The sequence below is a fragment of the Myxine glutinosa genome, chromosome 8 (assembly GCF_964187855.1).
Source record: "Myxine glutinosa chromosome 8, kmMyxGlut1.1, whole genome shotgun sequence".
Lineage (NCBI taxonomy): Eukaryota > Metazoa > Chordata > Myxini > Myxiniformes > Myxinidae > Myxine > Myxine glutinosa.
The window spans coordinates 74,968,678-75,040,766 of NC_136268.1; the positions used below are offsets into that span (position 1 = coordinate 74,968,678).

Sequence of the window (72,089 nt, forward strand, 5' to 3'; positions counted from 1 at the left end):
TTCAATGGACACCCGCGCCAATGGACACGTGTCATGCATCCCAGGGTTAAAGTTCTTAATGGGAGAATATGTAATACATATAACTTCTTTTCGCAAAAACTTTCATTTTTAGGAACCTCACATACATACAGAGTATTATGTAATCATGCAAGAAAACCTGGACTCCATTACTGCCTGATCAGTCATATAATCTCGATTTATAATATTCTCTCCCTGAATAATGAGGTTTCACATCATTTGCTCCAACATTCCCTGGAATTATAAAAACTGACTTCCACACATGTTACAGCCCCATTTTTCATTTTGGTTTTGAAGCAAATTGTTGCTGCTCCTATATATCGCCTTTCCACAATGATACTTTTACAAACTAAATATAATTTAAGTGATTGAATTACTTCTGCCTTGCCCCATCCAACCTCACCTTCTCCTCCCCATTATTCTCCATACACCAATCTCACCTCATACATCATGCAGTTTCTCAAACTCCTAAAACCTGCACTATGAGTGTGAAATTAAACTCTTTTTTTGTGATGCCACATCACCTGCCCACATGTCTTCTAGATCCGCCATTCGAAGATGTCACATGACACGGACTGTATGTTGGGGTAGAATCCTGTCGCGGAACGATTACGTTCACACCTGAAGGATGAGGGTGAGTCAGTAAGCAGAAACGCTTTTTGACCATGTGAGAAACCACTGGAATACAGAGTACATCCCGACGTGCCATTGTGTGTTGTTGTCCAGGCCTCTGAATAGGACCTGCAAGCAAGTTTGGTTTTAAAAGGGTTGGAAACATTCCAGCTCTGTCATCCTGTCGGCCAGGTCAGGTGCGGAGGCAAAGTTCTAAAGCCTGCCTGCTTTTGCTCTGATGGTTTTACCGTATTCCATATGCCCGACATAAAAGGCTGCGAATTCCACAAAAGCTGCTCGAATGAAAATCTAAAAATGAATTGTATGAATTACAAAATGGAACCGATGGTTAAAGAAGAACACAAAACATTCCCCAGAGTTTCTTCATGCTATGGCGTTCACTTTGATTGCCATGGTCTCTTGCTGGGTATCAATCGGGTGGTTGGCAAATTACAGAACCCCTTTATTCCCTCCTGTCTCTTAAAGCAGCAGCTCAGCCTCGGCTTCGGCTGCTGGCATCCACATTAAAAAGCATCTGCTGCTCCTTTTCATCCCCCATGGTGAAAAAGTGCTCTGCAGAAGCTGCGATGGTTTCAACCTCCCGGATATGTCTCGAAATCGCCAAAACTTTTATCCTCCGATGTTTGAAAATGTATTTCCCTTCCGAGGGGAGATCTGATGGATTAACTTAAAATTATTATGCAATAAAGCTTCGGCAACCAATTGGGCAAAGGAAAAAGCTATTGAGACTATGGTTCCTGTTACGTACCTTAAAAACGAACTTAAACTCACCTTATGTAGGGTCCGTGAACCTGTTGGCCATGCCTGAAGGTGCAGGGATTTGTAATTTGTTCAGGGCGGTTTCGATAACTCACCTCCTTTTCGCGAAGACACCGTGTGATCTTTATCGTCCATCAACGACCAGTGCAGACAGACAGTTCCTCCGACTTAACGTGCTAGCGTAGGACGGTGCGCGCATTCATGCCTCGCCCTGAATGTAAAACACCAGGGTGACAGTTGGTGGCTTGATGGAGATTCAAACTGAGGCTCGACGACTCAAAGGCAAATGTGCATACCTCTAAGGTCTAAGCTATCCTGCCAGCCATGAGCATTCAAATATTACATAATCCAAAAGTCAAGATCAAACTTTTGTTCAAACTTTATTTTCATCCAAAAAAAAAAAACTTTTTTCAAACTTCTGAAAAAGATCAAACTTTTGCTCAGCCCTTTAATATGCTTTTCTGACTCTTCATTTTTATCCTTTATTTTCATATCCACCTTAGGTACCCTTCCCCTCCTTGGAAATTACAATGTGGTGAAGAAAAGTTTTAAATTAACGGCTTTCCCTCATTGAGCAGCTGAACAAACTTATTAAAAAATGCTTTGTGTGGGTGCCTAACTATTTGCATTACTTACTGCCATCATGGAAAGTGGAACCAACTTGAAATGAGGTAAATGGGGCAGGACTAAGAATGTTTTTTGTTAAATCCCAGTAGGTGGGAAGGTCAAGGTTGGGACCTCGACCTGCGGATTATGCTTTGAACACAAATTTATTGCACTGAGTTTCACTGTGTACTTTCACCAGGATAAATGGTTTCTCCTCTAAGTTCACCATTAATGGTTTCTCTTGAATCTGGGTCGGAATGAATACATCCCAACTTACTAACGATGTGGTTATGTGGAAGGAAGGATCCATTGCTAGATTGTGGTCCAACATGGACCATGTGACTGCGTAGATGAGATTACTCTTGTAAGAGGGAAAATGTCAGAGTAAGTCATATTGTAAAACGTGCATTGAGGAGGCAGTGAGTGTCCACTTTAAGACAATATAGATAGAGTAAGTTTGTTATGTAAAACCTCCTGTTTCCGGGTGAGGACGGGTGAAGACTTGGGCACCACCGTGCCTGTCAAACACCGCATTCACAGTTAGTTGTTGGGTCGGGATTCAAACCCAAGCTAGACAGCTTTGAGGCGAGTGTGACTACATCTAGGTCTAGGGCTCTAGGCCATCCTTTCAGCCCCTGTGTTGAAGCAAGAACCACAAATACCACCTGAAAACTGAAGAACTGAAAACACGAGTGACTAACTTTCAAACCTAATCACCACTTGGATATTGCTCAGCTTGTGGAGATAGATGACATGTTTTATTGTCCTGAACTGTATCAGATTTAGTTTTTTTTTATAGGGTTTAAGGCTCGTAGTGGAGATGCCACACACACACACACACGCACACACACACACACACACACACACACACGCACGCACACACACACACACACACACACATGGACATACAGCCAAACACACAAGACACAACACAGGACTGTTAGACAACACAAACGCCACCACTGAGCTTTGGGGGAAGTGCCGTTACTCCATGGGGCACTCTGGATACCAGCAACGCCACAGCAATGGCGCCGCCTTTCTCACCTCACCCAGCAGGGCATTTCCTCAGGATTAATTTCCTCCTCTCTATGGATTCCAACTTATAGCCTGGTGTTGGCTTAGCGGTTAGGGTGCCGGCTTGGGATCTGAGGATCCTGGGTTCGAATCCTGGTCGATCGCTGCATTTACGCCAGGGGGGTTGACTCAGCCTGTCATCCTTCCGAGGTCGGAAAATTGAGTACCAGTTCACTGGTGACTCCCTGTGTGTCGCAAAAGGCGACTAACAGGATTGGCGGCAGGAACGGCATCCGGCCATAAAACATTGCTTCAAAAAGGGGACCACGGTGCCCAAAAAAGGACCAACCCCTGCTCTGTGGGGAAAAATGGCCTCTAAAGGTGGTTCTATGGATTCCAATCTACGGGGATTGTCTGTGCTCTCATGCTTTCAAATACTGAACGTCAAGCAAGGAAGCAGCACGTACCATTTTAAAGTCTTTGGCACGACTCGTTCAGGATTTGAACCACCGACCTCCCTGACTTTGAGCAGACGCTCCAACCATTGCACCACCGAGTCTGTTATGAGCATCATTTCGAAGTTAAATAGTTCTCGAACCCACTCGCATGCACCAGAGTTATAGTCATTTCCTCGAGTCATCTGCAGGCATTGCAAAGCCAGATTATTCAACTCAAGGTTTGGAAAAGGCAACCTTCTCACTGCCGATAATGTCCAGTGTCATTTATCCCACCTTGACTCTCCGTCTGCCAAACTTGAGTCAAGAAAGGTTTTTTTTTTCTTTATCTTGGATTTTGGCTTTTTGTGCTGCACGAGCTGTTGTCCTTTTCAGTTTAAAAAAAATTCAAAGCGGAAGATCAATTAAAATGAATTACTTGTCTCGAGAAATGTATACAATGGTGAAAGCCAGATTGTTTGCTTTGGACATTCGTTAGAAATCAGATGATTTTGGAGTTTTAATAATGAAAGAGCACAAATTAATTTTTCAAAGTTTTCCAAAGAAAGAATTTTTAATGAAACGAGAAACCTCCTGATGCCAAACTATATAAAATGGCAAATATTTCGAAAGTACATTATTCGAGTACAGCGTAAACATATCATGCTCAGGCAAGCTCAGGGGCCTAGGAAGAAAGAAAACAGAGAGGTGGAATGGAAAAGGCCAGCAATGAACTACTGCAGTAAATGAGAATTCGAAGGATGTTTAACGCATTCAGCGAAGGCAGCTTTGCACGTTCGAGGGGGAGCAAAAGTAATCGGAATTTAAGAAAGACAAGAGGTCCACTGTTTGACAAAATTACGGAAACTGCGAGTCAAAGAGAGTATAGATGGTGACGCTATGGTGGAAGCGACATGTCCTGCCAACTACCCTGCTGCAAATACAGTTGTGAATGGTACCTTTACAAAAGTAATATCGACATGAGGACGAAGTTGTCTCAATCAGCATTATATTTGCTTGAAACGTTCTGCTGAGATGTGAATGAGCGCATCAATATTGCAGAATCAAAAGAAAGAGAACAGCGGAAGATGTTGTCTTCAAACAAGAAAACACATCTTCAGGCTGAAAAAAAGACGTTCAAATCAACAAAGAAAAGAAAAATAATACGTTTCAACAATCGTTCAGCTACAATGGATGCAATTTGAAGTCCTACAGTATTCGAATGTGAGACTTGAGTTCAAATCAGACTCGAATCATACTTTTTGGAAGGTGAAGACTCTAGATTCAGGTTTTTACCTCCAGCACCAAAGGTGGACACAGGTTATGTTTTCACCGCTGTCTGGTTGACTGTGAGCAGGATATCTCAAAAAGTTGCTCACGGATTCAAATGAAACTTGGTGGAGAGGTTGGGTGTGTGACAAGGATGACGTCATTACATTTTGGTGAAGATCCGGATCCAGATACTAGAATTTTAAGTGACTCTTCACCATAGGGTTAGGGTTAGGGTTAGTGGGGGTTACCGTTTTAATAACATGGGTAACAGTTAGTCCTGTTTTAATAACATTCCTCTTTTCTCCCGCCTCTGGAACAAACTCCCTCACTCTCTTCAATCCCACTCCTCCCTCCAGGTCTTTAAAACAGCTGTTCACCACCATCTCTTATCTTCCCCCATCCAAAACCTTGATCTTTTCTACCCCCGTTAATTCACCCCAGATCCACTTTTTTGAAATACCGACTTCTTTCCTGGAAGTCCGAGTAGTGTCCATGTGTTTTATACCTCTCCCCCACCCCCTCCCCACCCCCTTCACATTTCTCCTCCCACCAAGCCCTCTTCCTCCCACAGATCTCCCGATGTCCCTGTTCTCTGCTGTTGTACTTGTGTGCTTTCCTCGCTCTCTCCCAATCTTGTTTCCCGCTTCCTTTTTCTTATGTTTTATGTGTCAGTTTGTTTAGGTGATTAATGTTAGCTCTTACACGAGCCTCGATCTTGTACACAAAAAAAATAAAATTGAGTGATCAGTATAAAACGACATATAACACGATATATCTTTAAAAGTTATGGACGGATTCGACCGAAACTTGATGGAGAGGTTGGGTATGTGACACAGAAGAATTGCTTCAATTTTGGTGAAGATTGGATCCGGATCCAGGTACAATAATTTTTTAAGTGATTGACTAAGTGAAAGTGATTTAAGTGAAAATAATTTTTTAAGTGATTGATCTTCACTATTAAGAGATAGGTCTAAAAACGATATATACAGACTTGGCATTTAATATGGAATATTTTTTTCTGGCGGTGAACTTACTTTTCAAGATGCCTTAGAACCAAAAGTTCATTGGAATTATGTTGAAATTATTCTAGATTTTGTTAATGTGACCTTTAAAAGAAAGAAAAGCCACATTTGACATTTCGAAACAAATAAATTGATCCTTGAAAGTGATGTAAACTGATATCGAACTCAATTCATGGACAGTACTGTGTTAAACTTCTGTACGTTTTCCAGAAGTACCTCTTTATTTTGCACACTAGCCAAATTTTTTTTCAACAAAAACAAAAGTTAAATTACGACTGGGATTACAGACAGTAAAATTACAGTTCAGTACTTCGTGTAACCCCCACGAGCATTCAGGAGAGCACGTACACGTTGAGGCATGCTGTTCACGAGATTTGCCAAGGTTTGGACAGGAATCGCTTGCCATGCAGTGACAACGGCCTGCTGCAATTCACGCACAGAGGTCGGCTGCTGGTCCAAGTGGTCGATTTGACGCGTTCATTCTGCCCACAAGTTCTCTATCGGATTCATATCTGGGGACATGGCAGGCCACTCCATATGCTCTACACCACGGTCAGCAAGAAAGTGTTGGATCATACGAGCACGATGAGGCCATGCATTGTCATCTTGGAAGACAAAGTTTCCTCGAAAGGCTGCACGAGCAAATGGAAGCAATGTTTCTTCCAGAATGGCGCTGTACTTGAACTGGTTCAGGTTTCCATTCAGAACAACCAGGTCAGTTTTGCCGCCTGCATGAAAAGCAGCCCAAACGGTCACCCCACCACCTCCAGCTTGGACTCTTGGCACTATACAATCTTTGTTGTAGGCTTCATGCACTTGTCTGCGCACTCGGACGCGGCCATCTTGACGATAGGCCAGAAATCTAGACTCGTCACTGAAGATCACGTGAGTCCAGTGTCCTGGCTGCCATTTGACGGTTCTCTCTGGCCCACTGCAATCGGCGCTGGCGGTGTTGTCTGATCAGGCGTGGCTTTCTCAGGGGACGCCTGGCACGATAGCCTGCTTGAACCAGTCGTTGGTTGAATAGCCTTCTGGATACAGGCACATTTGCCAGTTGCTGCCACTCAGCCCCAAGCCGATTAGCTGACTTGGTACGGCAATTGCGGACCGGTGCAGCTGGCGATCATCCCTCCTTGTGGTTCTTCGGGAACGTCCTGGCCTCGGTATTGGAGTAGGGACACCCCTCTGAGCATTTCGTTTCAGCATCTTTGACACCTGACCTTGAGTGATGCCATACTGCCGAGCAATAGCATGCTGTTTCATGCTGTAATTTCGTAAAGCCACCACTCCATGACAAACAGCATTGTCGAGTTGACGGACCATCTCCAGAGGAAGCGGCGATAACCTTTGGAGACGTGCAGCAGTTGTTTTCCACTAATACAGAATGCAACAACCCTTGTATACCCGACTGTGAAGCCAATCATCAAATGCACCTGTCCGTACATTTTGCCACGCCACCTGTGATATAATCCTGTTGTTGACTTCTTACTGCGACAGACAATCAGTGACATGGTTCTTTTAACAAATAAATCACCAAAGTGTAAAAGAAACTCACTAGATTGATATACTGAGTTAAGAAAGTAAACCCAAGTCAAGAAAAGAAAAAATTCCATATTAAATGCCAAGTCTGTAACATGATGTCTCAAAAAGTTTTGGACGACTTATGACAAAACTTGGTGGATGAGTTGGTTCGATGACAATAACAAGCCGATTTGATTTTGGTTCAGGTCCAAATCCAGATCTGGCCTATGAGTGGGATACAAAACGTAATTTTTCGAGTCATTGGATATTTACTTCTTCATGTGAAATAACATCTCCTGAGAAAGGGGGCAGGGAGGGTGGTTAAATTGTAAATAAGAGATACGAGATTGACTTGAGGGATAAGCTCTGAAATAAGGTGTTGTTTTGTCGACATTGATGTGACATTGACATTGACATTGACAACAAGTCATTGTCAATATTTTGCATGATAATAAAAAATGGTGTGAGTTGGGACTCAACTCGAGACGTGACCTAAACAGAAACGTTTTCAACACACGAGACGAGAACGATATGATAGACAGCGTGTAACATCTACAGTGAAGCACTAACAAGGCTGCATTTGAAACAAGTAAACTCAGACGTTTCCTTCTGAAAACTCGTTAGATCTGAAACTCAGAAGATCCGGATCAAATATACGAACCAGACTTGGTGGGATAATGGTTCACGTGTCCACCATGATTTTAAGAGGTCGTCACTTCGTACCCCGGGTCACCGGTCTAGTCATACCAAAACCTTTAAAAATGGCACGTGTTGTTTCCTTGCTTGCTGCTCAGCATTTCAAAACGTCAGAGCACAGACAAACAACCATAGGTTGGCAACACTAGCGCAGGCTTTCATAGGACTAGTGGTCTCCTCCTGTGTTGTCGTTCCATACAAGGGAACTCGTGTTGTTTTTACTGTACAGGGAAAGCTTATAGAAACTAGAGGAAGAATTTGAGGAAGTCCCACCAATGAAATTCTTGTTGCTGTCAAACGGATCATAAACCTGTTGTTGAATCAAAAATTCTGCCTTGTCATTTTACTCTATACACGCAAACCAGACTGGACTCTACCCAAGCTGGTTCCGAACACCTGAGAATGTAGATAGACCTATTCTGAGATACTCACTGAATGTGCCAGGAAAACTGCAAGTACTTGAGGCATCCAATAAAAATTGGAGTAGAGCTCCATGAGGAATAGAGCTTTTCTTTCTTTTTTTTTACCCCTTTCTAATAACATCATCTGATTGCCTCGCCTCTTTGGCAACGACTTCCTTTTCAGCTGCAATCCCTGTATGTTGTCCTGCCTCTGCCTGGAGGCCCTGTGCTTGGTGTATTTAAAGAAAACATTCTGAAAATCAATTTGACTGCTGACAGCAAGAAAAATATGTCACATCAGGCCCTGCCAAATGAATAACGACAAAAGTGCTTCACATAAACGAACTTCTCAACAGACAGGTTGATACATCGATATTTATATTAATAATTTCATCCACCTACCTCAACTAGTAGAATTTGCAAATATATTAATTTCATTTATTATTTGTCACGGCATTAAAATGATCGGGGTCTAAGGGGATTTACGGAGGGTCAAAGTGGGTCCAGGTTTGACCCACCAAAATAGGAATTTGCTTTCTTCTATGAAACGACACAAAGGTTGTTTTTGTTTTGTATACAAGATCGAGGCTCGTGTAAGAGCTAACATTGATCACAAAAAGACAAACTGACACATAAAACATAAAACGTATGATAAAGGGAGCGGGAGAACAAGATGGAGAGCAGGGACATCAGGAGATCTGTGGGAGGGGGAGGGCTTGGGGGAGGAGGCAAGGGAAGGGGAGAGGTAAAAAAAAACAAAAAAACACATGGACACTGCTAGGACTTCCACGAAAGAAGTCGGTATTTCAAAAAAGTGGATCTGGGGTGTTTTATACGAGGGTAGAAAAGATCAAGGTTTTGGATGTGCGAATATAAGAGATGATGGTGAACAGCTGTTTTAAAGACCTGGGGGGAGGAGAAGGATTGAAGAGAGTGTGGGAGTTTGTCCCAGAGGCAGGAGAAAAGAGGAATGAAAGAGTGAAGGTGAGCAGAGAGTCTTGATTTTGGAAATGTCACCATAAGATGGATTGCTGGCAGATCTTGTGCGACCTGTAGGAATATTTGAGGGACAGAGAACAGATAGAGCTGGGGGAGCAAGGCCGGAGAGGAGTCAGTAGAAGACAGAAAGTCCACCAACCTGCTTGCGGTGAGTGAGTGAAAGAAAGTGAAAGGAGTGAAAGGTTTTGATGAAACTTGACCACAACCTTCATCGCCCATGATCTACCGAAGCTTGTTCACGGCATTAAAATAATCTGGGTCTAAGGGGATTTGCGGGGTTTTGCGGGGGGGTTAAACTGGGTCCAGGTTTCACCCCCCAAAATAGATATTTGCTTTCTTCTCTGAAACTACACGCACAATTTCGATGAAACTTGATCACAACCTTCAACAACAACACAACATACATTTTAAGGCCATTTTCCCTGCAAGAGCAAGAGGTCCCCATGACAATCTTCTCCATTTTGCCCTATTTTCTGCATCTCCCCTTGTTAACCCCCTTGCCCGCATTTCTTCTTCCACCATCTTTAGCCAAGTCTTCTGGGTCTTCCCCGTCCTCTACTTCCTTCTACATTCATTTCCATCACCCTTCTCAACCAGTCACTTTCATCCTTCCTCAACACATGACCAAACCATCTCAACCTGTTCCTCTTCACAGCATCAATCACAGGCTCTATTCCCATCATTTTTCGCAATTCATCATTTGTCCTCCTCTCTCTCAACGATTTGATCACAACCTACTGAGGGGTTCATCACAACCTTCATCACCCATTATGTACCAATGTTTGTTCACGGCATTACAAAAATCGGAGTACTTCATGTATCTTTAGAATTGCCCTTTACAACTTTAAATACCCTTTAGAACCCTCTTGAATTACCATTTAGAATTTAACCTTGAGAAACCTTTAGAATTTACCCTTAAGAATGCTGTCTCTCAAGCATCGCATTTAATGCAGAGGTTACGCAGGTCCTTGCTATTATTTCCAACTATTTTCTCTTAAAATTGTGGGTTGAACAGGCGACTGTGCCTGGTTTATACAAAGCCGGTGATAGCATGATAGGTGAGCAGAAAGCGTTAAATATTCCGCTGTTTCTACGTGGGAATTCCCGGTTGCTTTTATGAGCAGGAGGAGGGTGACAGTAAAGTTGGAACAGTTTTGGAAGGGAAAGTTAAGGCTTTGGGGTGAGGGGTTGAGTACTTTCAGTGGGGAGAGGGGAAGGTTGGAGGCTTAAATGTGGTGAGGGGATTGATGCCTTAGGGTTGGGAGGGTAAGGGTGAGGACTTGTAGTTGGGGGGTGTGGGAGGAGCGAGGATGGGACAGAATTGGGAGAGTGGAGGTTGATGCTTTTTTGTTAAGGAGTTGTCAGGGTCGCATGTGCAAGTTTACTCACATTGCAAATGTAATTGTGTGTGTGACTGTAGAGGGGTGACGCAATCACCTTATGGGTAATATGCTGATACATTGGAAAGGAGGTGAGAATGATAATCGATGATAATAGAGATGTTCAAGATAATGAAGGTTGTAGATAAAATAGTGCAGAATAATCATTTAGCACAGTAGACAGTGATAGAACCAGTAGCCACAGCCTGAGAGTAAAGAGGAGAGTTAAGATGATAATAAGGCAGGGGTCTTACCCTGCGCTCGCGAAGCGAAAAGTGGGGTTAAGCATTCAGGTACACACGTACGTGTGCCGTGTGCCGTTCATGTGCCGTGTCTGCATTTTAAAAACTCATTTTCTCGACCACCGTTGGTCCGATTGACATGAAATTTTCACCATAGGAGCGCCTCCTGAAGAATATTTTAATTAATATTATGACATCATAGGTCACGTGGTACAGGCGCCATCTTGGAAAAACGTTACACCTCTATCTCCCAAACCACTCAATGGAAAAAATGGAAACATGGCTCATTGTCAAGTACTCACCATGGGGGATAAGATATGTTGATGATGATGTCATCAGTGCCTTATTTATGACGTCATAATTCGACAAGTACAACACTTGATCTGATCAGTATGAAAAAAAAAAATTCCTCTGCAACTGTTAGTCCGATTGGCACGAAATTTTCAGAATATGAGCGGCTTCTCCTGTGAAAATTTTAAAATGATAATTATGACGTCATACAGTAGGTCACGTGATACAGGCGGCATCTTGTAAAAATCGAAAAAAGGTTGCACCTCTATATCTCTGAAACCGCTCCATGGAAAAAACTAAAACATGGCTCATTGTCAAGTACTCCACTTGGGGAATAAGATATGTTAATGATGATGTCATGGGTACTTTAATTATGACGTCATAATTAGACAAGTACAATGCTTGATTCGATCAGTATGAATTATTTTCTCTGCAATTCCTGGTCCGATTGACACGAAATTTTCACTACAGGAGGGCCTCTTTCTGTTGAATATTTTAATGATTATTATCATGTCATAGGTCACGTGGTACAGGCGCCATCTTGGAAAAACTTCGCACCTCTATATCTCTGAAACCACTCCATGGAAAAAATTGAGACCTGGCTCATTGTCACTGACTCCCCATGGGGAATAAGATAGGTTAATGATGATGTCTTCAGTGCCTTCATTATGACGTCATAATTCGAAAAATACAACACATCCATCCTATCATTATTAATTTTTTTGCAGCAACTGTTGGTCTGATGGACAATAAATTTTCACCATAGGAGTGCCTCCTCCTTTAGAAAATTTTAATGATAATCATGACGTCATAGGTCATGTGTTACAGGCGCCATCTTGGAAAAACCGAAAAACGTTGCACCTCTATATCTCCAAAACCGCTCTATGGAAAAAATTGAAGCGTGGCTCATTGTAAATAACTCCATATGGGGAATAGGTGTTATTATCGATGACGTCATTGGTGCCCTAATTATGACGTCATAATTCGACAGGGACAACGCTTAGCCTGATCAGTTTGAAATTTATTGAGCATGATATATGCAACAATTATTTAGAGAATATAAATGTATGATGTCATCACTGACGTGTTTTGGCAGCCATATTGGATCAAAAAAAAAGAAACGTTCAAAAACAGAAGAGTTAGCTCACACCAAGTTGACTGCGCAGGGTAAGTATTCCATGAATACCATCTAGTTAATGCATGTAATGGTCTCCTCAGAAAGGTATTGGCAGCAGAAACAATAGATAGGTTTAAATTGGAATTAGATCGGTACCTAGAACCATTGGAGATAGAGGGGTATAAGGATGTTGACAGGCTAATTCGGTACCTTGAGTATGGATGGGTGATTGTGTGCATCTGTAAGGGGTCTCGTCAAAGGGTGGTGTGTGGTTGATGTTGTGTGTTTCTCACCCAAGAACTGCCTTCGCCCACCCTCCACCCCCTCTTGAAAAAAACAAAAACAATTTTTTTTTTTCTTAAATAATAATAATCAAGATATTTCCTTTTTTATTTTGACACCCTTGGGATATCCTTGGGCGTGCCACGTTGTCTCATCCACATTCCCCCAGTGAAATTGCATCGTTTTGACAGAAAAATTGGTCTGGTGTTGTTATGACACAGGCATGATGGGCCGAATGGCCTCCTGCGTCTAGTTTCCTTGTGTGACTTTGCGCAGGGTATCGTGTTCTATGAACTCTCTAGTTGTAGTCGCAGTAGGTTATCAATTCTGTTTGCGTTTTTTTATATGTCAAATCCTATAAAAATGCATCTCACCTCTCAAAACAAATAAATCCAAAGGTAAAATCTCAAATGAGTTTGGGCGACAAGATTTCCCAATGATGCTTGCTTTTATGGCAGAGTAAAGTTGTGGGTATGCAGAGGCCTAGTTTGGGCTTCGCGCACGTTGTTGTTACTTTAAGCATCTTTCAACGTGCAAATGAATGGAAATGCATCAAATAAATAAATAAAGAGAACGACCAGATTGGATTTTCCTGGTCATCTATTCATTACATCCTCCAAAAAGGCGCGAAGTTTTAACCACCATCCTCCTTACCATCAATCCCTTCTTGTAGGCCTACGGAATTAAGAGATAGTCCCTTAAGCTATATCCCAGGTCTAGAAATCGCGCCGAATGGAACACGTGCATGAGAAAGCAAGCGATTTTAAAAACGGCTGCACATGGCTGGCCGGTCGCCCAGCAGCATTAGGCCGACCTTACACGGCTACACCTCGCATGGCCATCGAAGGCGGCAAAACGCACGCCAAGTAATGTCCAGGCATGTCCGACAGTGTTCTTGACGAGGAGCGGCACATGGGTTGCATTAACAGGCTCTGGGAACGTCACATCTTCGTCCCAATGGAACCTGGGTAGTCTCCCAAGACAATCTCTTTATCCATTCGGCCTCACATTGCCAAACATTCATCGTGTTGCCTCAGAAATTGCGCTCTTTTTTCCCTCCCCTCCCCTCCACACCATACGGCGCTCCGTTTGACCTGAGAAACGTTTTCCGAGGATAAACCGTGTCTGCATTGACGTGGCCCAGCGCAAAGGGGAATTTTGATTTATTTATATACATACATACATATACTTTTCATCATCCGTTGTCATGGGCTCCATGGAGCGCAGTAAGCGTGTTGCCCGGACCGTGGCGATCCACCGCGCGCTCTTGTTGGCGTCCCTGCTGACCGCGGCGAGCTGCCAGAGTGGGGATGGTTTTTTGGACGAAGGTTCGGGCTTGGCGGAGCTTTTCCTGCTGTCTGAGCAAGAGCAAGGCAGCGGCGATCCCGGGTTCCTGCGAGAGGAGGAAAGACGACGGGATACTAAAGTCGCCCCCTGTGCGCTCACCTTCTCCATTGATGGACGACGGTGGAAAGATGGCCCCGCGCTCGGGGACTCCAACGGAGATTCCCTGGACGTCGCCAGGGCCCGGAGGGATCTTACGGCTCTGACCTCGACTCTGGTTTCGATTCGAGAGTCGGTACACAGCGACGCGGGTGACCACGGCAGCTACACGACCACTCTCTCCCACGCGCTCTGGTTGCTCCGAGAGGAACAGCAGTTAGTCAAGGACGCCCTGATCAAGGTGGAGAAGACATGGCGACAGGTCAAACAAGTACCATTGCAACAAGATGCCATTATGAGTCAGAGGTATATCCCACAGTCTATCCAAGCTATCCAGGGGCAGGGAAGTTTGAGAGGAGGAGTGGAGAGGGTCCATACCCTCCCTCAAACATTGTATTTGTCAGCCATGCTAATTGTTTTCCTTATTTTAAGCGAGTCTGATGTTTATCACTGAATGTCATCCTTCCTTTCGATAGAAGCATTGATTTGTTGCTGTTGGTTGATACGCATGAGAAGTAGGCCGAGTGTCATCTAAAGGGAAATGCAACAGTCTAGCCTCACCTAGGAATCGTAATATGACCACGGGAGTTCTCGATGTGCAAGATGTTGCTTGCGTTTTTTCACCTTGTATCCCAAGGTGTTCAGGCATTCTCACAAAACATGTTTCGGTAGTTCATTCAATCAAATGCCAGTCTCAAGTGTGTGGCATGGTATAGCTACTATTTCAATAGTATTGAAGTATAGCAAGTAGTGCATTTATTGTGAACGTGTATCTATATGGATCTTTCCAAATCACATATCCTCAAGTATGCATATTCTTGTGGGATAGTGCAGGAACTTGGATAATATTGTGGTGTAGTGGATCGCTCTTCCTATGTTTGAATATTCTTATAGAGTATTGGATCCTTCTTCCACTGCTTCGACATTATTATGCATGATGGATTCCCATTTCTCTCTTTCCAAAATTCTGTGTCTACTAGTGCTTAGATATTCTTGTAGAGGAATGGATCCACCTTCTCCTGCTTGGACATTATTGTGGGCATACTTACGGAATAGTGAATCCATCTTCCTCTGCGTGGACGTTCTTATTGCGTAGTAGATCTCTGTTCCTCTGCTTGGACACTCTGCACTTATGCAACCAAGATATTCTAGTTTTGTATTTTTCATAAATTTTCTGAAATTGGCAGATTTTTTTTCACTTGGAAGTTGTCAGTTTGATTGTGTAAATAAAGGTAAAAAAAAGTCTGATTTAATCCAATATAATTCCAGTCTACAAGACAGAAATGGTCAAATTTTTAAAGGGTGGTGTAGACCTCTTATAGGCACTGAATGTATATGTGTATATATATATATATATATATATATATATATATATATATATATATATATATATATATATATATATATATATATATGTATATATATATATTTATATATATATATATGTATATATATATATGTATATATATATATGTATATACATATATATATATATATATATATATATATGTATATATATATATATATATATATATATATATATATATATATATATATATATATATATATGTATATATATATATGTATATATATATATATATATATATATATATATATATATATATATATATATATATATATATATATATATATATATATATATATATATATGTATGTATGTAGATATATATAGTTATATACAGATATATAGATATACTGTATATAGATATATAGTTATATACAAATATATAATATATTGTTGCAGATATGGGATTTGCATCCATCCATATCCGCTTGTAAATATTCCCCTATTTCCTCAATACTTCCCAACTATCCCCAATCCCCCATTCCCTAGTCCCATTTTCTGTAAACAACACTCTGTAGACCCGACCTCCCCCTATTTCCCCCATTAAATGTCGTGCCCAGGTTCACCGCATCTCATGTAAGACAACTATAGGACATCTTGCTAGTTATTCTTAGTCTATGTCAGTTAAGGACTCGTTTCCATTAATTCTGACCCTTCGTTGCACCAGAATGTGATTGTATGGCACCGTTAGGAAGTTTAGGACCTCCCAATACCTCCCCGCAGCTCTTCCTCACGGTTCAGCAACAACAACAACAACAACAACAACAACAACAACAGCAACGGCAGCGGCGGGCGCGGGAAGTGCGTGTCCTCACTCCGGCTTGGTTGGTAGGGGGTGTTGGGAGGGAATCAGGCCTTCCCAACGAGCCGCCATCGAACATGTGCTCGACGGGGTTACCAAATAGGGGTCCCTGTCAGCTCCTCGTCAAGGGCGGAGCCCGGTAACCCCCACACCCAATGGAAGCGGCGGACCGGCCCCAGTGGGGTGGAGCCAACCAGCCGAGGGCGTGTCACTCCCCGCTGAGCATGCGCAGGGAGAGGGAGGTGAGGTCAGATGCGCGCTGAGCTTGGAGCAAGCAAGACCACCTCCGAGCGCTGTGAGGCCTCCCCGCATCTTCTGGACTGGACCGTGCTTTATCCTGTCCCTGAGCCAAGGTGCACCTTGTGCCATCGAACTACCTGTCCCTCCCTGCCATCAATCCCTGTGTAAGTCAGCCTTGTTCCGTTTGTCTGTGGTCTGTCCGGGAATAGATAAGATTGTATTTAAGTGCCCATCTCTTCTGTGTCTTTACCTCACTGCCTTGTAATCTACCCCCTTTTCTCCACCACTGTAATTATACCCTCCTCCGGAGGTCTTGAGAACTGTACCCCTTGCGTCGTTTCATCTATCCCAGTCGTCGTGTCCTTTCCATCATTGATTTGGCATAGCGCGATTTGGTCAACGTCTGGGTGGAATCGGGGTCTAGTCGGGGAATAACTGTTCGGTCGCGGCAATACCACCGCTCGGTAAATAACATCTAAACCGCGTCCGTAACAATTGGTGTCGAGGAGTGGGATTCGAGGCCTGAACCAAATTTTTTAAAAAACATCTAGGAAAAAAATTTGGTCAAAATTATAAAGTACCGAAATTTGCTTTTGTTTTACAAAAACCCGAATTTTGAAAGTCGTGCTATGGCAGATCAAGATGGCTGGGTTCCGGTAGAGGAGAGTGAGGCAGGGTCGATCCAGGACCAAATTGAGGGACATGAGGAGAGCGAAGCAGTGAGGGTGGCAGGTTCGCAAAATGGCGTCCTCGCGCACGAGGTTACGGGCGCGCAAAATGGCGCCTCGCAGATGGCTACAGCGACCGCGCCCGCGACCGTAGCAGCGCCGCTGGTGGATTTGAACCTTTTTTTTATATAAATGAAGGCCCTTATGGCCCAGAATAGCGAACGGTTAGAACAAAGGATGGGGTCCAATAGCGAGAAATTGAGGCAGGACATGGGCATCTGCGAGGGCCAATAGCCAACGGTTAGAACAAAGGATGGGGGCCAATAGCCAACGGTTAGAACAAAGGATGGGGTCCAATAGCGAGAAATTGAGAGAGGACATGGGGGCCCAGATCGGAGGGTTAGGGAGTAGAATAGAGGGATTAGGAAACAAATTTGAGGGACTAGACAACAAATTTGAGGGATTAGACAATAGATTAGGGGAAATACAGGAGGGGTTAACGGGGGTAGAAAACAGAATGGCCGCTCAAGAGAATCAAATGGAAGGGATGAAAAAGGGGTTAGAGGGGTTAGAAAACAGTATGGAAGGCAAATTGAGGGACATGAGGGACCAAGCGGAAAGGGAAGTTAAAAAAATGGGGCAGCAGATAGAGGGGGTCAGAATGGGGGTAGAAACTAAATTGGATGCTCACAGGGAGGAAATGGAGCAGATGAGGGTGGCATCTGGGTAGGAGATGCAAGTGATGGGAGAGGAGATCAGAAGAGGTGTGAGTGAGGAGGTCGGAGGAGTGCGCGAGGAGGTGAGGCACTGTGAGGAGCGCATGGAGAAGGAGGTGAGAAAGGGGACTGTAAAATTGCAAGGTGGTATAGAGGAGTTGACGCTGGGAGTAGAACAACTGACAGTGGGACAAAAGGAGTTGGGGGACCAGGTAAAGAAGAACACAGCGGTAATAGAGGGTTTAAAATCGACACAGAAGGAGATGAAAAAGGACGTAGGGGTAATTAAAAAAGAGTGTCAGACGGTACATGAGGACCTGACGAGGAAAATGAACAAGGTGGTAGAGGTGATGGAGGTTAAAGAGCGGGAGGTGCTTGAGCACATAGAAAAAAATAGGGTGGAGTTAGAGGAAGAACTTAAGGGGGCGCACGAGGAGATGAAGGAGGTGAAGCAGAAATTAGAAGAAGTGGAAGAAGGGGTGAGCGAAATTAAGAAGTGACGGAGAGAGGATAAGAAAGAGATAAAGGAGGAAGTAAAAGAATTGGTCCAAAGTCTGTGTTCGGATCGTGATGATGTGCTCATTAACCGGATGAGGGATTCGCAGGTGATGGAGGAGAAGCGAAGAGAAAGAGGACCCGGTGTAAGTGGTGACCAATATGGTCGTGCGTATGATGCGCCAGGTGATTTAATAAGCTTGGGGGTCGAGATGGACCCGGATGTTCGTGAGAGGCCGTTGGTGAAGTGTGCGACAGGTCTGGTGTGCGAAAAAGGAGGTGTGCGAGAAAGTCCGACTCTGGGGTGCATGGGGAAAGAGTGCGCTGTCAAAAGTAAGGAAGAATGCACGCCTGTGGTGAGTGTTACAGAGGGTGTGATGGGAGAGTGTGCGCAAGAGTGTGCGCGAGAAAGGTGTGTAACGGACAGGTGCATGAGGAAAGAGTGCGCTGTCGAGAGTAAGAGTGAGTGCGCTGTCCAGAGTGGAGGTGAGAGTATTAAGAGTGACACGGAGCGTGAGTTGGTTGTGACAGGTGAGCAAGGATGTACACCTGGAATGGAAGGATGCACACCTGGAATGGTAGAGCGTGTGTGGGAATGCACACTTGAGTTGGTCGTGAGGCACGTGGTTGGGTGTGCGAGTGAGAGCACACCTGTGATTGTCACAGAGGAGGTGACCGAGGAGGGGGCGTGAAGAGGTGTGTTGGTGAGGTGTGCGAGCGACGAATGTGTGCCAAGGTGTTCGGTGGTCAGGTGTGTGACCAAGTCTGTGAGTGGAATGAGTGTACCGAGGTGTGTAAGAGAAGGTACGACGAGGAGCATGGAAACGGCTGGATGTATGAGCAAGAAAGGGGTGGCGTATGCGTGTAAGCATGCAGGTGAGGCATCGACGGTAACCGGGTTAGAGGTTAGAACGACTTATAGCCGAATCGGGCCCTCGGTGCATGCCGGGCTTCGCGTGCCGCGAGAACCAGCGGGGATCCGAGCCACGGCGGGTTCGAAAGGACCGCCATACGCGATCCACGCTGGGCCTCGCTTGGAACGGCCGCGTCCGTGCTCCACTAGGCGGAGCGGGCAGCCCGATAGGAAGGGTCGTCATGGCGACCACTTTTTGTTGAGGCATTCCGGCAGGTCGAGATCGGGCCATGGGATGGCTCCGTGCCGAGATGGTGCGTGGGACCTCGGCCCGGGTAAACCTCCTTCCCTGCACCGAATGCGGGACGTATCCAGCCGCTGGCACCAAACAACCCGCATTCATGGCTTGGCTGTACGAAGCCGAGCTTTAGAAGTGAATGGGCGCACCGAGAGGCATTAGTAAGTAGACTGTAATGACGAGGATAGTGTTTTGGCCCCGAAATTAGAAAAACAAAATTTGATGATTGGCAAAGGATTGGCAGTAATGATTGGCAGATGATGGGTAGTGATTGGCAAATTTTTGATTTGTTGAAATTTGATGTGCAAAATTGGTAGTGGGAGATGCCCGATGTGGTGGGATGGCAACTCTGTCATCCCTCACAAACTGGGGGCAAATGCGCAATAGTTTATGGGGTGGCTATGACAACCGAGCCAGGGAGGGCTTGGTTATATTGATAGGGACTAGAGGTGACTATGGGTGGCAAGATTTAAGTAAGAGACTTGGTACCTGTAGTGGGGACGTAGTAGCTTAGTGTTTGATAATGACGTGGGAGCGCTGAGTGTAAGGTAAGATGGAGAAGCGCAAGTTTCAGAGGGGAGTAGTTAGATGAGATGATGCGGTGTGAGAACTGGACAGGTGTGTGGAGCAGTGTATGAGTAGTGAGTGTTGTGGATCAGCGCGAATGCGCTTGGGGGAGAGAAGGGTGCAGGCGGCACCAAGTATGAGAGCACAGGTGTGCAAGTACAGGTGTGTGGAATATATGGAGCAGAGAATGAGTGGTGTGGAGAGAGTTGGAGTAAGTGGTACGGAGTGGTGTGCATGGTGCGAAGGTGTGGATGGGGGAAGAGTGGACCCCTTTTCACGAGTACCCGGGGAGGGTAGTTTAAAGAATAGTTAGAAGGTATAGGTAAATTGTGGTTGGATATTGGCATTTGTGGTGCGGTTGCAGAATGGTATTGTGGATGGGTGCATTGGTGTGGTGAAATTGGCTGGTCGTGTGGCCTGTTAGTATGAGTGTGAATGGTTGGGCACTCCGCCACTGTTAGATGTCGGCCAGGTGAGGCTGCAGGTGGGCTCTGGGAGCCGTTAGTGTCAGTGGGTGCCTGAGGATCCCAGGTGTGGATCGGGCAGCCCGTGCCAGAGAGGGCACTGAGGGGGTGAGAGTGCGAGAGGGCCTTCCCCAGTTAGTTAGGTTAGGGTGAGGAGCAGGTGAGCTCGGTAGGCAACAACAGTGGTGGAGGTGTGCAGGTGGGTGGACCAGCTGGGAGCGTCACACGACCCAGCCACAGAAATTGTGCGGGGGCACCGAGTGTTGAATCGGGGAGTGAGACCCAAATTGATGGTGTGCACCACAGATGGTCAATGGGATTTTGGTTCTTCGAACCACATAGAGTAATGAGGGCCAATGGTTTGGCAGGAGAAAGACCCCGGGTAATGTAAAGTTGTTAAAGTCATTTAGGAAATAGTTAGGATTGATGAACCTGTCGCACCATAAGCAGCCACTTACCTGAGGTGATGATGATGACTACACACCTGTGTTTTCTTTGTTTTGTGTTGCAGGAAAGGAGAATTGCTGTTTGGATTTGTGAGACGCATCATGACGTGGATAAGACATTGGGGTGATTCCATCTCTCCCTCCTTAGGAGGCACTGATGATGAATTGGTGATGGCAGATTTTGATGTTGAATTGGTGATGGCAGATTTTGATGAGAGTTGGAAATGGCAAATTTGATTGGTTAGGAGGGAGAGAAGACGAATTTGGTCTATGGGAGGAACGGGGAAGACAGTAGGGACGTTGTTGATGTGTAAAGTAGATGTTTATGGGTAGTGTTGTGTTTTGTGGATACAGTAAGGGGTAAGGGAGGGGCAATGTAGGTTACCTGGTGGGGGGGGGGGGGGCATACGGTAGGAACGTACCTGTCTCACCTGGTTCCCATGTGCCCCCAGTGTGCATTACCTTGTATTGCATGCACTTTTGCGCCCTTACCACCTTACTCACTTGTCTTCTTTTGTCTCCCACCTCCGAGGATCTGGCTTTGGGGCAGAGAGAGAGGAGAGAGAGGTGCTGGCTCCGCAGTTGTGGGCCTGTACTTCCGCTGCTTGCTGCCTGGATCGATACACCATATGGACCGCAATTTTTGTGGCCGCCCACAATGGACCGCAGTTCTTTTGCGGTCAAGCACCACCCGTGGATGGACCTCTGGGTCAACGTGGCACCTATGCCATACAGGTGAACCACTTTTAGTTGGCCCCCTGACGGCCACAATTAAGAAATGGACGCGGTTGGCGCCTTTCTTTATTTCTAAAGAAGCCAGAAGGCCAAGTGCACTCCATGAAGGCAAGACCAGCGGCAGAACATCGGCCGGCTGCGACACCACCGGTGACCATGGACACTTAATTGTGCATTGTTATTGAACACTTTATTGGTGCACCGGATGGTGCTGACTGTGCGTTTGGGGTGGTGCTTTTGGTGCTTGGACGGGGTGCTCTGCACATTATTAAAGGCCGTAGGGCCACAGGGCACTCGTGGGTTGGTGTATCGGTGCTGGCATGCGTGCTCTCCCTATGCATAACATCTGCATGTGTTCCTCAAAGAACAGGTCCTGGATCGTAGTGTAAATATCAGTGTAGTCTTGTATAAATGATGCTCCCTACCGGCTGTATATTTAGTTTGAGGATGCTTTCCGCGATTCGGTTATCCTGTGGGTGTGTTTCTGTTAGGAGAAGGGTGCAACGTCGCAGGGGGACATATTTACTCATTTGTGAACATCTGTAAAACTGTCGCACTCAGGGTTGAGTTAATAGTAGAGGGAACTACATCTGAGTGCCACACTAAAGTAGGTAAAAATTTATCGGGTCGGGACGCCCCGAGGTAGAGAAGGGTGCAATGTTGCGGATATGGGATTTGCATCCATCCATATCCGCTTGTAAATATTCCCCTATTTCCTCAATACTTCCCAACTATCCCCAATCCCCCATTCCCTAGTCCCATTTTCTGTAAACAACACTCTGTAGACCCGACCTCCCCCTATTTCCCCCATTAAATGTCGTGCCCAGGTTCACCGCATCTCATGTAAGACAACTATAGGACATTTTGCTAGTTATTCTTAGTCTATGTCAGTTAAGGACTCGTTTCCATTAATTCTGACCCTTCGTTGCACCAGAATGTGATTGTATGGCACCGTTAGGAAGTTTAGAACCTCCCAATACCTCCCCGCAGCTCTTCCTCACGGTTCAGCAACAACAACAACAACAACAACAACAACAGCAACGGCAGCGGCGGGCGCGGGAAGTGCGCGTCCTCACTCCGGCTTGGTTGGTAGGGGGTGTTGGGAGGGCATCAGGCCTTCCCAACGAGCCGCCATCGAACATGTGCTCGACAGGGTTACCAAATAGGGGCTCCCTGTCAGCTCCTCGTCAAGGGCGGAGCCCGGTAACCCCCGCACCCAATGGAAGCGGCGGACCGGCCCCAGTGGGGCGGAGCCAACCAGCCGAGGGCGTGCCACTCCCCGCTGAGCATGCGCAGGGAGAGGGAGGTGACGTCAGATGCGCGCTGAGCTTGGAGCAAGCAAGACCACCTCCGAGCGCTGTGAGGCCTCCCCGCATCTTCTGGACTGGACCGTGCTTTATCCTGTCCCCGAGCCAAGGTGCACCTTGTGCCATCGAACTACCTGTCCCTCCCTGCCATCAATCCCTGTGTAAGTCAGCCTTGTTCTGTTTGTCTGTGGTCTGTCCGGGAATAGATAAGATTGTATTTAAGTGCCCATCTCTTCTGTGTCTTTACCTCACTGCCTTGTAATCTACCCCCTTTTCTCCACCACTGTAATTATACCCTCCTCCGGAGGTCTTGAGAATTGTACCCCTTGCGTCGTTTCATCTATCCCAGTCGTCGTGTCCTTTCCATCATTGATTTGGCATAGCGCGATTTGGTCAACGTCTGGGTGGAATCGGGGTCTAGTCGGGGAATAACTGTTCGGTCGCGGCAATACCACCGCTCGGTAAATAACATCTAAACCGCGTCCGTAACAATATATATATATATATATATATATTGTTACGGATCTCCCGAAGCCCGTTCCACGTTACAAAGGAGGGGGGGGGGGGGGGTTAAATCCCTTTCTTCCCCTGGGTCTTCGGTTCCACGAGGCCGAATCGCCACTTCCGGAGCAAACGTGAAAAACGGTATCGGGTCAACGCCGCACGTACCTTTATCCCACGCTGCCACGAAAGCAGGGACCGAACCTCGCACAAGCCACGCTTAATCGAGTACGCCATGCGGTATGCGTATCATGTGACTCATGCCGTTACTTTTATGGAACCCGATTCGAGCGGTTCTATTCGTACCATGCGAAGCCAATGGATGGAAGGGACGAGAACGGTCAAATCAAAGGAATAACACAATTTATTATTATTTACAATGATCAGGATGAAGGAAAGGGGACACAGAGCAGAAGCTTAATCAATCTTAACTTATCCCCAGACACAGGGGGCCCACCCATGCACATGGGGAGAAGAAGAGAAGAAGTTCGCGCGCCAAGCGCGCTTTGCCGTCGGTCGCTCCGGGGCAGCTCGCCTGGTGTGGCTCTCGGATGTTCATGGCACGTATGCAGGAGCAGGCAGGCATTAGGAAATCGTGCATCTGTGGCCCAGCACGGGTCGTCCTCTCGAGCGCGCGATTAATACAGCGCAGAGCGCAGGGCACGGGGCACCGGGAAAGTTTGTGTACAATCTCGGCGACCGCAATTCAATGCACTCGTTCTGCGGCGCGTTCTCGTGCGTACTCAAGCTCAACTCAACGCCACTCACTCTCACAGGGAACTCTCATCTCACAGGGAACTGCAACTCAGCACTTCAACTCACGATACTCTCTGGCTCTGACTGACATGCACACACCTCTGACTGAGAACTCGTCTGAGGTGGGGGGGGGGGGGCCCGGAGCAGGGTTATATGGCTCCGCCCCGGCCCTACTCGAATGTTCCAAAACCCCACCTCTCATCGTCGTGGTTAGCCACTCCGCTCGAGCCCTGATTGGCGGCTCCTGCTTACTGACCACTCCCTCCTGCAGCGCCTCCCTTCGACCTCACCAGACTTGCTCAGGCCTGCCACGTGGCATGCTATCGCCAAAAGAACCGCCCTACTCATGGGCCTGCTCGACGCAAAACTAACACAGGACAGGACTATGCTTACATTCACTAAGAAATAACTGAACTATCGTGAGGCTTCATGTTGTGGTGCGTCTACCTACGAGGGGGAATTATCCTTTATTCCAAAACCACAACAATATATATATATATATATATATATATATATATATATATATATATATATATATATATATATATATATATATATATATATATATATATATATATATATATATATATATTGTTGTGGATCTCAAATGTCGGTCTCCCCCTTATCAAGGGGGGATTAATCCCGTTGTCCTTTTTACTAGCCGACACGATCCCAGGGCTATCACGTTCCTTCCGGTCAGTGTTAAATAGGGTTGTTGGTCGAATTAGTCCTGTTACCTAAGTACTAACACCGGCCGTGAAGCAAGTAAATAACCCCACCCGAACCACGGCGTTAGTGGACATGCCGAGCGAAGCGAGCCGCGATTCGGGCCATTAACGGGAACTAAACCCGATTGGAGCGGTTCTTAATCGTGCCACGGTTACCCAATTGAGAAATCACCAAGACGGTCGAATTGAGAGGAAAAACAGGAAGAACAGGTAATTTATTCACAATTGTATGGGAAGGAAGAGAAGTACACACTTTTTACAAAGAAGAGGAAGAAAAAGGAAGAATGTACAGGGGAAGAGGAAGAAGCAGATACACAGGGCAGCCTTATACAGTTGTGAAGAATCAGCTCTTCGTTTGCAAAAGAAGTCCACAAATAGCCTGAAAAATGACGCAGTTTATTAAAGCCAACTTATACAGATCCGGAGGAGGCCAAGACATCTATAGCAAGAGCCAGTCTCATGCCACGTCAAGCCTTCCTGAAAACGCATTGATTCTCATTCACTTATATACGAATACGATTATCAGAAAATCTCCGAGAGAACGAAGCGACTGGCGAGAGTCCCTCCCACCGTTTATCATTCGGGGGAGTCAGCCCTTCCTTATCATTTGGACCAATTGTTTCTCTGGGCTCCGAGAAAACAGAACTGTAACTCACAAAGAGGAGAGTGTATGCTTAGCCAAACAAACCCATATATTTTATGGGTTTGTGTACATGAGTAATCCAAAGCATGTTTATACAGAGTCATGCGTTGCTGAGATTAAAACAAAATATATATGGTTAACGATCATGTCATTCTACTAGCATTACGCAAAAACAAGCGCATGTGGGCGTGGTTTTACGACCAGCCTCGAAAAAAGCACACGTATACAATTTGTTCAGCATGACCTCAGCGAGCCTCTCCTCATCCAAAACTAAAACGAAGCAAAAACCCTTTATTAACTTCATGAAAATAGCGTTTTTAAACCAGATTTAAATCATAACACATTAGCATCCAACGTCTATAACTGAACTTTAGGCAATAACAAATCTACTACTTGACATTCCTTCCTCTTGTCTCGTCGAGACAAAGTATCTTAAGAGACAACGTGCCACATCGGGCTTTATTGAAAAATAATTGTGTAATGCGGGTATTGAAAAAATAATTGTGTAATGCGGGTATCTCCCAAGGGCATATCGTGCGCCCAAAGCGCCTCGCCCGTGCATTTGGCGAACGTGTCGTGTGGTGCGTGCTCGGAGCCTGAGGGCTCAGAACATGAAAGTCCATTAACGTTTCGGATCCACAACGAAGAGGTCTGGTCCAGATGAGGTTCTGCTCCGCCAGAGGGCCCATCACCTCCCCTGTGGAACTTGCTCCCCCCACCCTTTGCAGACCCAGTCCTTGCAGATCTTCGAAGTTAATCAACGATCATGCCCATGAGGTCCCTCACGTGCTGCTGTTCTGGGGAATACATAATATTGTCAGTATCTCGTGTCTCAATTTCCTGGTCAGGGTACAGAGCGTAAAAATCCGAATCCGAATCCGAATCACTTGAAGCAAAGAGATCCGAAACATGTGGGTCAAAGAGATCCGAAACATTTGGATCAAAGAGATCCGAAACATTTGAAGAAAAGAGAGGGACTTCCTTTATGTCAAAGTCTCCCTTGGGCGCCTGGTCGGCTTGCGGGTCTAGGATATCCACGTCGGGTCCCTCGACTGCCAGACCCAGTGTCGCAATCAGATCCATAGTTGGGTTGAAAGGGGGCGTGCAGCTGTCCGCTTGTAATACATAAGCAGCGTTAGCCAGTACACGCAAGGGGTTTATAGCACAAGTATCACAGTCATCACATACACCGTTACAGGCAGCAGCCAGTTCCCACATGGGATCCACACAAGTATCACAGTTGCCACAAAATTCAATGCAATTTTCTGGAGCGCCGGTCGCAACTGCCTTGTTGAAGGACCCGTTCAGGTCGACGGCCTCTGTGGTCAGAGCCATAGTTGTTGTCGGCGGCTTCTTCACTTTCCATCCTGTAAAATACTTTCTCATACAGAGGAGGACTAGAGATTTCATTAGTGCCCCCCAAATTACTACCCCGATTATCACAGCCAGTGCGGTCAATAACCACTTCACTATGGTGCCCGTCCATCCCTGGAACCAGTCAGTGAGCCAGCTAAATGTATAAGAATTTTCGCGCGCGATCCGATCGATCCAATAGTATGTCATGAGCCGTAGCGGTGTCGTTTGCCACCTTTTCTAGGGCCAAAGCCAATTTATCTATCCGGAAACTATCCATGACTGTGCCCGCTCCTGGGAAGAAGAAACCAAACACCTTTTCCCCTAGGCTCCCGTGTAGTTTAGTGGTTCCATCTTCGTTCATGACTGACCTCTTATAACGCCTGTCCAAGGACTTTGGGTCTAGCTCATCCAGTATCTCAACGTCAGGAAGGACTGAACCCAGATAACATGTGCCCCCCCAATTATTTGGTAAATAGGGGTAAGCCTTGTCGCCGCATATAAACATTGTCCCATGGGGTGGGACCAGGTGGGTGGATAAGCACTGGAGTCCCTTTACCACCCCATTAATCCTACTAACCCCCCTAGAGAATGTTATAGCCGTTATGTTGTGGTTGCGTTTATCTTGCAGTACTATTCGTAATGTAATCCCCGAGCTCCCTTGTCCCAGCTTCCCGGGGAGAGTGTAGGCGCATTCTGGTTCTCCCATACGCAAGTGGCCGGAACCCTGGAGGCAGACCTTCCCTTTCTGTGGTTTGACCCAGACGGGGGCAGGCCTCTCGGCCACATGGGCAATCATTGACGGGCGATAATTAAATTGTCGATTGCAACTCTTGCCGTTGTCAACCCCTTCTCTTTCCAGCGTGGTGACTAAACATGGGGAATCGATAGGTTGTGAGCAGAGGTCATTGAGGGACGAGGGTAGCACTATCATGTGTATTCCTGTGGTGCCTGCTTGGGGAAAGCGCATGCACGACCAGCAGTGTGTCCTATTTTGAATTGTTGCCACTTCCCTGGCCACTTTCCAATATGTGTTTTCACCCTTCTTTGGGGCCTTATTCTGGGGTTGTGGCGTGAGTATGTATTCGATGCATGGTATGTAGTTCCTTTCGCCACCGGCCGCGCCAGGGGTCCAGACGCTGCACCGGACCTGCATGGTCATGTCTTTCCCTAGGCGTGTGCGTGTTTGTAGCTTAAAATCAGGGGTTCCCCATTGGTATCCTGGTTGGGCCAAGGTCTTAATGCTAGCTTGCCCGTCTTCCCGGAACTCTCGTTGCTTTTGTAGTATCATGCCAACGCGTCCAGGCCCTGCCGACAGTGCTAGCCAATTTATGTTCACCCAATTTGTGTGCAGGGCTTTCTGTTCGAAACATGGTGGTGATACTCTTTGTCCCCATGTTACGGTGAGGTGTCGGGTTTCGTTTTCGCATCTATTGGAATCGGAGTTTCCCCTAGCTGCTGTCGCTATCAATAGTATTGTACCTATGATTAGGCCCATCCTTACTGTGTTCTGGGGGTGTGGTGTCTGGTGCTTGTATGGCCAACTTACAGTGCGTGGCGTGGATCCACGAAGTCTTGCCCTCGCAAAAGACTGCCGTTGGTGTAGTCAGCAACACCTGGACTGGTCCCTTCCACCTTGGTTCCAAGGCGTTCTTGCAGGTGAAGTGCTCCACGAACACCTGGTCTTTTTCCTCTGGTGGAACACCTGGTCCACAAGTCTCCTGGGAGCGCCTGGTCTACAGGTCTCCAATTCATAGATTCAATTCATTCAATTCATAGTTTCATAGAACACCTTTTCTCCAATTTCCTAATCCACTTTTTTTCAAGTGGATCCAATTTTATCCAATATTCAATTTTTAAATTCAATCCCATTTAATCCAGTCCAATTCAAATTAAATTCAATCCTTCTCTCAGCATCCCATTACCTGTTTCCAACATCAATAAAAATAAAATTATAAAATTAATAAAAAATCAATCATCTCAACTCTCAAATCGAATCAAAAAATAAAAATAAACGAAAATTACTTCAGCGAGAGTTTCAACTAGAATTACCACAAACCAACCACCTTTAACCTCCATTAACACAAACAAACCACCATTAACCTCCATTAACCTCCCCCTATTATTTATTTATTTTCACGAATAAACAAATAATAGAAATAACCTGGTCTACTTCCAATTTCAATTCTGGTCAGTTCTGGTGTCTGGTCACACACAATGTTTTCCTCACCCACTGTGATTCGCTCACAATAGATTCTCACTGTTATGTCTGAAATTAAGCTACCCTACTGGGTATTCGTGAAGGGGGTCCATCTTTCCCAACCCCTTCCTTCACACCAGCCACTTCACGTTGTCCACCATACTCACTGAATTGTCATCAATTCTGAAATTCGTCTCATGAAAACACATCCCAGAGTCTAGTGTAACAGCCAGACAAACACATAGACACGCTGAAGACCCCAGGGTACCCATCAAACTAGCTTGTCCCCAGATCAACAACACAGCGAAACATGTAATTTTACTAAAATAATCACTTACTCATAACTAGCTGGATAACTAGCATAACTAGCTCAACACCTGGAACTCATAACTAATACTCATACCACTAATTACTCATAATAACTCATAATTACTTCTGTAATTACTCATGCCAATACTTACTCAAAATAATGTAATATCCCAATCTTCACCCCTTATGCAAATCGAAGCACCCCGGACAACCCACAACCAATATCAACCACTGTAGCCGCCTTCCCCTCCAGGCAGCCACACACAGCCACATACATCTCCATCCACGTCACACAAGACAACAGCCAACGAGTGTGTCCACCACACAGAAACCTTTGGCAATGCAACAACCGAACTCCCAGACAACCAACAACAAAACCCAATCCATCTCCATGGCTCATCAAGCAGTTCCAACTTAATCCAGCTTCACATACCGATTTTCCCCAAAAACTCGTGAAACTTCACCCCCATTCTGGAAAACCCTGGACTAAACCCTGACACCCTAAATAACTTCAGACCCATCTCCAACCTACCCTTTCTGTCAAAAGTTTTGGAACGTGCTGTGGCCACTCAACTCAAACATCACCACTCTGCCAATAACCTGTATGAAACATCCCAATCCGGATTCTGCTCCAGCCACAGTACTGAAACTGCTCTCCTCAAAATCACCAGCGACCTTTTCTCTCCTCTGATGCCGGCAACCTCAACATTTTCATCCTCCTCACCTCAACGCCTCCTTTGACATCATCAATCACACCATCCTCCTCACCCTGTTTAGACCAGCTTGTGCCTATTAAACCCAAATCAGTTCACTCCCAAGCTTCACATGGACCACCTACTACTCTCAAATTATCCACTCTGGCTCCGGAATCCCAAAAGCACTCTTCTCTACAATAAACAAACTAAATAAACAAACTTTACAACGTGAACAAAACTCCTCAGCGCCCTGGATACCGCCACCTGTCATTCAGAGTAGACAACAGCATCTCCTTTCTGGCTTTCAGCATCTCCTTTCTCCTTTCTGGCATCCAAATAAAATTCTGGCTTCAAATCAACTTCCTCGAACTTAACTATGATAAATCTAAATTAATCTTCGTTTGCCCACAACCACTCATAACTTTGCCCCCCAAAAAAACAAGTCACATTCTTTGTATATTGCCAACATTGTTCATCGTTTAAGTATCATCCAGAACTAAATTTTTATAAACCATCAACTTGTAGATGCATTTATTTATATCCCATTAACCCAAGAACTCTCAATTGCTTGGTTATATTTTAGTAATGTCATATATCCATATTTCTTTTCCAAATTGTTCCTGATATACACATTAATCCCATCTGTCTTTGTTTCCAGATGAACTCAAATCAGGAAATCAACACAAATCCTTATTACCTCCAATCAATTCAAAATTAAATCAACAATTCAAAACCAGATCGGATCAGCGATCAGAAATCACTTTTCCAATCAACACATTCCAAGCAACAATTCATTCAAAGACCAAGCTTAAAAACACAACTCTCATCTTACTGTGACAAGTAAGCAACCAACCTACTTCACACTAAACAAATAACTTTTCATCACCCCTTTCTTCTCCACCGCCTCTTACACTTAAACAGATCATAATTACTCACTCATACACTGTTGCCCATCACCCAGTTGCCCCAGACCCAAACACAGGTTTGAAATCCCAGTAGGTTGTTCTTCAATCCCAACCATCATGTGATCCCAACATCTCTCCATTTATTTCGTTCCTCATGGGGTTGGTGTTTTATGGCCTTTACCTCTTACCCAATCACACTGCACATTATTCCCCGTCCTTGATGGATAATTTTACATCCAGATGGGCACAGCATCCCATTTTTGGCGACCCAGCCCTAAAACAAGCCCCTGGACTCCTTGCAGGCTGGACCAAAACCCCCGGACGAAGTTGCATCCCAGTACTGACTCTGCTGCCTTCTTGCAAACGACTTCAACTCCATGAATTTTACATGTTTCGTGAACGGAACAAAGCACTCTGTAATCGTCAGATTGAAACTGCCCCAAACCCGTCCATATAAACTCCATTGTTGTCCTGTTCATCTCTCTGTGTTACATTTACATTTTGTGACTCACAGCTCCTGCCTCCATGGAACAATGACGCCTGAGCACTCAATTAGCCCTCCCAGTACCAAAGACTTACAATCAGACCGACAGACAGACAAATAACAGAGGCATGTCGCCAGCCCCAGCACAGGATATCACCTTTCCGGGCAGGTACAATATAATCCACAGCATCGAAATGCCAATTTCTATCCGGAGCCTCGCAAAGCCAAAATCCATGCATGCGTGCTCCATCATGCAACCCGATCTGTACTCGGTGCGCCCGGCGCCCCCTATAATCAGTGAGTTATAATAACCACAATATCTCTGGCACCCAACTCGTGATACCACAATTTAATCCACGTTACTTGCATCTCTTCATCCTCCCAAATGTCCTCCATTTAACGTGACTCAAATCCATCTCAAATCCCCACAGCTCGATCGAACACGTCACTGTACTCGACCCGGTTAAATTAAATTCCAAGCGTACTGTACCTGACTGACGCTTCCACAACAACAAAAAACTCGATATTCTCTGTCCACTAATTATGTACATGATTTTGGTTTTACCCACAATATAATGTCCCGATATTCTCCAGATTTAAGTCCTATATATCCTGTCGTTAAAGCAACACCCTGTAGACTGACTCCGCCTGTCGTTCTTCCAAGGTTAGTGAATTACCTCTGACCTTTCCCTTGCATATCTCGAACAAAGGTCAACTAAACTTTAAAAGGTCAAACTTCGAATTGGGGTAACCAGCGCTTTATTTTTCCGCAAATAATACAAGTCCGGCGTCATTCCCTGCAAGAACCACATCCAGACAGACAAATGACCCTTATTGAGGCTCTACATCGCAAAATGCTAGCTCCTACGAATCCAACAACCGTCACAATCCGTCCAGGGACTTCCGTACGTGCTCTACAATGCAGCACCTCTCTACCTGGTGCACACCTTTCGCACATCCTTCCTCGTTCGCACAACGCTTCATCAACACACCTCCTCGCGCCCACACCTTGGCACAAGCCACACCACATACCGACAGTTGAAACCTCAACCGTCCTCCTTCCTTGGATCAGCGTTCTGTTGAAAACGTGACATTTCTGTTCAAATTATTGAATTTCCAAATACTCTCCCTGCAGCGCCCGTGAGGCAGCTTGTCCCACATTATCTGCCTCCAGACCCATATGCGTTTTAATAACTTAACCTTATCAGCATACTAAATCTGTGTCCGCATCGATCAACACAAATGCATCGATGCATCTTCCAGCCGCCACTCCGCACTGTACCTTACTGTATGAACAAGACTTCCTGTTGGAACTTGGCTCCGGAAATTAATTACTCTGTCTTGAAATCGTTTATTTTAGCCATCTTAAATAAATCCATCCATCTATCCATCTTATAAATCCATCTTAAATAAAAATCCATCTTATAAGTAACGTATTCGTCCTGTGACATTGCCTGGCATATATGTCGCAGCCGGCCACTATTCCGACATGGCTCGTCTGACATGAACGTCCGACATCCAGCAAAGTCGAAATGACCCACAATGCATTTGGGCACACATCCTCCTCTGAGAGTGGGCGAGTTATCGCCAGCACTCTGAGCAAATCTCATACAGCACACCCGTGACTCGCGGCTCGCTCGGCTCCTGTCTGAACACCCAATATCCCTCTACCCAAACTTCCACGGAGCCGCACGGCGGAAACACAGGTTTGTACCATACTTTAGTTAAACGAACATTGCCAGGATTCTCGGATAGACGTTTAATTTCACAACACACATGACAAAAATCCGATTTAAATTCAGAGATCGCCGATCGACCTGGCACAACCATCTCAACGCGACGACGCCACGCCGCCCCCCCCCCCCCCGTCTTGGCGCGCACCCTCGTGCCTCCACACGAATCCCAACACTCCCTGCACGCCGCTCTATTCGCGTTCGCGGCGGGGTTTACATCGCAAAAAAACAGGATCTCCGACGCTTGACCTCTCTGATCCAAAATGCACTACATGACACCAATTCCAAAGGTGAGCTGCCTCAGCGATACATCCCACACATACAATACACAATATCTGCCATTGAATGAACTCTTCAATTCAAGTAAAACACACATATTGATTCGAATTCTGCAACCATCTCCAAGAAACCGCTTCATATCAACAGTAGATCGACAAGGGCACTCCGGGTGCTTTCCTGACCCGATTTATATCAATTCGCTTCCCAAACAACTCCCAAACAGATGAAAATCCGGACTCAGTTCAGGACCTCGCCTGTTCTCTCGGATAGACGTTAAAATGGACATTCCCGGCCTGAATTTCCCCCAAGTCGAGCAGATCACTTACAAAGCTTCACACCGAACCCCTCTGCTTTGCATATGTCATACAGACAAATACATTGGCTAGATACACACGTCAATTAACATCCCAATATACATTCATTCCTCATTCATATACTCATAGAAGTCTCCCAGACTTCGCGCGAAACTCAGATCGACTCAAATCATGCCTTTCTCCAGCCACTCCCAAACAATCTTTGCTCATTCATGTTACGTCTCTCATTCAAGGAAAAGGATTTTTGGGACTGGTTGGACGGGGGGTGGGTTGAGGTGAAAAAAAAGGGAAGGCAGGGCGGGGTGTTGGGGTGTTGCCTAGAGCCCTGGGACTGAGCTCAGGTCTTGGGGGGGTGGGGGGTGTTGCCTAGAGCCCCAGGACTGAGCTCAGGTCTTGGGGGGTTGGGGGGTCTTGGTCTGGTATCTGGTCCAGCGGCATCACTCGCTGTTTTACTTGTTTAACTACCTCCTTAATTGTTTTGTCCTGAACTTTGCTTCCTGAACTTGCTTCCTTTGGCTCTGAAGCTTCAAATTCCTACAATGCAGCTCCTGCTTCAATTTTCAATATTTCAAAACCTAACCTGTCCTTCTCACCCTGTGGCCACCTGGCCCATTTCCTGTGAGCTTATTTATTTTCTCTTGTCCACCAGATCCTGGCCTGCTTTATCTGGACCTCTTGTCTAGAACTTAGTCTAGAGCTTCCTGGCTTGACCTCGTAGTTGTCACTACCTTCTTGTCAAACCTACCTGGTACCTACGCATTTCACCCTTCCTGGCCATGTCCCTTTGGCCGTCTAAGTTAACCACAGCCCTCCTTCCCTGGCATGCAATGGCATACCCCATCTTGTCTCTGGGCTGTTCCTTCCTGGAAAAATCTTGGCCACCCGGTTTCAACCTATATGGCTGTCCGACCTCATTTTCCCCTCCTGGTGCTAACTGTAACTTTAAGCTTACTGTTAAGTCCTTACTTGTATCCTTACTTGTTTATCCTGGCTTTAACAAAGCTACGTCATTCTGAGGCCTAAATGAGCCTCTACTTACAATTTCTGTTCGAGTGCAGACAGCGCGGAAGACAAGGAGACTGAACCCGCTCGAAGGAGGAAGGTACGAATTTGGAATAATAGCCCTCTGATATAAAACAACTCCCACCTTTAATCAAATCAACGTGCCGGCGCCGGCCTCAGGTCAGCCTTCCTCCTGTCCCTCGGGCTCCGTTTCCCGTCCTCCGCGTCTGTTGACACCCCACTCCTGGTACCATCTGTGAAGAATCAGCTCTTCGTTTGCAAAAGAAGTCCACAAATAGCCTGAAAAATGACGCAGTTTATTAAAGCCAACTTATACAGATCCGGAGGAGGCCAAGACATCTATAGCAAGAGCCAGTCTCATGCCACGTCAAGCCTTCCTGAAAACGCATTGATTCTCATTCACTTATATACGAATACGATTATCAGAAAATCTCCGAGAGAACGAAGCGACTGGCGAGAGTCCCTCCCACCGTTTATCATTCGGGGGAGTCAGCCCTTCCTTATCATTTGGACCAATTGTTTCTCTGGGCTCCGAGAAAACAGAACTGTAACTCACAAAGAGGAGAGTGTATGCTTAGCCAAACAAACCCATATATTTTATGGGTTTGTGTACATGAGTAATCCAAAGCATGTTTATACAGAGTCATGCGTTGCTGAGATTAAAACAAAATATATATGGTTAACGATCATGTCATTCTACTAGCATTACGCAAAAACAAGCGCATGTGGGCGTGGTTTTACGACCAGCCTCGAAAAAAGCACACGTATACAATTTGTTCAGCATGACCTCAGCGAGCCTCTCCTCATCCAAAACTAAAACGAAGCAAAAACCCTTTATTAACTTCATGAAAATAGCGTTTTTAAACCAGATTTAAATCATAACACATTAGCATCCAACGTCTATAACTGAACTTTAGGCAATAACAAATCTACTACTTGACACAGTCTTATACTTATCCCTGGACACGGGCCTGTTCACACTCAGACTCACTCCCAGGCTCACTCACACGGGGTTTGTAGATGGTCGGGTTGAGGGTCCAAGGGTCCACAGCTCGTCCGGTCCCCGACTCGTACCGTACAGGCAATGGAAGACGGCAGGCAGCTCTCCACGTGGCGTAGGCGCGAGGCAGACAATTATATATCGGTGGATCGGTAAGTGGCGATTATATTGCGTATGTTATGGGTGTACCGGCGCCTTTATACGCGCTCCCGGTATTGCTATGTACAATGCGCCGCTCCCCAAATGGTGTTACCAAAGTGCCTTTCCTCGAAAGTCCTTCTGAACAAATGCCAAGGTTTGGCTTCCCTCACGAGTCCTTCACCACGCTGCAGTCCTTCGCCAGTCCTTCTCAGGCGAGCTCGCTCAGTCAGTGCTCTGTAATGCGCATCAATCCTTCTCCGCGTAAGTCCTTCTCAACGCTGCAGTCCTCTGCAATGTGTGCCGCGGAGTCAGTCCTTCGCCAGTCCTTCTCATGCGAGCGAGCTCAGTCAGTCCTCTCAAAGGGCTTTGCGTGCATGGTTATATATCGCCGCTTTTACCAGCCCTCTCGAACCTCTAGCCACACCCTTACCACGCCCCTTAGCCATGCCCACTCGAGCCCTGGTTGGTTGATGGGGTCTTACCGGCTCCGCCCTTGATGGCTGCTTGACGTGGCCACACCCCCACCCTTGCGCTCCGCCCCCTTTTCGGGCCTTACCTCGTGGCCTTTGGGCGGGTTTGAGTGAGCAAGAGCAGCAAACGCTGCTGGCAGCCAAAGCGTCACAAACTGCGAGGGGCAATGGGGTGCAGACAGGATAGGCGCAATGGAGTCGGTTGGAGGGAGGCTGCAAAATGGACGAATGGGACCTACTCTTATTTGTTTTACACAACGCAGATGCAACTATTGGGAATGGCCTTATCCTAAACACATACTATGAAATAACTAACGTTCTAAGGTGACCTACGTGTTGCATGTGGCCTAAATATGGGGTGCAACCGTTAACCTTTAATGATGTTACCTGTGTGGGTTCTCAAAACCGCAACACTGCATCCCTCCTTTCGCCAGGCTCATCCCGAGCCGAACCACATACCAGTGAGGACGGCCGGCTTCAAGCAAGGGTCAGGACTACCTTTTAAATTAGTGTGACACTTAGGTGTGGTTACCCTCTACAGTTAACCTAACACCCTGGGTGCGACAGTTTTAAACACTAGATATGTCCCACCTGCTGCATTGTGTACTATCTAACTGACTCACGCCCACAATTAACCGAATTACGGAATTATTCGCAAACTACACATAAAGCCGGTGGGGAGCATGTTATTTACAAGACACTAATTATTTACAAAACTACACCCAGGACCTCTCTTTTGTGGGAAAAGAGATAGAAATTTTGAGAAGAGGAAACACCAAATTGCACTGCACTGCACCAATACACCATACACCCATATGCACAAAAATAATTTTAAAAAATGCACAAAAAGCACCATCACCAAAACTGCAGTCATCAAAATGCACAAAAACATTTCAAAATAAACCATTAATGCCTTATGCTTGACTGCTGGGACATTGTATCTTCTTGCTTCATATTCTTCGGTGTGCCACCATAAAAGTTTACTATCTTCTTCTCCCGACACACCAAAGACTATTAATAAAAAGTGCACAAACCATGTCCGCTTTTTATGTTGGCCAGCAGGGCCAGCTTAGGTGGTCCGACTGCATGGCATGTGCGCCACTTAAGAACAGTGGTCCGCAAGTAAGACGCTGCTGGCAGCAATGGTCTGCTCCAGCAAAGGTGCCAGGCCACAGAACGTATGGTCCATATGGTGTACCGGTGCAGGCAGCAGGGTGCAGCGCAAGAGTGCGGCCGCACGGCTCAGGACACCTGCACACTCCCCTCAACAAAAGACCATGGGTCCATGGGTGGGGAGGAAGACAAACCAGAGGTTAGCAGGGGCAAGGGTGCAAGGGTACACACAATACAAGGCAATGCGATATGAGGGGCGTGGGAGAGTGAGCGGAGAAAGCTCGTCCCTAGCCGTTCGTCACCCCCCATGTCAATCTACTCTCCCCTTGCCCTTCCCAGTATTTACACAATTTACAAATTCGTCGCTACCGTCTTGTCTCCCATATCTCCCCCTAAACCAAATTCGTCCCCAATCCCTCCCAAGAAGGAAGGGATGGAATCACACACAATGTCTCACCCACGTCATGATGCGTCTTTCCATCCAAACATTTACAAAACCTGACGTGGAGTCCTATCACCTCGGTGAGTGGATGTGGATGGTGCGAAGAGATTTCTTTCTAACTATCCTTCTAATTGACATTAACTCTTTAAACTACCCGGGGTCTTGCCCTGCCACTTGGCATCTTTAAACTATGCGGTTCTAAAAACCAATTCCCACTGACCATCCTGTGGTGCATCCCAAATTTGGGGTCTCACTCCCCCCATTTTTCTCACTGTTCCCTTGCACAATTTCGGAGCTGGGTCGTGTGGCTCTACCAGCAGGTCTACCTAACTGCGCACCTCCGCCACTGAAGTCGCCATCCGAGCTTGCCTAGCTCCTGCAACTACCCTAACTTGGGGAAGGCCCTCCTGGCTCTCTCACCCCGCTAATGCCCTCCCTGGCATTGGGCTACCCGGGTCCTTCTCCTCGGATCCTCAGGCCCCGCTGAACTCTACTTCTGAACTCTACCTGGCTCCCAGAGCCTACCTGTGGCCTCACCTGGCTGACAGACTACCAGTGGCGGAGTGCCCCAATAACCATACTCACTAACAGGCTCACACGCTCAGCCATTCCACTTACTCATGCACCCCTCAAAGCAACAACTTGCTACTACTCGCACCACAGATGTCAATATCCAAACAATTTACCTACTCCCTCTACCTAACTTTAAACAACCCTCCCCGGGTATTCGTGAAGGGGTCCATCTTCCCCCATCCACTCCTTCGCACCATGCACTCCACACCACTCATTCCACACACCATTTTCTCCACACCATTTATTCCACACACCATTTACTCCACACCATTCATTCACTTGCACCCCATGCAAGTCATCACTCAATACACTTACACTTGTCCACAATACTCTACTCATACACTTTCACACACACACACACACACACACACACACATCATTCTCGACCAATGCCTCATTTCCTCACGCTCACCACAAAGACTCTCATTCACAATTCCTCATTTGCGCCGAAAGCGCATCCTCAAGCTCATACACACAGCATCATTTAACTAACTATTTCCCTCTAAAACTCGTGCTTTCCCTGTCATCCCTTACGCTAAGCACATCCCTCGTCATTATCATCCATCTAATCTGACTACGTCCCCACTACTAGTACAATGTCTCTACTTAAATCTCGGTCTCCTAAAGTCATTTCTAGGTCCCTAACAATTATCCGAGCTCACCCTGGCTAGTTCACACTGCCAAACCCCATACTCTACTTCTCCTTTGCCCCAATGTGTGAGGGATGTTAGAGCTACCATCCCTCTACACCGGATACCATTTGCCATCACGACTGCTATTCGTTCACTATCCTCGAGCCTCTCGGGGTGGGAAATACATTTTCACAGCTCGGCTTTGCAAAGCCGAGCAATGCGTGCGGATGGTCAGTCTCCTGTTGGTTGGGTCCGTCCGGCATTTTCGATTCTGGGGAGGAGGCATACTCAGTCCAAGGTTCCAGGCGCCATCGTGGCACAGAGCCTTTCGGTCTCCGGCCCGATGACCCAACCTCCCACCGGAGCGCCGCGCCCGCCAGGGGACGAAGGTCCGACCTGGCCTTCCTCCCCTGAAATCGTGCCGATCGCCTTGCCCGCGAAGGCGCGGCACTGACCATACAGGGCGGAGTCCGGCCCGAATCGTGCACGGCGCTCCTTGCGAGAGCGCCGCAGCAACGGTCTCCGCCGGCTCCGGCAGCACACAAAGCGCACCATGCCCCAAGAGCTCGCGTCGGCTATCCGTCGGCCAAAACGCTGCCCTGGTCCGCGTCGATGCTCGAGTCGCATTCTCACACCATGCGACCCTTTCCATACTCACACATCCAGGTGTCTCCATACACTCCGTTATTGCACTTTCTCTTGCACACCACCCAGGTGCACACACGCCGTTCGCACACTTCATTAACACACATCCTTGCACACATCATTGCGCACTCCTACCATTCACGCACACTCTGTTACACACTTCTCTGTTACACACTCCGTAACACACCTTTCTTCCCCGCAATCCTCTCCTGCACTCTCGCCCGTTACGTACTCCGTAACCAACACGGGAGTGCACTCTATTGTACACCCAATCACCCGCTCCGGTGTGCATCCCCGCACACTCTCTCCATCCATCTCTGGTGTGCATCCTCGCACACTCTCTGCAACACGCTCTGGTGTGCATCCTCGCACACTCTCCACAACCATCTCACACTCTGTGTCACACTCACTCTCACTTTCACACTCTGTTTCACACTCCATTCCACACTCCGTTTCACACTCGCGCTCCGGCGCCGTTCGCATACGCACGCCATTTACTTTCACTCCGCGCACCACGGACCTTCCACAAGCGCCCGGGTGACGTCGGGATCGTGTGGCCCTACTAGCAGGTCTACCTAACTGCGCACCTCCGCCACATAGCTGCCACCTGAGCTTACCTGCTCCTGCGACTACCTAATCGGGGAATGCCCCTCCTGGCACTTTACCCCCTGATGCCCACCGTGGCATTGGGCAACCCGGGTCCTCTCCTGGGATCCTCGGGCCCCACTCACAACAACTCTAACCGGCTCCCGGATCCTACCTGCAGCCTCACCTGGCCGACAAACTACCAGTGGCGGAGTGCCCCAATTGCTACACGCACCAATTAAGCCACACGCCCAGCCATTCCATATACTCATGCACCCAACAAAACACTTCGTTTCCACTACCCGCACCACAGGTGTCAATATCCATACAAAATTTGCCTATGCCCTCTAACTGGCTTTACACTACCCACCCCGGGCGTTCGTGAATGGGTTCCACCTCCCCCCATTCACTCCTTCGCACCATGCATTCCACACCTTTTATTCCACACCAAGTATTCCACACCACTTATTCACATACCATTTTTCTCGCACACCTTTTGTGCTCACACACCTCAAACACAATTCCACTTTTTTCTCACCCACCTCCAACACAATTCCACTTTTTTCTCACCCACATAATTCCATTTATTCTCAACACACAATTCCTCACACACACACAGCATCATCTAGCTGACTACTTCCCCTAAAACTCGTGCTTCCCCATCGTCCCTTTACACTATGCACTCCCTTTTTCTTTATCAACAACCTAAACAGTCTACGTCCCCGCTACAGTGCAGGTGGCACTACATAAATCTTGTCCCTACAGTCTGCTAGATCCCATCATTATCCTAGCCCTCCCTCGGCTAGCTTTGGTGCCCCATGGAGGTAACCATTGCTGGCACCTCCATGTGCCTATCACTGCCATCCCCCTAAACTAATGCTCATGGGCCCTGGGTGAGGAATGGTGATACTACCATTCCCCGACGTGGGGTACACTACTCTCATCAGTCCACTACACTCGAGCCTCACCAAGTGGATGTACATTGTCACCACTCGACCTCGAAGGGCCGAGCGATCCATTCGGGTGGTTGGTCGCCTGTATGGGGTGTCCGTCCGGCATTTTCGATCCAAGGGAGGAGGTATGGATGGGCCGAGGTGCAGGGCTCCATCCCGGCACGGGGACTTGCGGTCCCACGCGCGGTGGCCTAACCGGCCCCGGTCGGAGCACCGCACCCGGGAGGGTGCGCGACTCCGAAGTCTCCTACCTCCCTTGAATCTCGCTGATTGCCTTTGCCGCCACGGCACGGCACCAACCATATAGTGCGGGGGCCGGTACGAATCGTGCATGCTGGCCCTTGTGAGACCGACGTGGCATGGATTCCTTCCGGTCCCTGCAGCACACAACTCACCGGGGGCTCACGTCTGCTATCCGTCCCGCTAAACACTACCCCGGTCGGTGTCGATGCTTGAGCCGCATCCTCACTACTCGCGACCCACTCCGCACACCCAGGCGCCCCCGCACCTCCCATACACTCCGTGACTGCACACTCTCCTTCCACATTCTCTGTTGTGCATTCTCCCTCACACTCCGTACTTGTACCTGCACACCTAGGCGCACTCACACCTTTCACACACTTCAGTACACACTTTTCTTTTACACACTCAGGTGTGCACTTTTCCTCCACACACTCCTTTACCGCACAACAAGGCGCATACGCGCCCCCCACACACTTTGGTGTGCATTCTAGCTCACACTCCTCGTCCATCGCACACTCTTTTTCCACACTCCCAGGTGCGCACTCCCCTGTTACACACTCCGTAACACACTCGGCCACCTCACACTCATTTTCTACACCCTCGGGTGTGCACTCCTCCTTCGCACATTCAATCATCGCACACTTTTTCCACACTCTCGGGTGTGCACTCCTCCTTCGCACACTCAATCATCGCACGCCCTGGCGCACACTCTCTCTCGTACCGCGTACCAGTCGCCCTCGTACACCGCACAATGGACCTTCCGCGAACGCCCGGGTCTCGTGTCTGTCCCAAGCGAGCCAAAAACCCGTTCGCGCCAAACGCATTCACGCCATTTTCGCAACTCACCTCGGGGTCCTCCTTCCCCGGCTGCACCTGCAAACTTTCCATTGGGTTAGCAAGCCCGGCATCATGGTGCAAATGCGAACTTTGCACGGATTCCATTACTTTCTCCCATGATTTATTTTCTGGTTCTTCTGTCTCTCCTGCCCCAATTGTTTCTTTTTCCTCGACGACCGCCAGCTGCACCTGCAAACTTTCCATTGGGTTAGCAAGCCCGGCATCACGGTGCAAATGCGAACTTTGCACGGATTCCATTACTTTCTCCTGTGATTTATTATTTCCTTCCATTACTATTTCCGCCCATGAAATTCCTTTGTCCAATTCGGCGACCGTCGGCTCTTCTACACCCCGCGTCGCGATTTCCATAGCCCCAGTCAACTTAGCCGTCCCTCGCTCTACCTCGCTCCCCATGCGTTCCTCACACCGTGTCGCCTCGTCATGTACCACCGCGACCTTCCCGCTCAACCTGCGCCCAATCTCCTCCCCCGCCTTTTTCATGTCACACCTGGATTGTGTTATTTCTTCCATCATCTCTTGCGTATCGCACCTGGATTCGTCTAGCATGGCGTCCATTTTTGCATTCATCTTTTTCTAGCCACACATTGACTCTTCCATAAAGGTCCTCATTTGTGTCATAAATAGGCCCATATCCATTGGCACTGCGGGCCCGGCTCTCGCCGCCACGTGCGAGGCGCCGCCATTTCTGTTACCAGCTGCCGCCCCCTCTTCGGCTCTCTCCACTGCCAACTGTCCCTGCAGGTCCTGGGTCATCAATTCTTCTTCTTCTACCCCCACCGGCATTCGACCGCCTTGGCCAGCCATGGTACGAATATAATTTGGTTTTTACAAACTAAATTTCATTCGCTCGTAATTTGGAGCCAATTCGTCCAAATAATTTCTTAGGGTTCAAATCCCACTCCACTGACACCAAATTGTTGCGGATCTTCGAAGCCTGTTCCCGTTACAAAGGGGAGATTAAGCCCCTTTTTCTCCTTGGGTCTTCGAAACCGCGAGACCGAGTCGCTACTTCCCGGCAAACGTGGAAAAGGCTTTCGGGACAATTTCACACGTACCTTGAGTACCCACGCTGCAGTGGCAGCGGGGATCACGTCTCGCACGAACCACACGTAATGGAGTACGCCCGAGCAGAATGCGTACCACATGACTCATGCTGTTACCTTTCTATAGGAACCCGATTAGAGCGATCTAATTCGTACCATGCGAGACCAATGATGGAAAAGACAAACCGGTCGAATCAGATGGAAGAACAGATTTATTTACACTATTCACAGGAACTGGTAGAAGGAAAGGGACACAGGGCGGAACTTAATCAATCTTATACTAAATCCCAGACAATGGGCCCAATTACCCACACGGGGAGATGGAGGGTGGATGTTCGCGCCCAAATGCGCCGGCTTCGGTCGCTCCAGGAACAGCTCACCCGGCGTGGCCCTCTGGTGGTCACAGCACGTATCCCGGCGAAGGCAGGCAGGAGGGAAAATCCTCGCGGCGCATATCAGGCAAAGGCAGGCAGGAGGAAAATCGCGCGTCTGTGGCCCGGCGAGGGTCATCCTTTACAGCGTGCGATTAATACTGCGCAGAGCGTGGGGAGCAGGGCAAGTTCGTGTACAACCGGGTAATTCAGTTCATACGATATCACTCAATACTGACGCGCGTTCCCAACTCGTCTGCTCTGGACCTCAACTGCACTCCTCCCAGATCTGCCGTATTCTGACTGAACTGAACTTGTCTCCGATCTGCCGTATTCTGACCGAACTGAACTCGTCTCTGATCTGCCGTATTCTGACCAAACTGAACTCGTCTCCGATCTGCCGTATTCTGACCGAACTGAACTCGTTTCCGATCTGCCGTATTCTCACGCGCGGGGCTCTGAGCCGGGTTATATGGCCCCGCCCTAGCCCGACTCGAATGTTCCAAACCCCTCCTTTTGCCGCAGTGGTAAGTCACTCCCCTCGAGCCCTGATTGGCGGCTCGTGCTTACCCATGGCTCCTCCTCCGCCTTCCTTCGGCCTTGGTCGACTTGTTCAGGCCTGCCGCGTGGTATTTCGGCACCAATACCAAACCAAAGCGCCAGAAGGACACCTAATTTTCACTGGCCTACCCAATGCAAAACTAACACAGGAAAGGACTACGCTTACATTTACTAAGAAATAACTGAACTTAAACGAGGCTGCCTGATGTAGTGTAACTAACTAGGAGGGGAAATTAACCTTTATTACAAAACCGCAACAATATATGTATGTATATATTGTTGCGGATATGAGATTGGCCTCCATCCATATCCGCTTGTAAATATTCCCCTATTTCCTCCATACTTCCCAACTATCCCCAATCCCCCATTCCCTAGTCCCATTTTCTGTAAACAACACTCTGTAGACCCGACCTTCCCCTATTTCCCCCATTAAATGTCGCATCCAGGTCCACCGCACCTCACGTAGACAACTATAGGACATCTTGCTAGTTATTCTTAGTCTATGTCAGTTAAGGACTCGTTTCCATTAATTCTGACTCTTCGTTGCACCAGAATGTGATTGTATGGCACCGTTAGGAAGTTTAGGACCTCCCAATACCTCCCCGCAGCTCTTCCTCACGGTTCAACAACAACAACAACAACAGCGGCGGCGGCGCGGGGAGTGGGCGTCCTCACTCCGGCTTGGTTGGTAGGGGGCGTTGAAAGGGCACCAAGCCTTTCCAACGAGCTGCCATCGAGCATGTGCTCGACGGGGTTACCACGTAGGGGCTCGCTGTCAGCTCCTCGTCAAGGGCGGAGCCCGGTAACCCCCCGCACCCAATAGAAGCGGCGGACCGATCCCATCTGGGGCGGAGCCAACGAGCCGAGGGCGTGTCACTCCCCGCTGAGCATGCGCAGGAAGAGGGAGGTGACGTCAGATGCGCCCTCAGCTTGGAGAGAGAAGGACGCCACCTCCGAGCGCTGCAATACCTCCCCGCATCTCTGGACCGGACCGTGTTTGATTCTGCCCCTGAGCCAAGGTGCACCTTGTGCTATCGACTGCCTGTCCTTCCCTGCCATCAATCCTGTGTAAGTCAGTCTTGTTCCGTTTGTCTGTGGTCGGTCGGGGATAGATAAGGTTGTGTCTAAGTGCCTATCTCTTCTGTGCTTTACCTCTTACCTTGTAATCTCCCCTTTTCTCCACCACCAATTATATCCTCCTCCGGAGGTCTTGAGAACTGTACCCCTTGTGTCGTTTCATTTATCCCAGCCGTTGTGTCCTTTCCTTCATTGATTTAGCATAGCGCGATTTGGTCAACGTCGGGTGGAATCGGGTAAGTTGGGGAAGAATCGGGTAAACTGTGCGAACACGGCGGCCATTCCGCTCGGCCCATCATAACATCTTAAGCCGTGTCCGTAACAATTGGTGTCAGGAATGGGATCGGACCCGAAGCGCGCTTAACGCGCTCAAAATTACAAGTGACCGAAATTTGTTTTGTTTTAAAATAAAAACCGGAATTTTGAAAGTCGCGCTATGGCGGATCAAGACAGCTGGGTTCCGGTAGAGGAGAGTGAGGCAGGGTCGATCCAGGACCAAATTGAGGGACAAGAGGAGAGCGAAGCAGTGAGGGCGGCAGGTTCGCAAAATGGCGCCTCGCACATGGCTACGGCGGCCGCACCCGCTGCACAAGTGGGAGGGATGGCCCAAATGCAGGCCCTCATGGAGCAATTTATGGTGCAAATGCAGGCGTCCCTCAAACTGCAGAGTGAGCAATTGGGGGTAATGGGGAACTGGATGGATGCTCAGGGTGAGCGATTGGAGGGCCAAATGGGGGTAATGGGGAACCGGATGGATGCTCAGGGTGAGCGATTGGAGGGCCAAATGGGGGTAATGAGGGACGAAGCGAGGGGTACCGGTGAGGGATTAGACAAGAAATTAGAGGGGTTAGACAATGGGATAGAAGGGGTGAAACATGGGTTAATGGGGGTGGAAAATAGAATGGCTGCCCAGGAGAATCAGATAGAGGGAGTGAAAAATGGGTTAGAGGGGTTAGAAAACAGTATGGAAGGCAAATTGAGGGACATGAGGGACCAAGCGGAAAGGGAAGTTTAAAAAATGGGGCAGCAGATAGAGGGGGTCAGAATGGGGGTAGAAAGTAAATTGGATGCTCACAGGGAGGAAATGGAGCAGATGAGGGTGGCATCTGGGTAGGAGATGCAAGTGATGGGAGAGGAGATCAGAAGAGGTGTGAGTGAGGAGGTCGGAGGAGTGCGCGAGGAGGTGAGGCACTGTAAGGAGCGCATGGAGAAGGAGGTGAGAAAGGGGACTGTAAAATTGCAAGGGGGTATAGAGGAGTTGACGCTGGGAGTAGAACAACTGACAGTGGGACAAAAGGAGTTGGGGGACAGGTAAAGAAGAACACAGCGGTAATAGAGGGTTTAAAATCGACACAGAAGGAGATGAAAAAGGACGTAGGGGTAATTAAAAAAGAGTGTCAGACGGTACATGAGGACCTGACGAGGAAAATGAACAAGGTGGTAGAGGTGATGGAGGTTAAAGAGCGGGAGGTGCGGGAGCACATAGAAAAAAATAAGGTGGAGTTAGAGGAAGAACTTAAGGGGGCGCACGAGGAGATGAAGGAGGGGAAGCAGAAATTAGAAGAGGTGGAGGAAGGGGTGAGCGAAATTAAGAAGCGATGGAGAGAGGATAAGAAAGAGATAAAAGAGGAAGTAAAAGAATTGGTCCAAAGTCTGTGTTCGGATCGTGATGATGTGCTCATTAACCGGATCAGGGATTCGCAGGTGATGGAGGAGAAGCGAAGAGAAAGAGGACCCGGTGTAAGTGGTGACCAATATGGTCGTGCGTATGATGCGCCAGGGGATTTACTGAGCTTGGGGGTCGAGATAGACCCGGATGTTCGTGAGAGTCCAAGAGTGAGGTGTATGGCTGGTCCGGAGGGTATGGAACGAGGGTGCGAGCGAGAGGGTCCGGTGATGGGAGAGGTGCGAGGTGTGAGTGAGCAAGGTTGTGGTGGTATGGATTGGGTAGCGGGTTGCGGAAGTGTGACCCATGCATCGACACCAACAGGGGTAGTTTTTAGAGGGACAGGGGAGGCACGAGAGCCCCTTGGGGGTAATGTACTGTGGGGGCCCGGCCGGTTCGGCCCCGCGCTGACCCCGCAAGGGGCGACGCACGGGGTCCGGCAGGCGGGCAACGACTCACATACGAGGTGGTCCCACAAGGTCCCACTTGCGCCGTATAACGGTGGGTAAGGGTGGCATCCCTGCCACCCTTCCCATGAAGTGGGGGCAAATGCGCTATAGATTATGGGGTGTATGGCAGTGAAAACTAGCCCGGGTGGGTTAGGTTATATTGTTAGGGATCTAGCGAAGATGACATTAGGTAACGTTAAGGTTAGTTAGTGACAAGGATACATGTAGTGGGGACGTAGTAGCTTAGTGGATGATAATGACGAGGGAGCGCACTAGTTTAAAGGGACGACTGGGAAGCGCAAGTTTCAGAGGGGAGTAGTTAGATGAGATGATGCTGTGTGAGAACTGGACAGGTGTGTGGAGCAGTGTATGAGTAGTGAGTGTTGTGGATCAGCGCGAATGCGCTTGGGGGAGAGAAGGGTGCAGGCGGCACCAAGTATGAGAGCACAGGTGTGCAAGTACAGGTGTGTGGAATATATGGAGTAAGTGGTACGGAGTGGTGTGCATGGTGCGAAGGTGTGGATGGGGGAAGAGTGGACCCCTTTCACGAGTACCCGGGGCGGGTAGTGTAAGTGTTAGGTAGAGGGTATAGGTAAATTGTGGTTGGATATTGGCATTTGTGGTGCAGTTGCAGAATGGTATTGTGGATGGGCGCATTAGTGTTGTGGAAATGGCTGGGCGTGTAGCCTGTTAGAGTGTGTAGTTGGTTTGGGCACTCCACCACTGTGAGGATGTCGGCCAGGTGAGGCCGCAGGTGGGCTCTGGGAGCCGTTAGTGTCAGTGGGTGCCTGAGGATCCCGGGTGTGGATCGGGCAGCCCGTGCCAGAGAGGGCACTGAGGGGGTGAGAGTGCGAGAGGGCCTTCCCCAGTTAGTTAGGTTAGGGTGAGGAGCAGGTAAGCTCGGGTGGCAACTACGGTGGTGGAGGTGTGCAGGTGGGTAGACCTGCTGGGAGAGCTACACGTCACAGCCCAGAAATTGTGCGAGGGCACCGAGTGATGAATCGGGGGAGTGAGACCCCAAATTGAGAAGCACCACAGTTTGGTCAATGGGAATTGGTTTTTAGAACCCATAGTGTAAGTTGGCCAATGGATTGGCAGGGAAAGACCCCTGGTAATGTAAAGTTGTTAAAGTCATTAAGGAAATAGTTAGGATTGATGAACCTGTCGCACCATACGCAGCCACTTACCTGAGGTGATGATGATGACTCCACACCTGTGTTTTCTTTGTTTTGTGTTGCAGGAAAGGAGAATTGCTGTGTGGATTTGTGAGACGCATCACGACGTGGATGAGACATTGGGGTGATTCCATCTCTCCCTCCTTAGGAGGGACTGATGATGAATTGGTGATGGCAAATTTTGATGTTGAGTTGGAGATGGCAAATTTTGATGAGAGTTGGAAATGGCAAATTTGATTGGTTAGGAGGGAGAGAAGACGAATTTGGTTTATGGGAGGAACGGGGAAGACAGTAGGGACGTTTGTTGATGTGTAAAGTAGATGTTTATGGGTAGTGTTGTGTTTTGTGGATACAGTAAGGGGTAAGGGAGGGGCAATGTAGGTTACCTGGTGGGGGGGGGGGGGGGGAGTACGGTAGGAACGTACCTGTCTCACCTGGTTCCCATGTGCCCCCAGTGTGCATTACCTTGTATTGCGTACACGTTTGCGCCCTTACCACCTTACTCACTTGTTTCTTTTGTCTCCCACCTCCGAGGATCTGGCTTTGGGGCAGAGAGAGAGGAGAGAGAGGTGCTGGCTCCGCAGTTGTGGGCCTGTACTTTCGCTGCTTGCTGCCTGGATCGATACACCATATGGACCGCAATTTTTGTGGCCGCCCACAATGGACCGCAGTTCTTTTGCGGGCAAGCACCACCCGTTGATGGACCTCTGGGTCAACGTGGCACCTATGCCATACAGGTGAACCACTTATAGTTGGCCCCCCTGACGGCCACAATTCAGAAATGGACGCGGTTGGCGCCTTTCTTTATTTTTAAAGAAGCCAGAAGGCCAAGTGCACTCCAGGAAGGCAAGACCAGTGGCAGAACATCGGCCGGCTGCGACACCACCGGTGACCATGAACAATTAATTGTGCATTTTTATGAACACTTTATTGGTGCACCGGATGGTGCTGACTGTGCATAAAGGGGTGGTGCTTTTGGTGCTTGGATGGGGTGCTCTGCACATTATTAAAGGCCGTAAGGCCACAGGGCACTCGTGGGTTGGTGTATCGATGCTGGCATGCGTGCTCTCTCTCTATGCATAACATCTGCATGTGTTCCTCAAAGAACAGGTCCTGGATCGTAGTGTAAATATCAGGCTTGTGTAAATAATGCTCCCTACCGGCTGTATGTTTAGTTTGAGAATGCTTTCCGCGATTCGGTTATCCTGTGGGTGTGTTTCTGTTAGGAGAAGGGTGCAACGTCGCAGGGGGACATATTTACTCATTTGTGAACATCTGTAAAACTGTCGCACTCAGGGTTGAGTTAATAGTAGAGGGAACTACATCTGAGTGCCACACTAACGTAGGTAAAAATTTATCGGGTCGGGACGCCCCGAGGTAGAGAAGGGTGCAATGTTGCGGATATGAGATTGGCCTCCATCCATATCCGCTTGTAAATATTCCCCTATTTCCTCCATACTTCCCAACTATCCCCAATCCCCCATTCCCTAGTCCCATTTTCTGTAAACAACACTCTGTAGACCCGACCTTCCCCTATTTCCCCCATTAAATGTCGCATCCAGGTCCACCGCACCTCACGTAGACAACTATAGGACATCTTGATAGTTATTCTTAGTCTATGTCAGTTAAGGACTCGTTTCCATTAATTCTGACTCTTCGTTGCACCAGAATGTGATTGTATGGCATCGTTAGGAAGTTTAGGACCTCCCAATACCTCCCCGCAGCTCTTCCTCACGGTTCAACAACAACAACAACAACAACAGCGGCGGCGGTGCGGGGAGTGGGCGTCCTCACTCCGGCTTGGTTGGTAGGGGGCGTTGAAAGGGCACCAAGCCTTTCCAATGAGCCGCCATCGAGCATGTGCTCGACGGGGTTACCAAGTAGGGGCTCGCTGTCAGCTCCTCATCAAGGGCGGAGCCCGGTAACCCCCCGCACCCAATAGAAGCGGCGGACCGATCCCATCTGGGGCGGAGCCAACGAGCCGAGGGTGTGTCACTCCCCGCTGAGCATGCGCAGGAAGAGGGAGGTGACGTCAGATCCGCCCTCAGCTTGGAGAGAGAAGGACGCCACCTCCGAGCGCTGCAATACCTCCCCGCATCTCTGGACCGGACCGTGTTTGATTCTGCCCCTGAGCCAAGGTGCACCTTGTGCTATCGACTGCCTGTCCTTCCCTGCCATCAATCCTGTGTAAGTCAGTCTTGTTCCGTTTGTCTGTGGTCTGTCGGGGATAGATAAGGTTGTGTCTAAATGCCTATCTCTTCTGTGCTTTACCTCTTACCTTGTAATCTACCCCTTTTCTCCACCACCAATTATATCCTCCTCCGGAGGTCTTGAGAACTGTACCCCTTGTGTCGTTTCATTTATCCCAGCCGTTGTGTCCTTTCCTTCATTGATTTAACATAGCGCGATTTGGTCAACGTCGGGTGGAATCGGGTAAGTTGGGGAAGAATCGGGTAAACTGTGCGAACACGGCGGCCATTCCGCTCGGCCCATCATAACATCTTAAGCCGTGTCCGTAACAATATATATATATATATATATATATATATATATATATATATATATATATATATATAGATATATATATATATATATATAGATAGATAGATAGATATACACATACACACATGCACACATACATACACTACATGACCAAAAGTATGGGAACACCCCTTCTAATTTGTGGATTTGGCTATTTCAGCCACACCCATTGTTGACAGGTATATATAATCAAGCACACAACCATGCAATCTCCATAGACAAACATTGGCAGGAGAATGGGCCATAATGAAGAGCTCAGTGATTTTCAACATGGCACCGTCATAGGATGCCACCTTTCCAACAAGTCAGTTAATCAATAATCATATTTCTGCCCTGCAAGAACTGCCCCAGTCAACTGTAAGTGCTGTTATTGTGAAGTGGAAACGTCTAAGAGCAACAACAGCTCAGCCGCAAAAAAAGCTCACAGAACGGGACCGCCGAGTGCTGAAACGCGTAGCGCATAAAAATCGTCTGTCCTCTGTTGCAACACTCACTACCGAGTTCCAAACTGCCTCTGGAAGCAACATCAGCACAACAACTGTTCGTCGGGAGCTTTATGAAATGGGTTTCCATGGCCAGCCTACGATCACCATGCGCAATGCCAAGCGTCAGCTGGAGTAGTGTAAAACTCACCACCATTGGACTCTGGAGCAGTGGAAACGCGTTCTCTGGAGTGATGAATCACGCTTCACCATCTGACAGTCCGACGGACAGGTCTGGGTTTGGCGGATGCCAGGAGAATGCCACCTGCCTGATTGCAGAGTGCAACTGTAAAGTTTGGTGGCGGAGGAATGATGGTCTGGAGGTGTTTTTCCTGGTTCGGGCTTGGCCCATTAGTTCTAGTGAAGGGAAATCTTAATGCTACAGCATACAATGACAGTCTAGACGATTGTGTGCTTCCAACTTGTGTGGCAACAGTTTTGGGAAGACCCTTTTCCTGTTTCAGCATGACAAGGTCCCCATGCACAAAGCGAAGTCCATACAGAAATAGTTTGTCGATATCGGTGTGGAAGAACATGACTGGCCTGCACAGAGCCCTGACCTCAACCCCATCGAACACCTTTGGGATGAATTGGAACGCCAACTGCGAGCCAGGCCTAATCGCCCAACATCAGTGCCCGACCCTCACTAATGCTCTTGTGGCTGAATAGAAGCAAATTCCTGTCGCAATGTTCTAACATATATTGGAAAGCCTTCCTAGAAGAGTGGGAGCTGTTATAGCAGCAAAGGGGGGGGGGGGGCAACTAAATATTAATGCCCATGATTTTCGAGTGAGATGTCTGATGTTCGGGTGTCCACATACTTTTGGTCATGTGGTATACATACATATATATGTCAAACGACTCCATGGTAAGATCTCCAACCTTAAGAATAAGGTAAGATCAACAACGTATATGCAATTTTTAATTTTTTTGGGATACAAGATCGAGTCTCGTGAAAGAGTGAACATTTATCACACAGAAAATCAAAACAGACACACAAAGTATATAATAAGGGGAGCTATATAATAAGGGGAGTGGTAGCCAAGATGGGCTAAGAAGGGGAAGCACACAAACACAACATTTGTGAGCAGGGACATCGGGAGAGGAAGAGGGCTTGGGGGGGAGGCGTGGGAAGGGGGGGGGGGGGGGGAGAAGTATAAAACACAAGGATACTACAAGGACTTCCAGGAAAGAAGTTGGTATTTAAAAAAAGTGGATCTGGGGTGAAATTAGCGGGGGTAGAAAAGATCAAGGTTTTGGATGGGGGAAGATAAGAGTGAACAGCTGTTTTAAAGAGCTGGAGGGAGGAGTGGGATTGAAGAGAGTGAGGGAGTTTGTTCCAGAGGCGGGAGAAAAGAGGAATGAAGGAGTGAAGGTGAGCAGAGAGTCTTGATTTTGGCAGTTTAACCATAAGAGGGTTGCAGCAGATCTTGTGCGACCTGTAGGAATATTTGGGGGAAAGAGCCCAGAGAGAGCTGGGGGAGCAAGGCCAGAGATGAGTCGGTAGAAGACAGAAAGACCACCAACCTGCCTGCGATGAGTAAGTGAGAGGACCTCGGAGTTAACTTCATCGCGGGAGATTCCAATGATGCTGAAAGCTTTGGTTTCAACAGCGTGAAGTCGAGCTAGGTGTGAGGCAGGAGCACCAGCCCAGAGGGGAGAGCAGCATTCTATTGAGCTGCAGATGAAAGCCTTGTATGTGGTGAGGAGCTCAGGTGTGCCAAGGAAGGACTTCGCACGACGGAGGATGCCCAGTCGGCGACTGGCTTTGGAGTCATTGAAAATTGAAATGTGGTTTTCCCAGGAAAGATCATGGCAGATAGTGAGACCCAAAAGATTGAGTGACAGAACTTCTTGGAGAGGATTGTTCAGAAAGTTGATGGGAGGGTTGTCAGGTCAGTCTTTTCGGAGAGACATAGTAAGAGTGTGAGATTTGTCAGGATTGAAAGACATGTTCCACTTATTTGACCAGTCTGTGATTTTGTCCAGGTCTGCAGAGAGTGAGGAGGCTGCAGACTGCTAATCTGAGGGATGAGGAATGGAGCGGCAGAGAGTGGAGTCATCAGCAAAGAGATAGAGAGGATTTTCAAGACAGTCAGAGAGATCATTGATGAAGACCAGAAAAAGCACAGGGCCCAGAACACTGCCTTGGGGAACTCCAGCCTTAACAGGAAGGGGAGATGAGAGAAACCCATTCAGGGCCAAACGTTGACTATGACTAGAGAGGAAGTCCGCAAGCCATGCGTGGAAATTTCCAGGGATACCATAGGAGGAGAGTTTGGTGAGCAGAGCGGGGTGCCAGACCGTATCGAAGGCACGTGATATGTCAAGGGAGACAGGTCTAATTTCCTGTTTGGCATTGAGGACCTCCATCCATTGTTGAGACAGCAGAAGCAGCATGTCCAGAGTAGAGTGACCTGGTCTGAAACCCAATTGATGATCAGAGATCAAGCCATTGGAGAAGAGGAAAGATTTGATATCCAAAGCAATGATGGATTCCATGGCTTTGCTGATAATTGGGAGCAGGCTGATTGGTCTGTAGCTGCAGGGATCTGTTTTTGCACCTTTTTGTGTAAAGCGGTGATGTTGGCTGATTTCCAAGCTGATGGCAGATGACCTTGAGCAAAAGAGAGGGTGAAGAGAACAGAGAGAGGGAGTGAAAGAGCGGCAGAGCAGGATTTTAGGACCCGTAGGCTGATGCCGTCAGTTCCAGTTGCAGAATCAGAGTCGAGGGTTGACAGAAACTTCTCCACCTTGTCAGGAAGAAAGGACTCCAAGTCCAGGAGCAGCTGAGTACGACTGGGTACGGTGGGTACAGAGAGGGATGGGTTTGGGACACAAGATTTAGAGGCAAACACAGAGTTGAGTCATTCAGCTTTTTCATGTGTGGAGCCAGCTGTGTAGCCGTTTGAAGTAAGAGAGGGGATGGAGGCGGAACAAACACCAGAAACAGATTTGACCAGACACCACCAGGATTTGGAAGAGGGAGACAGGTTTGAGAGTTCGGTCTTAATAGTGGAGAGATATTGTTTCCTGGCTCTCCTGAGGGTGGACACACACTTGTTTCAGGCTTTGTGAAAGGAAATGAGATTTCCTTTTGTTGGATTTGCTTTCCAGGAGGTGAAGGCAAGTTGTTTCTGGGCAACTGCCTCACCACAAGATTCCGTGTACCATGGACGGGAGGAAGGGTATGACAACTGAAGACGAGATGGGATAAATCTGTGCATCAGAGAGAGCAATTTACTTTGGAAGAATTCCCAGGATGAGTTGATGTCAGAGGCGGAAGAGATGGGAGACCAGTCCAGATGATTGATGGCTCCTTGAAGACCGTGCCAGTTGGCCTGAGTGAAATGCCAGACTCGTCGACGCTGAGGAGGCTCTCTGAGAATGGTCAGAGAGATGTCCACTTTCACAAGCACATGATCAGGTGAGCCAATTGGAGCAGAAGAAGAGCAGCAGACATTTGCAAGGAAGTTCGTCATAACCAAGTCTTGAAGAGAAGATGCTCCGTTGACTGAGATCCGGGTCGGGAAATTGACAGATTGTGTCAGACCCAGTGAGTCGCAGAAGTCCTTGGCTGAGGAGAAATGTCTGGTGAGAGAGGTACCCACACCCAGCCAACTGGCATGGTGACAATTGAAATCACCACAAACTGCATGAGGAAGAGAGAGTTGGGATGAGTGGATAGAAGTTGGTCCAAATTATCAGACAGCGAGATGTAGATGGAGTCATCACTGTTTGGTGGACGGTACAACACACATATGAACTAAAGGTGGGAGCGAAGGGGAAGCCGTAGCCAGAGGTACTCCTGGGGGTGAGGTGGAGAGAGGGCAGTATATATGTATATGTAGATAAATATGTATATGTGTATATCTATCTATAATTCCAGTAATCTCTGTGTGTATGTGTGTATGTGTGTATGTGTGTATGTGTGTATGTGTGTTTGTATGTTTGTCTGTGACCGCTGTTTCTCGACAACTACCGGTCCGATATACTTGAAACTTGCCAGGTATATTGCTGGGGACCCGAGGATGTGCCTTTTCAAGGTTTGAAATTAATCGGACAAGTAGTTACCGAGCTATGGCGATTTCTTTACCAAACACCGCAAGCCGTTCGCTTTGGACCAAACCATTTCATGTAAATAGAGGGGGGGGGGGGGGGTTCTGTGGTCGTTGCGAATGGATCAAACCATTCATGTAAATAGAGGGGGGGGTTCTGTGGTCGTTACTGCCACGTGGTTTCAAAGTTTTTTTTTGTTGTTGTTGTTTGCACGCATGTTTTTTTGCACCCACGTACGGGCACGCCCTAGGATGTTTACACACACACACCCCTACACAAATTTTTTTTTTTTTTTTTTTTTTGGCAAGGAACGGGCACCCACGTACGGGCACGTCCTAGCTTATATATAGTACGGGCATGCCCTAGTATAGATAAACTGACCATCAAAATAAACTTATCACTTTCATTTTTTGAAATGTGCAGCTTTACAAACACGTTTCTTCAATTGTAATGGCGGATTATGTAACGGGAACTTCACTTCAATCACTTGGTTGATCAACAATGGCATGCTTGAGTGGTTCTGTATCGGGATCTTCCCCTTTAAATAATGACCCTCATAATGAAATCCTTCAGTTCTTGTGGTTGGACATTCATTTACTTGTGTCTATAGTCAATCTAGAGTCTAGAGGCTTCAGACAGGGAAAACAACAAGAAAATTCAGATGCCACACCTGACATCTGAACAGCGATTAAGGGCAATTGGGATGCTTGAGGCTGGTGTAAGCCAGATAACAATTGCCCAACGACTTGGATGCTTTCAGCCTGCAATTTCCAACCTGGCGAGGCGTTATGGTGAAACTGTAACTGTGAATGATGGTCCACGAAGAGGAAGACCACGTGTAACCACTCCAAACCAAGACCGCTGGATTGTGCTGCAGCATCTTCGTGATCGTTTCCGCACTGCCACGCAAACAGCTGCAGTGACAAAAGGTCGCCACAACAACCGCATCAGTGTCTCTACTGTGCGGAGGTGCTTGAGAAGTCGGGGCCTGGTGGCAAGACGTCCTTGCAGAGGTCTAGTGTTGAACGCAGTGCATCAACGGAACAGACTAAAATGGTGTCTGCTGCATCGCCGCTGGACACAGCAACAGTGGAGTGCATTCTTGTTCAGCGATGATTCAAGATTTTGCCTCCATGCTGCTGATGGGTATCAACGGGTATGGCGCAGAGGTGGGGAAAGGTATGCATCATGCTGTATTTGCCAGATCAATCGTTCGGGAGGACCCAGTGTGATGGTATGGGCCGGCATTTCCAGTCGTTGCAGGACACCTCTGGTCATCATCGTAGGCAATCTTACTAGTCAGCGTTATGTCAATGAAGTTTTGAGACCTCATCTGCTGCCATTTCTCCAGGCTCATCCTGACATCGCAGTTTTCCAGCAGGACAACGCTCAACCCCATGCTGCTTGCCTGACCACCAACTTCCTCGAGGAACAGGGTCTTGAAGTGATGCCTTGGATGCCTTATTCCCCTGACCTCAATCCCATTGATAATTTATGGGATGAGCTTGGTCGACCTCTTGCATCGAGAAGTTCAACGGCTGTCAATTGGCAAATGCTCATTCATGGCTTGCAGGAGGAGTGGGACAGACTTCCACAGAACCGCATCAGACGCCTGGTACAGAGCATGCGTCGGAGGTGTACAGCCTGCATCACAGCTCAGGGAGGACACACACGATATTGAGGACTGCTGTCATTCTGTCCTTGACTGTTAGGAGTGTTGTGTCCATTCCTGTGTCATTTTTTATGACTGTATTCAGGTGTGTGCCTTTGTGTTGCAGTGCTGTGACTTTTGTTGCACCACCCCTTGTGATGTTCATGCTTTTTGTTTTTTGTGATTGAGGCAACCTCTTGTTTGTTGACGTGTTTGGTAAAAATAGCTGAACTTTACCTCGGTGTTCAAATATTTTTCATTTTTGCATGGAGGATTTCAATGAGTGTCCTAAAGATTTGATAAGTTTATTTTGATGTTGAGTATATATATATACATGTCTACTCCATCAAAGAAATCGAGAGAACCTCCTTTTTTTCTATCCACCCAGGATCAAAAACCGCCTCGTTGCATTTGAGAGGTTCGTGGAGGATATACTGCGTGCCGGAGACTCGATGGAGGTTTCGGGTGACATTCTCCTGAAGCTGCTGGAAGATCAAAAGGCGAGACTGATTCGACTGCAGCACACCAAGTCATAGTCATCTCTTGTCTTACTATTTGATCCTCTCATTCTCACTGGTCCAAGGAGTACAGGCCGCATAATGGTCCTGCTGGGGACCTCCTTGGAAAGACAGATTGCTGGGGACCTCCTCCTCCATAACACCAGGGACAGATTACGAACTGCATTGTTGAGAAGAAATGGAATAGGTGATTGTTACATCCAAAAAGGCGGTGTCCTGTAAAAACGCTGCAGAAATGGTTTACATGCCACTTAATCATTCACAAATGAAATGATGATTGTCCTCTCCGCAACAAACATGATCTTGTACAAACATGTGCCGACTTATTTATTTCGTGATTATTACTTACCACCTGGAAAGCATTCCAACATGAATATTGTTGACCAACATGTATTATTCATGAATTAGTTGTGTGGTAGCAATAGACATTGTTGCGACTGGAATAAGTGTGGGATGAACAACCTCCAAAAGTCTCATCTTTGAGGCAATTATCAGCAATTACACGGCCTGGAGCTTTTTGCTACAGGTTAGGTGGGACATTATTTGTTGCTGTAAATTAAAGGGAAGATAAATGAAATTAAAAGGAAATTGAGGAATATGACACCTGATATGAAGTTTTTTTCACCATCTAATTATTACATAAATTATGCAAAGATAGCAGGATTTTTGAAAATTAGTCCATCAGCCTACCCACCACCGCTCTCCACTTTCTCCTTTCCTTCCCCCTCGTGTATCTTTCATAAATGTTTCTTACTTCCTTCTCCACAATTACCTCCCAAACCCGTTTCTCTGGTCTCGCTAATCCTTCCACAGGAGGCCAATTAGCCCATCATTGCCTGTGCTTTCTCTCCAGCAATAATTGTCACTGCCCCTTCTTTATTCCATCTCCAGCCACTGCACGACGTCAACACCCGATGCCGAAGGGGGTTCGGTGATGAGATGACGCACGCTGAAAGGGAGTACTCAGTTTTCTATTTTAGGGAGTACTCAATAAATATTATTACTTGCAAAATCGAAGATTTTTCAAGTATATTGGTCAGTTGCGTTTGTGGTTTTGTCTGTCTGTCTGTTACTTGCAAAATCGAAGATTTTTCAAGTATATTGGTCGCGTTTGTGGTTCTGGCTGTCTGTCTGTCTGTTTGTTTGTCTGTCTGTCACAGGCCTACAGGTCACAATTCTAAACCGATCGTCACGAAACCTCACCAAGTTGTATAGGGCGTCCCAATTGAGAAGCCTATTGTTTTTGGGGTCAAAGGTCAAAGGTCATATGGAGGTCAAATTTCTCAAATCGCCATTTTAAATCCGATTGACTTGAAAATTGAATAGCATTTGTATATTGAGTCACTAAATTGGGAAATGAACTTTTTTGAGGTCAAAATGTCAAAGGTCAACTCAAGGTCAAATTCTCAAAATCATCAATTTTCATCTGAAAAGCGGTCAATTTTCAACCGATTGACTTGAAAAATGAACAGCCTTTGCATATCGTGTCAATAAATTGGGAAACATACTATTTTGAGGTCAAAAGGTCAAAGGTCAACTCAAGGTCAAACTTCCAAAATCATCAATTTTCATCTACAAAACCATCAGTTTACATCCAATTGAGTTTAAAATTGAACAGCATTTGCATATTGCCTCACTGAATTGGGAATCCAACTCTTTTTGAGGTCAAAAGATCAAAGGTCAGCTGCAGATCAAACTTCCAAAATCATCAATTTTCATCTGAAAACCCATCAATTTGCATCCGATTGACTGGAAATTAGAACAGCATTTGCGTATTGCCTCACTGAATTGGGAAACCAATTATTTCTAAGGTCAAAGGTCAACTGAAGGGCAAACTTCCGAAATCATAAATTTTCATCTGAAAAAAACCCATCAATTTTCATCCGATTGACTTGGAAATTGAACGGCATTTGCACATTGTGTCACTAAATAGGAAAACCAACTATGTTTGAGGTCAAAAGGTCAAAGGTCAACTCAAGGTCAAACTTCTAAAATCATAATTTTTCATCTGAGAAAACGTCACTTTTCATCCTGTTGACCTGAGCTTTGATCAAGATCGTAAATTTTAATCTTCATGAAATGGACAATTTCGTGGGGGGGTGGATTTTGCAAGTATCGTGCTCCGCATGACGTCTTCTTGTTACTTGCAAAATCAAAGATTTTTCAAGTATATTGGTCGGTTGCGTTTGTGGTTCTGTCTGTCTGTTTGTTACTTGCCGGAAAAGAATTCCGGCAAGTATGTTGATCGGTTGGTTTGTTACTTGCCGGAAAAGATTCCGGCAAGTATGTTGATCGGTTGGTTTGTCTGTTTGTCTGTTTGTTACTTGCCGGAAAAGATTCCGGCAAGTATGTCGTATGTTGATCGGTTGGTTTGTCTGTCTGTCTGTTTGTTACTTGCCGGAAAAGATTCCGGCAAGTATGTTGATCTGTTCGTTCGTCTGTCTGTCTGTCTGTCTGTTTGTCTGTTTGACCTTTTGCAGCACTACGTCTACACCGTTGCACGTAGAATCACCAAACATTGCACACATATTTGTCTTGCCCTCTAATATACTGTGCCCAAATGATGATGTCATCGGTCACGTGGTTCGGCCGCCATCTTGGAAAAACCGAAAAAATTTGTACTACTATATCTCCGAAAGTGCTGAATAGAAAAAATTTAGACATGGCTCATTGTAAAGAACTCTCCACGGGGAATAAAATATATTATTGATGACGTCATCGGTCACGTGGTTCGGCCGCCATATTTGTTTTAACACAAAAGCCTTAAAAAACACTAAAAATACATGCTGGTGAGGGTTTGCAATCTCTGATTGCTCTTTCTGGTTTATTTTGTTTTATTGAGGGGATGAAAGTGGTTCTCATTTTTTACTTGTCACATATTTCACACAAATTGTGGATCTTACTCCCAGCAACAATTGGAGTCATCATCACTGGACAGATTTTTGAGAGAAAGCATCAGCTTGTCATAATTGATAAAACATCAGCATGTAAATTCCATTTAAAAAAAACACCGTTTAGAGCCCATTTTTCACCGCGAAGCGGGGGTTGGCCTTTTTCGGGGACCGTGGTTGTTGTTGTTTTTTTGGTCCCCTTTTTGAAGCAATGTTTTACGGCCGGATGCCCTTCCTGCCGCCAACCCTTTTTGCCGCCTTTAACGACAAGCAGGGAATTACCAGTGAACTGGTACTCAATTTGTCGACCTCGGAAGGATGACAGGCTGAGTCAACCCCCCTGGCATTAATTCAGCGACCGGGATTCGAACCCAAGATCCTTGAATCCTAAGCTGGCACCCTAGCCGCTAGCTCAACACCAGGGCATCAATGGGCACTATTTGCTTTCTTTCTTTGAAACTGTCACAGGATTCACCTTTTGTATTATTAATGTACCATGCTCTTTTCAGATCTTGGCTGATGGGATATATATATATATATATATATTGTTGCGGATCTTCGAAGCCCGTTCCCGTTACAAAGGGGAGCTTAAACACCTTTTTTTCCCTCTGGGTCTTCGAAACCGCGAGACCGAGTCGCCACTCCCGGGCAAACGTGGAAAAGGGTTTCGGGACAAGTTCACATGTACCTTTGGTACCCACGCCACAACGGAAGCAGGGATCGAGCCTCGCACGAGCCACGCTTAATTGAGTATGCCCGAGCAGAATGCGTACCACGTGACTCACGTGGTGCCCGAGCGGAATGCGTACCACGTGACTCGTGCTGTTACTTCTCTATTGGAACCCGATTAGAGCTATCTTATTCATACCATGCGAAGCCAATGATGGAAAAGACAGGACGATCAAATCAGAAGAAAGAACAAGATTTATTTACACTATGTACAGGAATTGGTAGAAGGAAAGGGACACAGGGCAGAACTTAGTCAGTTTTAGCTTAGGCCCAGACAATGGGCCCACTCACATACACGGGGAGATGGAGGAAGGATGTTCGCGTGCCAACGCGCCTGCTTCGGTCACTCCGGGAACAGCTCACCCGGCGTGGCCCTCTGGCGGTCACGGCACGTATCCCGGGCGAAGGCAGGCAGGAGGAAAATCCTCGTGGCGCGTATGCAGGCAAAGGCAGGCAGGAGTAAATCGCGCGTCTGTGGCCCAGCGCGGGTCGCTCTTTACAGCGCGCGATTAATACTGCGCAGAGCGCGGGGGACATGGTAAAGTTCGTGTACAACGAGGTAATTCAGTTCATAGGCGATACGATTCAATACGAGGCAATGCTGATGCGCGTTCTCAACTCATCTGAGGTCTCCATCTTATCTGCCGTATTCTCTCACCTTCTGAGGTGGGGGGCTCGAAGAAGGGTTATAGGGCCCCGCCCCAGCCCGACTCGAATGTTCCAAACACTGCCTCTTGCCACAGTGGTAAGCCACTCCCCTCGAGCCCTGATTGGCGGCTCGTGCTTACCGATGGCTCCTGGTCCTACTGCCCCGCCTTCCTTTGGCCTCGGTCGACTTGTTCAGGCCTGCCGCGTGGTATTTCAGCGCCAATACCAAACCAAAGCACCATGAGGACACCTAATTTTCACTGGCCTACTCAACTCAAAACGAACACAGGAAAGGACTACGCTTACATTTACTAAGAAATAACCGAACTTAAGCGAGGCTACATGTTGTGGTGTAACTAACTAAGAGGGGAAATTAACCTTTATTCCAAAACCGCAACACAACACCCCTCCCTCGTCAGATTCATCCCCGAGTCGAAACCACCAATGGAACGACCAGTAGAGAATGACATGCAAAATTAACCTTACTTTTAAATGTGACACATAGGTGTGGTTCCCCCTAGCATTTACTCTGACCCGTGTGTGCGACAGTTTTAGCACTAAATATGTCCCTCCTATTGCATTGAGCAGCTATCTAACAGTTTCACGCCCACAGCTACCCGAGAATTTCTGGAATTTCAAACTAAGCACATAGCCGGTGGGCAGCATTCTTATATTTACAAGCACGTATATTTACAATTCTATGACCCAGGACCTGTTCTTTTTGGAAGAGAAGATTGGAGGGGAGAGAAAACACAGCAAAACACACTCATAAATCATGACACTTGCTGCTTGCTTCTTGCATCTTGCTTCTTGCTTCTTCTGTGTGCATATATCAAACCGGCTGGCCTGCGGACCGGCATACAGGCCATTTTAAACTTCAAGGCCATCTAAACTTACACATCTTCTTATGCCTAGCACACCATAATAAAATGCACAAAAATGCTTTTATTTTGCCAGGAAGGCCAATCTCATGTGGTCTGACTGCTTGGCATTAATGCCACTCAAACAAGTGGTCCGAAGTGCAAGATGGTTTTGCAGCAAAATGCTGCACAGCAGAGGTGCAAGGCCATAAGGCTTGTGGTCCATGAGTGTAACAAGGTGCAGCAAAGGGGTTGGCAGCAATGTGCTGCACATGTGCAACAAATATGCAGCAAAAGGATATGGCAGCAAAGTGCTGCGCAGTTCGGCTGCACTGATGAAACGAGGACATGGCAGCATGGTTCAGAAGGGATGCTGCACATGTCGATGGTGCTGCACAGTTCGGCCTCCAAAATGGTCCTGGGGTGGGGGGAGAGACAAGGCACAACAAGCAAAGCGGAAAGCACACAGTGGCACATAGAAGAACAAGGTAACACGGCGCGAGGGACGCGGAGGAGCGAGCAGAGCAGGCTCATCCCTATCCGTCTGTACCCCCCACCGTCGGCTACATTACCCTAGCCCCCCTTGTATTCACAATCCGTCTCTACATCTTGTCTCCCATATCCCCCTCTAATTCCAAATTTGTCTCCCAATCCCTCCCAGGAAGGAAAGGATGGAACAAACACAATGTTGAAGGAGATGCGCTCCAACGCGAGTCGAATAATTGACGCGACCAAAGACGGAATTCGTCCGAGTTGCTTTATTGAAACAAAACAGCTCAGGTATTCTGACAAGCCGGTTTATCGGGCAGCAATATATATACACATTTATGCCGGAGCGTTTGCCCAGGAAAACCGAGACCGGTCATGCCCGGGTGTCAAGGGCGAGTCCTGGAAAGGTGAGTCTAGACATGCCCGGGCGTCCTGGACGCGGCCTGGCAAGTCGAGGCTGGGCGTGCCCGAGCGCTCTGGGCGAGCCCTGGAAAGGCGAGAGCGGGCATGCCCGGACGCTCTGGGCGAGCCCTGGAAAGGCGAGAGCGGGCATGCCCGGGAAAGACGAGACCGGGCGTGCCCGGGAGGTTCGGGCGTGCCCGGGAACAGCGAGTCCGGGCATGCCCAGGAGAGGCGCGTCTGGGCCCGTCCGGACGAGCCCGGCATGGCGATCGCGCCCTGGCCGCGTCCTGGCAGGTGCAAGGCGATTGTGTACATTCAGCGGGAACCGCTACACACGCCCCTCCAGAATCGACCTGCACCGGCAGGGTCAATTTAAGGGGGGTACCGGATGACCCGGCCGACCCCTGGAGGGTCGTGGGGGGGGGGGTCCGATCCGGTGGTGGGTGGTCGAGCGGGGGGGAACTGTGGATGGGGGGCGGCCTCGCCGCGGAGGAAGGGCCAACCGTGGTGGTCGGTCGACGTCCACGTGCGCCGGTTTGAGGCGGTCCACAGAGAGCCGGTCCGACCGGCCGCCGACGTCGATGACGAAGGACTTGTCGCCCCGTCGCAGGACCCGGAAGGGCCCGTCGTATGGCGGCCGGAGTGGCGGGACGTTGGCACAGGGGCAAATCGTCGGGCGGCCTCCTGGAGGTCCGAGCGCTGGTGTGCGGCGGACCAGGGACTGGTAGCGTCGGGCACGAACTTGCCCGGGACGCGGAGCGGCTGGCCGTAGACGAGCTCGGGGGCGGACGCCCGGAGGTCCTCCTTGGGGGCCGTGCGGAGGCCCAAAAGGACCCACGGCAGCCGGTCGGTCCAACCGTCGTCCTGAAGGCTGGCCATGAGTGCGGCCTTCATGGAGCGGTGAAACCGCTCGCACAACCCGTTGGCTTGGGGGTGGTAGGCCGTGGTGCGGTGCAGCGTGACCCCCAACGAGCGGGCGACCACGCCCCAAAGTTCGGACGTGAACTGTGGGCCGCGGTCGGATGAGATGTCCGCCGGTGCGCCGAAGCGCGCGACCCAGGTGGCGATGAACGCCTGCGCCACGTCGGCGGTGGTGGTGGAGGTGAGGGGCACGGCCTCCGGCCACCTGGTGGTCCTGTCCACCGTGGTGAGCAGGTGGGTGAACCCCCGCGATGGGGGCAGGGGACCCACCAGGTCCACGTGGACGTGGTCGAAACGCCGTGCAGGCACGGTGAAAGTTGCTAGCGGGGCCTGGGTGTGGCGGTGGACCTTGGCCCGCTGGCAGGCCGTGCAGGCGTTGGCCCAGTCGCGGACGTTCCGTCGAAGGCCGTGCCAGACGAAACGCGCCGACACCAGCTTCTGAGAAGCTTTCCGGCCCGGGTGAGAAAGGCCGTGGATGGAGGCGAAGATGCGGCGCTGCCAGGAAACGGGCACGATGGGGTGAGGCTGGCCCTGGGAGACGTCGCAGAGCAGGACGGTGCCCGCGAAGGGGATGTCGGCCATGCGGAGGCCCGTGTCCGCCGCCCGGAGGGCCTGCACCGAGGTGTCGGTGGTCTGGTCGGCCGCCATGAGCGCGAAGTCCACGCCGAGGTGGACCGCGTTCGCGCTGGCCCGAGAAAGACAGTCGGCCACGGCGTTGTCTTTGCCGGCGACGTGCCGGATGTCCGTGGTGAATTCCTACACGGCGGAGAGGTGGTGCTGCTGGCGGCGAATCGGCTCCATGACTTTGGCCATTGCGTAGACCAACGGCTTGTGGTCGACGAAAGCCGTGAACGGGCGGCCCTCCAGGAGGTGTCGGAAATGGCGAACGGCCAGGAATAGACCGAGCAGCTCGCGGTCGAACGTGCTGTATTTTAACTCATTCGGCCGGAGCTGCCGGCTGAAAAAAGCGAGTGGCTGCCAAACCCCGGCCACCCATTGTTCATGGACGGCACCCACCGCGTAGTTGGAGGCTTCCGTAGTGAGGGCGATGGGCGCGTTGAGCACCGGGTGAGCCAGCAGCGTTGCGTCGGCGAGGGCCCGTTTTGCGCTCGCGAAAGCCGCGTCCATGGCCGTGGACCAAACGATGTCATGCTTGGCCGGCTTGCCCCGGAGGGCCTCGTAAAGGGGCCGCATGAGCTGAGCAGCGCGGGGCACGAATCGGTGATAAAAATTCACCATGCCGAGGAACTCTTGTAGGGCCTTGATGGAACGGGGACGCGGGAACGTGGTGATGGCCTCGACCTTGGTCGGCAGCGGCACGGCCCCGGTCTTGGTGATGCGGTGGCCCAAAAAGTCAACGGTCGTCGTGCCGAAGTGGCATTTGGCCGGGTTGACAATTAAGCCATGCTCGCTGAGGCGACCGAACAGTGTTCGGAGGTGGAGGAGGTGCTCGGCGCGGGACGTGCTGGCGATGAGGATGTCGTCCAGATAGACGAAAAGAAATGGCAGGTCACGCAGCACGCCGTCCATTAAGCGCTGGAACGCCTGGGCCGTGTTCTTGAGGCCAAATTGCATCCTCAAAAATTCGAACAGGCCGAACGGCGTGATGACGGCCGTCTTCGGGACGTCGGCCACCCGGACAGGTACCTGGTGGTATCCCCATATCAGGTCAATTTTGGAAAATATGACCCGTCCCGCCAAACGGGCGGAAAAGTCCTGGATGTGCGCGATCGGGTACCTGTTGGGGGTGGTAGCGTCGTTGAGGCGGCGGTAGTCGCCACACGGGCGCCATCCGCCCCCCGGCTTTGGCAGGATGTGCAGTGGTGAGGCCCACGCGCTATTGGAGCGCCGCACGATGCCGAGGTGCTCCAACGCGTCGAACTCGGCCTTTGCCATGGCGAGCTTGGCCGGGTCGAGGCGGCGGGCCCTGGCATAGACCGGCGGGCCCGTAGTGGGTATGTGGTGCTCGATCCCATGCCGCACTGCGACGGCCGAAAACGTCGGCCGCGTGAGGGCTGGGAATTCCGCGAGCAGGCGAGCGAACTCGTTCGCCGTCGGGAGGGCGCACGCCAGTTCGGTCGGCGCAGAGCTGCTCATCGTGCACGCCAGGGAGCTGAAGGTCTCGGCGTTGACAAGGCGACGATGTTTGACGTCGACCAGCAGCCCGTGCGCGCAGAGGAAGTTGGCGCCCAGCAAAGCCATGGGGACGCAGGCGGTCACAAAGGTCCACTGAAAGCGCTGGCTGCCGAAGCAGAGGGTGACGTCGCACGGGCCGAAAGTGCGTATGGCCGAGCCATTAGCAGCGACCAAAGAGGGGCCGCAAACGGCGTCCCGCCTGTCCTGCTCGGAGGCGGGTATGACGCTCAGTTGGGCGCCGGTGTCACAAAGGAAACGCCGCCCGGACGCTTTGTCCCGAATAAAAAGCAAGTTGCCTGAGTGGCCGGCGCTCATGGCTGGGAATGAACGCCGGCCCGGCCGTTTCCCGACTTGCCGAAAGTGCACGGGGGTCGGCACGTCCGAGCCTTGTGTCCGAACCTGGCGTGGTAATAACACCACGCCTGGTCAGGTGGAGGCCCCGGCCGTCGTGTCGGAAGCGGTCGGCGCGGCGTGGCGGCCGCCAGTTGCACCGGCAGTTCGGCCTCCAACCGCGCAGGGTGCTCGGGCGTCGTGGGCGTCGCCTCAGATGGCGGCAGGCTCCAGGTAGCCGCGCCGATGTGTTGGCCCGCCGAGGAGATCTTATCGGCTTCCCTGGCGAGGGCACGGGGATCGGTGATCGACGTGCCAGCCAGGGCGAGGCGTACCGGGTGAGGCAGCTGGCGAAGGAACAGCTCGCGGAACAGAAAATCCGGAGAGTGCTCACCGGGCAACGAGAGCATATAGTCCATGCGCTCGGACGGGCGCGTGTCGCCGAGCTCGGGCAGGTCGAGCAGGCGCCGTGCGCGTGCTGTCGGTGAGAGGGCGAAAGCGTCGAGGAGGAGCGTCTTCAGCGCGTCATACTTGTCGGCAGCTGGCGGGTGCTCGAGGAGGCTCAGGGCGCGGGCCGCGGTGGCGGAACCGAGCGCTGCCACGACGTGGTGGAAGCGGGTGTCGTCCGCGATGATGCCTCGCAGGGCGAACTGGGAGTCCGCCTGGGTGAACCAAACAGCCGCGTGAGCCTCCCAGAAGGTAGGCAGTTTAAGAGTCACTGCCGTGTCCATGTCGGTAGGTCACCAGTGAAGGAGCTACGCTCCAACACGAGTCGAAAGAATTGACGCGACCAAAGACGGAATTCGTCCGAGTTGCTTTATTGAAACAAAACAGCTCAGGTATTCTGACAAGCCCGTTTATCGGGCAGCAATATATATACACATTTATGCCGGGGCGTTTGCCCGGGAAAACCGAGACCGGGCATGCCCGGGTGTCAAGGGCGAGTCCTGGAAAGGCGAGTCTGGACATGTCCGGGCGTCCTGGACGCGGCCTGGCAAGTAGAGGCTGGGCGTGCCCGAGCGCTCTGGGCGAGCCCTGGAAAGGCGAGAGCGGGCATGCCCGGGAAAGACGAGACCGGGCGTGCCCGGGAGGTTCGGGCGTGCCCGGGAACAGCGAGTCCGGGCATGCCCAGGAGAGGCGCGTCTGGGCCCGTCCGGACGAGCCCGGCATGGCGATCGCGCCCTGGCTGTGTCCTGGCAGGTGCAAGGCAATTGTGTACATTCAGCAGGAACCACTACAATGTCACCTTTACGTTATGATGCGTCTCACCACTCAAACATTTCACAGAGCCTTTTTGTGGAGCTTCGTCCTCCTCGGTTTTTTGGCTGTGGATGGTGTGAAGGGATTTCTCATCCTAACTACACTACTGACATTTTCTTTTAACCTACTCGGTGTCGTACCCTGCCAATCGGCCTCTTTAAACTATGTGGTTCTAAGAACCCGAATTCCCATTGCCCACACTGCGGTGCTCTCTGAATTTGGGTCTCACTCCCGCAACTTTTCTCTCTGTGCTCTCGCACAATTTCGGGGCTGGGTCGTGGGCCCTACCAACAGGTCTACCTACCTGCGCACCTCCGCCACCGAATCCGCCACCCGAGCTTACTGGCTCCTGCGACTACCCAATCGGGGAAGGCCCTCCCTGGCGCTTACCCCCTGATGTCCACCTTGGCATTGGGCAACCTGGGTCCTCTCCTGGGATCCTTGGGCCCCACTCAACAACTCACAACTACCCTAACTGGGGAAGGCCCTTCCTGGTGCTTACCCCCTCTGTGCCCACCTTGGCATCAGGCAACCCGGATCCTCTCCTGGGATCCTCGGGCCCCACTCACAACTACTCTAACCGGCTCCCAGAGCCTACCTGCGGCCTCACATTGACGACAAACTACCAGTGGCGGAGTGCCCCAATAACCGTATGCACCAATTAAGCGACACGCCCAGCCATTTCATTGACTCATGCATCCTACAAAACACTACTTTTCCTCTACTCGCACCACAGGTGTCAATATCCATACAAATTTTGCCTATGCCCCTAATTTTGCCTACCTGGCTTTACACTACCCACCCCGGGCTTTCGTGAATGGGTTCCACCTCCCCCCATTCACTCCTTTGCACCATGCACTCCACACCTTTCATTCCACACCAAGCATTCCACACTACTTATTCGCACACCAATTATTTCCACTCACCACTTTTCTCACACACCTTTTGTCTCGCACACCTTTTGTGCTCACACATCTCTTTCCATACACCTCAACACAATTCCATTTGTCTCAACACAATTCCTCACACACACAGCATCATCTGTCTGACTACTTCCCCTACGACTCGTGCTTCCCTGTTGTCCCTTTACACTATGCACTCCCTTTTCTTTATCATCCATCTAAGCTACCTACGTCCCCTCTATAGTACAGGTGTCACTACTTAATTCTCTGTCTCTACTGTCTTCTAAATCCCTATCATTATCCTAGCCCTCCCTCGGCTAGCTTCGGTGCCCCATGGAGGTAACCATTGCTGGCACCCCCATGTGCCTGTCACTGCCACCCCCCTAAACTAATGCTCATGGGCCCTGGCCATGTGAGGAATGGTCACACTACCATTCCCCCATGTGGGGTACACTACTCTCGCAGTCCGCTGCGCTACGAGCCTCTCCAAATGGATGTACATTGTCACCGCTCGACCTCGAAGGGCCGAGCGATCCATGCGGGTGGTTGGTCGCCTGTATGGGATGTCCGTCCGGCATTTTCGATCCAAGGGGGGAGGTTTGGATGGGCCGAGGTGCAGGGCTCCATCCCGTCGCGGGGCCTCACGGTCCCACGCACGGTGGCCCAACCGGCCATGGTCGGAGCACCGCACCCAACAAGGTATGCGGCTCCGAAATCTCCTACTCCCCTTGAACCTCGCCGATTGCCTTTGCCACCATGGCACGGCACCAACCATACAGTGCGTGGGCCGGTACGAATCATGCACGCTGGACCTTGTGAGACCGATGCGGCACGGAATCCCTCCGGTCCCTGCTGCACACAACTCACCGGGGGCTCACATCTGCTATCTGTCCCGCTAAACGCTACCCTGGTCGGTGTCGATGCTTGAGCCGCGTCCTCACCACTTGCGACCCACTCCGCACTCGCACACCCAGGCACCCCCGTGCCTCCCACACACTCCGTTACTGCACACTCTCCTTCCACATTCTCTGGTGTGCATTCTCCCTCACGCTCCGTACTCATACCTGCACACCTAGGCGCACTCACGCCTTTCACACACTTCAGTACACACTCTTTCCACACACAGTCCGGTGTGCATTCTTTCTCACACTCTGTACTCGTACCTGCACACCTAGGCGCATTCACGCCTTTCACACACCCCATCATTGCACACCCTGGCACACACTCTTTCTCCACGCACTCTTCTCATACACATTCCGTAACACCCTCGGGTGTGCACTCCTGCACACACTCTGTAACACCCTCTGCCATTGCACACTCTTTTTCCACACTCTCGGGTGTACACTCCCGCTCATACTCCATTGTGCATTCTTGCTCACACTCCTCAGCCATCGCACACTCTTTTTCCACACCCCCAGGTGCGCACTCTCCCGTTACACACTCTGTAACGCACTCTTTCCCTGCACCCTCCGGCGCACACTTTTCCGTTACACTCTCCGTAACACACTCGCTCTCCACACACTCGGGTACGGACTCTCTCACACTCCGTACCAGTCACCCTCGTACACTGCACAATGTGCCCTTCACAAATTGTGCCACCCTCACTCGTACACCGCACAATGGCCCAACCGCAAACGCCCGGGTCTCGCCTCTCTCCCAAGTGCGCCGAAAACCCGTTCGCGCCAAACACATTCGCGCCATTTTTGCAACTCACATTGGGGACCTCCTTCCCCGGCTGCACCTGCAAACTTTCCATTGAGTTAGCAAGCCCGGCATCATGGTGAAAATACGAACTTTGTGCGCATTCCATTTCTTTCTCCCGCGATTTGCTCCCTGTTTCTACTGTCTATTCGGCCCCAATAATTTCTTTTTCCTCGACAATCGTCGGCGCCCCCACAATTTTCTTTTCCAAGTCAACCCTCGCCGGCGCCCCCGAAATTTATTTGTCCAATTCGCCGATCGTCGGCTCTTCTACACCTCGTGTCGCGATTTCCATAGCCCCGGTCAATCTGGCTGTGCTCCGCTCTACCTCGCTCTCCATGCGTTCCTCACACCGTGTCACCTCGTCACGTACCACCGCGACCTTCCCGCTCGGCCTGCGCCCAATGTCCTCCCTCATTGCGTTCATCTGCCTACACATTTTAGATTTGGCCCATATGTTTATCGCCCTTCTGGATTCCTCAGTCACGTTTCCACAGCTCAATTTTTTCATTTGCGCCTCAAAGTATGCATCCCATTCAGTCGAGGACATCCCAATGTAAAAC

At 48.9% G+C, this 72,089-nt stretch overlaps 1 protein-coding gene across 1 annotated transcript; it reads left to right on the top strand.

Annotated features, from left to right (window-relative positions):
* Nucleotides 1-13,815: 13,815 nt before the first annotated feature.
* On the top strand, nucleotides 13,816-58,571 carry LOC137432087 (uncharacterized). The gene is made up of 2 exons (XM_068123812.2): nucleotides 13,816-14,435; nucleotides 58,128-58,571. The coding sequence occupies exons 1-2, from the start codon at nucleotides 13,894-13,896 to the stop codon at nucleotides 58,273-58,275; spliced, it is 690 nt and encodes a 229-aa protein (XP_067979913.2). The 5' UTR covers nucleotides 13,816-13,893; the 3' UTR covers nucleotides 58,276-58,571.
* The last annotated feature ends 13,518 nt before the right edge of the window (nucleotides 58,572-72,089 follow it).

Excerpts from the sequence above, each read along its gene's own strand:
- LOC137432087 (XM_068123812.2), top strand. The coding sequence starts at position 13,894 with ATGGGCTCCATGGAGCGCAGTAAGCGTGTTGCCCGGACCGTGGCGATC. Across the intron at positions 14,436-58,127 it reads GATGCCATTATGAGTCAGAG|GATCAAAAACCGCCTCGTTG; the intron begins GTATATCCCACA and ends CTATCCACCCAG.